The 69,593-nt window shown below is 33.5% G+C and overlaps 10 protein-coding genes and 1 non-coding gene across 15 annotated transcripts in view; 5 read left to right on the top strand and 6 right to left on the bottom strand.

Moving 5' to 3' along the window:
* The window catches only part of LOC117908920, a 6,805-nt gene extending 6,181 nt beyond the window's left edge, over positions 1 to 624 (bottom strand). The window contains exon 1 of the mRNA XM_034822772.1: positions 228 to 624. Within this exon, the coding sequence (XP_034678663.1) occupies positions 228 to 560 (333 nt within the window). The 5' untranslated portion in view covers positions 561 to 624. The remainder of the gene's footprint in view (positions 1 to 227) is intronic.
* A 3,981-nt stretch (positions 625 to 4,605) lies between these two features.
* LOC117909006 (fatty acid desaturase 4, chloroplastic) lies at positions 4,606 to 5,771 on the top strand. The gene has a single exon (XM_034822906.1). The coding sequence runs from the start codon at positions 4,652 to 4,654 to the stop codon at positions 5,573 to 5,575; it is 924 nt and encodes a 307-aa protein (XP_034678797.1). The 5' UTR covers positions 4,606 to 4,651; the 3' UTR covers positions 5,576 to 5,771.
* A 139-nt stretch (positions 5,772 to 5,910) lies between these two features.
* LOC117909007 (vacuolar protein sorting-associated protein 22 homolog 1) lies at positions 5,911 to 15,068 on the bottom strand. The gene is made up of 7 exons (XM_034822907.1): positions 14,892 to 15,068; positions 14,648 to 14,758; positions 10,660 to 10,795; positions 9,588 to 9,742; positions 7,327 to 7,434; positions 6,381 to 6,470; positions 5,911 to 6,302 (listed from the first exon to the last, which is right to left on the bottom strand). Exons 1-7 carry the CDS (start codon positions 14,940 to 14,942, stop codon positions 6,195 to 6,197), a joined length of 759 nt encoding a protein of 252 aa, XP_034678798.1. The 5' UTR covers positions 14,943 to 15,068; the 3' UTR covers positions 5,911 to 6,194.
* Positions 15,069 to 16,877: 1,809 nt separating this feature from the next.
* LOC117908416 (probable folate-biopterin transporter 4) lies at positions 16,878 to 23,105 on the bottom strand. 3 transcript variants are annotated; one of them, XR_004650190.1, is made up of 8 exons: positions 22,812 to 23,105; positions 20,363 to 20,490; positions 19,490 to 19,711; positions 18,691 to 19,152; positions 18,122 to 18,319; positions 17,892 to 18,029; positions 17,337 to 17,656; positions 16,878 to 17,020 (listed from the first exon to the last, which is right to left on the bottom strand). XR_004650190.1 is itself a non-coding variant. In XM_034821996.1 (7 exons), the coding sequence occupies exons 1-7, from the start codon at positions 22,890 to 22,892 to the stop codon at positions 17,395 to 17,397; spliced, it is 1,491 nt and encodes a 496-aa protein (XP_034677887.1). In that variant the 5' UTR covers positions 22,893 to 23,104; the 3' UTR covers positions 17,084 to 17,394. The 3 variants fall into 3 exon arrangements, 1 of the variants encoding a protein (XP_034677887.1); XR_004650189.1 differs by having other exon boundaries at positions 16,878 to 17,017; XM_034821996.1 differs by lacking the exon at positions 16,878 to 17,020 and having other exon boundaries at positions 17,084 to 17,656; positions 22,812 to 23,104.
* A 1,182-nt stretch (positions 23,106 to 24,287) lies between these two features.
* LOC117908412 lies at positions 24,288 to 27,757 on the bottom strand. The gene is made up of 2 exons (XM_034821993.1): positions 27,518 to 27,757; positions 24,288 to 24,717 (listed from the first exon to the last, which is right to left on the bottom strand). The coding sequence occupies exons 1-2, from the start codon at positions 27,681 to 27,683 to the stop codon at positions 24,434 to 24,436; spliced, it is 450 nt and encodes a 149-aa protein (XP_034677884.1). The 5' UTR covers positions 27,684 to 27,757; the 3' UTR covers positions 24,288 to 24,433.
* Positions 27,758 to 32,275: 4,518 nt separating this feature from the next.
* On the top strand, positions 32,276 to 32,347 carry LOC117909696. Its single transcript, XR_004650427.1, has one exon. It is a non-coding gene; the product is annotated as a small nucleolar RNA R21 (small nucleolar RNA).
* Positions 32,348 to 33,035: 688 nt separating this feature from the next.
* Positions 33,036 to 35,855, top strand: LOC117908971. The gene is made up of 2 exons (XM_034822838.1): positions 33,036 to 35,509; positions 35,771 to 35,855. Exon 1 carries the CDS (start codon positions 33,489 to 33,491, stop codon positions 35,469 to 35,471), a length of 1,983 nt encoding a protein of 660 aa, XP_034678729.1. The 5' UTR covers positions 33,036 to 33,488; the 3' UTR covers positions 35,472 to 35,509; positions 35,771 to 35,855.
* Positions 35,787 to 38,706, top strand: LOC117908972 (probable serine/threonine-protein kinase PBL23). Of its 2 annotated transcripts, XM_034822840.1 has the most exons (6): positions 35,787 to 35,906; positions 36,958 to 37,046; positions 37,120 to 37,289; positions 37,390 to 37,579; positions 37,669 to 38,060; positions 38,162 to 38,706. In XM_034822840.1, exons 1-6 carry the CDS (start codon positions 35,884 to 35,886, stop codon positions 38,453 to 38,455), a joined length of 1,158 nt encoding a protein of 385 aa, XP_034678731.1. In that variant the 5' UTR covers positions 35,787 to 35,883; the 3' UTR covers positions 38,456 to 38,706. The 2 variants fall into 2 exon arrangements, with proteins under 2 accessions (XP_034678731.1, XP_034678730.1); XM_034822839.1 differs by lacking the exon at positions 35,787 to 35,906 and having other exon boundaries at positions 36,165 to 37,046.
* Positions 38,707 to 38,783: 77 nt separating this feature from the next.
* LOC117908970 (microtubule-associated protein TORTIFOLIA1-like) lies at positions 38,784 to 45,397 on the bottom strand. The gene is made up of 6 exons (XM_034822837.1): positions 44,174 to 45,397; positions 42,590 to 42,781; positions 41,643 to 41,745; positions 40,849 to 41,561; positions 39,887 to 40,774; positions 38,784 to 39,203 (listed from the first exon to the last, which is right to left on the bottom strand). Exons 1-6 carry the CDS (start codon positions 44,894 to 44,896, stop codon positions 39,006 to 39,008), a joined length of 2,817 nt encoding a protein of 938 aa, XP_034678728.1. The 5' UTR covers positions 44,897 to 45,397; the 3' UTR covers positions 38,784 to 39,005.
* A 2,698-nt stretch (positions 45,398 to 48,095) lies between these two features.
* On the top strand, positions 48,096 to 56,824 carry LOC117909275 (trafficking protein particle complex subunit 3). Of its 2 annotated transcripts, none has more exons than XM_034823234.1 (5): positions 48,096 to 48,237; positions 48,408 to 48,505; positions 52,125 to 52,224; positions 55,189 to 55,371; positions 55,531 to 56,525. In XM_034823234.1, the coding sequence occupies exons 1-5, from the start codon at positions 48,181 to 48,183 to the stop codon at positions 55,552 to 55,554; spliced, it is 462 nt and encodes a 153-aa protein (XP_034679125.1). In that variant the 5' UTR covers positions 48,096 to 48,180; the 3' UTR covers positions 55,555 to 56,525. The 2 variants fall into 2 exon arrangements, with proteins under 2 accessions (XP_034679125.1, XP_034679124.1); XM_034823233.1 differs by lacking the exon at positions 55,531 to 56,525 and adding an exon at positions 56,550 to 56,824 and having other exon boundaries at positions 48,101 to 48,237.
* Positions 56,825 to 67,335: 10,511 nt separating this feature from the next.
* Positions 67,336 to 68,628, bottom strand: LOC117908499. Its single transcript, XM_034822122.1, has one exon. It carries the CDS (start codon positions 68,473 to 68,475, stop codon positions 68,143 to 68,145), a length of 333 nt encoding a protein of 110 aa, XP_034678013.1. The 5' UTR covers positions 68,476 to 68,628; the 3' UTR covers positions 67,336 to 68,142.
* Between the last annotated feature and the right edge of the window lie 965 nt (positions 68,629 to 69,593).

The raw sequence follows: 69,593 nt of genomic DNA, 5'->3' as shown, positions 1-69,593 counted from the left end.
AAAATCACACAAAATAATCACCAATACTTTAAATATCATAAAATTAAGTAAAATTTAAAAACAAAAAAAAAATCAGGTACGTTTGTGACTGCACACCCTCAAATGAAAATCCGGGAAACCTCATGGAGGTCCAATAACAACCAAAACCCACATGCCCAACAATCCCTATTCCCACAAAACCAATCAAAGTCAAACAAAGCAATCAAAACCCAAGCCCAAACCCAAACCTTAATATGAAGTGTGCCCCCACCAAATTCGCTCCCACTTTTGTTGTTGAACTCCATCCAAGCCCTGGTCTCGTAAAAGCACGTCCCTTTCCACTCGACAGTGTCGTTGGAGGAGGCAGAGCCCACAAAAGTGGGCAGAAGGTCCACTGCGCTGTGGAGGGAGTTGAGAATCGGCCATGAGAGCTGTCTGGGCAACAACGGCAGAATATCCCGCGGCCGAATTGGGGGTTTCAGCGCATGAATGGGGGGCACAAAGACCAGAAGAGAGATTATGAGGAAGGTTCTGAGATGGGTAGTTTGGAGGAGAGAGGCGGAGGGAGAAGATGGTGCCATGGGGGAGATGAGGGAAGATGGTGTAAGGAGACAAAGGGAGAGAGACTATTGTAGTGATGATGAGAGGTGGATCTAAGTTTGACTCTTATATATAATTTATTCACAATCCATACCCACATGCCTTCATATTTTTGGACTTTTTCATATAAATAAATTAATAAATATTTTTCCTATTTTTAGACACAAATTTTATTATTATTATTTATACAAACGTTTTTTATTTCAAAAATGAAAAAAAATGTGATTATTTTTTTTATTTTGAATATTTTTAATCATTCAAGTAATTGATTGTATTTTAGAAATAATGATATCAAAAATAAATTTTCCAAACATGATTTCATTATCATTTACAATTTTTATGTTTTCAAAACTAAAAATTATTATCTTTCTTTCATAATTATAATAGGACAAATATCCTAATGATATAGGTTTGAAAATATTTTAGTTTTTATGCTCAGTTACTAAATAATTTAATAGCTTGATGATTTAAAATAATTTTTTATTTTTAAAAACTAAAAATTATTTTTAAAATTTTTTAATATTTTATGACCCTTTTTCTCAATAAACAATTTTTAGAAAATGAATAAAAGTTATTTTCATTTATTTTTAAAAACAAAAGGAAAATATGTACCGTGCCCAACGGACTAAGTTTTTAAAACATAAAAATTTATATTAAATAATTTATAAATTTGAGTGTCAAAATAATATTTAAAATGTGATTAAGGAGATGGGTTTGAGAGGTTTGAATGAGTTGAGTCTTAGTCAAATTTGTACAAACCCTAATAGAGGATGATCATGGTCTGAAAATTTAGGTGGTATCTAACTTGTTAGGTATAGGTTACAATTCTTTTGTATAAACCAGATTTCCAACTTTTGTGGGTGTGAACACTTTTGTTTTCTTCTTCTACTAAAAGATAAAAGAAAGGATTTCCCAATACAAAAAAAATATTTTTGCTTGTTCCATTTGGGGACAAAATGGAAAGAAAAAAAAAATTGATTTTGAAAGAAAGAAGCTTTCCCACACTATGATTAACTAATTATAGGGTTGAATTATGTACTATTTTTTTGACCTAATTATACAAAATGGTTTTATCCTAACAACCTTCCAAATTGGATTTTGAAATATTAAGAAGATGACTGTTTTTTGTGACAATAACATATTTGATGTGGAGAAGGCAAAAAAAAAAAAAAAACAAATGAATGGTGTTATTATGATACTAAAAAGTACTTTTAAGTATTAAAAAATCATATTAATTAAATGGTCTTATGTTAATGTCATTAGATCTTATTCATTTATACATATTTTTATATATTAACCTCATTTATTTATAGAGTTAATTTCATTCATCTCCTTCCGAGATTTTGACTAAATACATCTGATCCCTATAAATTTAAAATTTTATCATGCATCTTCCTTATTTTGAATGAAATGGAAAATGAGTGAAAATAAAAAATGAAAATGATAAAAAAGAAAAAACGTTTTTGATAAAATTTCAAACTTACTGGAATTAAATATATTTAGTCGAAATTTCAGGAAAGGTGAATGAAATCAACAATCCACTAAATTTTATTACACAAATCCAATGACTTGAATACGAAGTTAGTTTACACCATTGTAAGAATCTTACCACATACATCCAAAGCCCTTGAATAAGTATAGGTATAATACGGGGGTATATTCCAAGAAAGAAAAACAAATTACAAGAAGAGTATAGATAGGAAAGTCCTTGCATTACTCAAGGAAAACAAATACATCAAATCAAGCTCATTTCCAAAAAGATATGGATGGCCCTGAGCCATTTTGTGTTTTGTCCATGCTTGATGACATAAACAAGTGGAAATTATGAGTGTTTTTTATGCCTAAAACCTTAGCATATTCCTCTTTGCTGCTCTTTTACTTCCTGGTGGGGAGAAGTCTTATCCATTTTGTCCATATTTGGGGTTGGAAACTTGAGGAGAACACCCACCACCAGTGTCTCAATCCCCATCTTTTGCTCATCAACCATCCATTAATTCAAGATCACTACCCACCCTTCTCTTGGACTCTTCCATCTAATTTCTAGAGACAATGATTTCATTTCTTTAATTTGATTCCATTTCTTTCCCCAAACAAAAAAATAAACTAAAATTGGTAACGATTTTCAAAAACAGTTTTTTCATAATAGTTTTTAAATTTGAATAAAATTTCAAATATTTTTAATATTTTTAAATATATTTTAAAAATAATTTTTATATTCAAATACATATTTATATAATTATTTTTTAAAACAGTTCTCAAAAATTAAATAATTTTTTTAAAAAAAAATCATATTTTTTATTTACAAGCAAAAAAACCGTTTTTTTTATTTATTAAGGAACATGTTTTTAGAGAAATAATTCAAATAATGATTCTTGTAGAATGTGTGCAATACCAATTGAATGCATGGTCTTGACGGTTCAATCACGATTTCTCATCATCGATATCTTGAAATATTTAAAATAATATAAAAGATAATAATAAAAAAAATTCTTGAAAAAATAAATGCAATAAAATGCATTCAACAAATTCATAATTAAATAATTACAACATTTGACCACACCAACCTAGGCATTCTTCTGCAGCCTCTTGAGGTTTGGGACTGATTTCATGTTATTATGTGCAACGCTACTTTCAAAAACAAAATTCATGATGCATTTGTTGAAGTTTTTATTTATATATATATTTCATAATCATTTCTCAAATCATTTATGATATTATGTAAAATGGGGAATTAGGTCATTTGTTAACTGTATTTTAAAATAATTTTGAAAAACAATTTTTGATAATGATATTTAAAAATTGTTTTATAATATTTTATAAATTAAAAGTTTGTTTGGAAATCCCAAATGATACTTTTAATATTTTTAAATATATTTTAAAAAATAATTTTTATATCTAGCACTTTATTTTTAATCATTCTAATACTTCAACAAATGAAAACGATATAAAATAATTAAAAAATATCTCTAAAAATACATTTTTTTTCTTCTAAAAACTAGAAAATAATAAACTGTTTCTGGTTATCAACTGATGTTTTTTTGTTCTAAAAACAAAAAACCATTTAAAAAAATAATTACTAAACAAGCCCTTAAAACCCCAATGAGAGTAGAATTTGGTTTCATATTAATAATAATTTTTTTTTTAAGATTATTGTATAAAAAAAAATTGATCTAAACACCCGGAATTTACGGCCCGCAATATATGGTTTGCATCACAATAGAATAGAATAGAACCAGTTGCTATTATCAACTTAGTGATTAATTACTTCCAACTGAATTTGAAACAATTCCATGTTCATGATTCACAGTCAGAAAAATGAGTAACAAATTCAGATGGGTCTCGAGATGGGTTGACAAGTTTTTCTTTATAAAACCTCTGGAAAATAAAAAGTAGAGGGCACTTGAACACCCTCCATGATGAGACACTTTGAGCTCCCTTAAGAGCTTCATCGTTTTACATTGGATGCTCGGATGTCATCTATGATTTCCCCTTTTGATGTTTAAAGTTTGTTTGTTTGGTCTGCTTTTTTTTCTTTCTTGACTCAAATACCACTAAAATTTGCTTCCAATTTCCCCATTCCTCATGGCCTAAATCCAAACCGAAGATGTATATATAGAGCAACTTCATCATAATTAAGGTGAATCATGATTCGATTTTCTTAGTCAAGTCAATGTTGTAATTCGAAATCATTGGATCCAGTCTCATGATATTACTACTTACTGCAATTAGTGGTAAAGTTGAACACGACTTGGCTGAGTCGTGTCCAACTCTACCATTGCTTTGAGCCTTGGTTGATTGATGATGACCAGTCGATGGTGTACATTGGCTTAGCTTGAACCTTGATGAATAATAGCCAATTGATGATGTATATTGGTAGAGTAGTTGGGGAATCATCCTGGATAGACTCTTAAGCAATGTGTGACACACATTCTCCACACACCACTTGCGACTTCCACAGCCCCACGCAGCATCTTCTCACACCACACTGCTTTCTTTATCTCCACAACCACTATTTCCACCTTTATTTACTCCCTCTTGCGGTGGGTTTTCTCTTAGCCTCCCACACCCTTCAATGTCCACCTCCTTCCCACATCACAAGTACTACTCTCTAAGGTCTCCCAACAATGTCGGAAGACGCCACCATAGACGCTTCCCCGCCCTTGTCCACTGCTCAGCCACCTCCACTGCCAAGGCCAAGCACAAAGCTGACCAACTAGTCATTGTACCAAGACCCTTAACCCCACCCCCCATTACCAAAACCCCTGACCGCCCCTCGATCAAGGACCCGGATTTATTATCTACATGGCCTCATCGAGCTTGGGTGGCAAGCGGGTGCACCACCGTGCTCATTTCTTTATTGAAGTGTGCCACAGGTTCAGCCCATTCACATATATGGCTAGAACCTGTTTTGGCTGGCCTAATTGGCTATGTGCTTGCAGACCTTGGCTCAGGGGTTTACCATTGGGGCATTGATAACTATGGTGATGCCTCAACTCCTGTGTTTGGTTCTCAGATTGAAGCATTCCAGGGCCATCACAAGTGGCCCTGGACGATCACCCGCCGCCAGTTTGCCAACAATCTACACGCCCTGGCTCGTGTTGTCACCTTTACCGTGCTTCCTCTAGATCTTGTCTTCAATGATCCAGTTGTACATGGCTTTGTTTGGGTGTGCTCAGGCTGCATTATGTTCAGCCAGCAGTTCCATGCCTGGGCTCATGGCACAAAAAGCCGCCTCCCTCCGCTAGTGGTGGCGCTGCAAGATGCTGGACTGCTAGTGTCGAGATCACAGCATGCTGCCCACCATCATGCACCTTATAACAATAACTACTGTATTGTGAGCGGAGTTTGGAACGAGTTCTTGGATGAGAATAAGGTTTTTGAGGCCTTGGAGATGATCTTGTTCTTCCAGCTTGGTGTGCGGCCGAGGTCTTGGAGCGAGCCTAACTTTGGCTGGATCGAAGAGATTGAAACACCTTCACAAACTACAGTCTACTGATCATTTTTTTTTCTCCCTCTCCTTGCTAGAATTGCAGGGTTTGGGGACTATAAAAAAATTGCATTATGTATTTAATTTGGAGATTCATTCCTAAAAAGTGAATATGTATATGGTCATTGGCTGCACAACCAGGAGGAACACATTCATGCTATAATCACTCGATCCAGTTTAATGTTATATCTCCCGATCGCTTCCATCCTTTTCTCCATTTTCTTAGCAACCAAACAATTAAAGCTTTTCTATAAAGTTCGTTTCAGGGTTACTATTCACTGTTTCATTGTTTTGCCAGTCATCAAATGGAAGGGAATAACCATAGTTGGAACAGATGATAGCCGTGGAGAGATGCTTCGTGTTCTGACAATCACATCTTTAAAAAGACGAAACATTAGTTACAAGGAAAAAAGAGTGGTGGGGCGGGGTTGTGGGGTGGAACAAACACCCTTTTTTTTCCTTTCAGGTCCCCACATCAAATGTCTATATCACAAATGGGGTTTTTATTTTTATTTTTTGCATTTTTTCCTGATAAATAAACAAAAATACTGGATTCCAATGCTAGACCTATCCCATACACACCCTTTTACCAGACAATGCCCAGGGCAGAAAACATGGTGCTGAAAAATCAAATCTTGAGAATATCAGCTCCTACAGCAGAGAGTGAAGATGCACAGGGAAACCAGTACCGGCGTTTGCCATCTCTGTGACCATTATCAATCATTGCAAGACCTTCCTGCATCACCCAACAGAGTTTCATGAGCATCAATTAAAATGAATATTAGGACTGATTGATAATCAACGAAAATCTTACGTCCAATAAAGTTTCAAGGGCATCAGTGGCGCGCCCAGAGGGCCAGGAGAGCCGTCTTTCCACCTCTTCAACAGTAACAAAGCCTTGAGCCTGGAAGGAAGAGTAATTGCAACACAATTGTGACAATCATTATAGTGGAAATAGGGAAAGAACTAATGGTTTTGTTCTGTGTTTAATAGACCAGAGCTGATTATTTGGTTAAGGTCCCCAAGTTTGCCATAAATGAAAGTGCTCCATTTACATGTAGTAAAGCAAACAAGCTACCTTTACCACAGGTGAACTTCCCTACGCTCAGAATGAAATCTTTGTACACCTTAGCAAACTAGGCTAGTTCAGCAATAAAGTCATCCCAACTCACCACATATATGTGTATGTGTGCACACGTGTGAGAAAGCGAAGAGATAGACAGATAGACGGATGCTGAGCAAGGATGAGGTTTCACTAACCCATATGGTCATACCTACAACGTGCTGATATAAATCGCTGTACAATATGGGTCTTCACTCTTTACTAGGTTTTTTTATTCATCATTACCAATAACTGGTTGGCTATTAAAACAAGCATATTTAGGTTGACAGCATGGAACAAGTGCTCAGTCCATGGATTCCATGAGAAGACCTTAGAATATGGCCTACTTGGCTAATAAAACAAAGGTCTTTGCGTGCTTTTTGCAATTTTTTGCCCCATATCTTAGTGGTTAAATATGATAAGAAAGATAGATCCACTTCTTTATAGCTGATCCTCTCCAAGTGATCTCTCCAATGACACACATAGAGCAAATCTGACTCAGGCCAGTCCTATAATCTGGAACTAACATATGCATGGATTTTAAAAGTTTTAACAATGTCAGGCAAGCAATGGAGGAGAAGAAAAAATAGCAATAAGTTTTATATAAGAGAATATTGCATCAAGAAGTCTTAAGCGAAAAATTGAAAACAATCATAACCTGAGCCAGTTCTAGAATCGCATTATGGTCTTTGTTCAACTCTGTAGGGACAGACCTAACAAGCTTTCGCTTTCCAACAGATATCACCTCAAAACCACTACCCAATACCTGGAAAGGTTCAAGCACCGAATGTTAATACAGTGTATCATAACCATCAAGAAGACTGCTTAGGAGATGCATCCTGACTTTTATATTAAAGAAGTTCACTACTGATCATACCATGCAAACATTCCGTTTACTTCTGGCAAGCAATAGTAATGGCACCAATATATATTCAAAAAAATAATAATACTGAAAATAAAAGAAATCGAGTATAGATGTCAGCATTAGATGAAAGTCTTAATCATTGATAGATGCTCCAAGAAAGTCCTAATATCCATCCATAGATGTTTAATGGGAGAAGTTATCTTTTAATCTAGAAGAATGTTATAGAGGTGAGATTGATTGAATTGGTTAACTATTGACCAAGGAAATCCCTTGGGATGCATATGGCTTCTAGTTACCATCATTAAAAACTTATGATAAACAATATGATACGAAAATATAATATATTCTTTATGAATTCAAATACGTATTGACAATCCATATCTTAAGTGTATCAGACAACACAAATAGGATACATGATATGACATGCAATACAACGATATAATAATACATGCACCTTAAGCTATTTTTCATAGTTTTCTTAGAATAATCAAATTCAACATTTTTTTTTCTTAAAAGCATTATTAATTAAGTGTTTAAAATGTACTTTCAGGTTAAAAATTGATCATAAAAAGGATAAAATAATCATACATGAAAAGTTATATTCTTGTTGTTAAAGGCACATGAAATATTGAAAGCTCAACTAAATTTATTCTTACAATGGATATTAGGGAATTGCCATTTTAATTATTTGAACATTGAAACTAATGGCGATTTGTAAATAAAAATCTTTTATTTAATAAATTAGTTTTTCTTCTTTTAGTTTCAAGATTTCTTTTCCAGTGAGAAAGGAATGATGACAAAACACAAAAAATTAAAATTTTGGTGATAACGCATAAAAACATACATATCACAAACATATGTAAGTACATATTCCTAATCTCAATTTGGAACTAAAAATCATATCTAAATTTTCAAAAAGTTTATTTTAGTGGATTTTGCAACAAACCTATGCATTAATCTCATATTTTGTAAAATTGAACTTTTCAAAACTCTAGCGTTCCTTTTTGACATAGTTTAACTCTTTAAATCCTACCGCCTTTCACAAAATTGATTATACATTAGTAGATACTTTTATGCTTCCAATAAATATGTATTCCATATGTGTATGTGTATTTTTTCTTCTTATTTTTCATTATGTAAGAAAACTTAGGATACATGATATGATAAGATACAAGATACAGAAAAATAGAAAAATGAAACAGGATACATTTTATGAGTGAACAACCATGTCAATTACCTTTAATAGGGGAATGGCATCCTATATCAAATTATGGGATTAGCATGTTCTAAAACGTGCATAATTATAAAAGTTTTGTTTACCATTTCTTTTTTTTTCTTTTTTTGACCAAAACATTCTTGTGCGACACTGGTATCACATGCATATAGTTGAGATGTGGAGCAAGATGGGAGGCAAGATGATACTAGTCATTGTATGAGAGTTTTGATTTCCTTGGATGTGAAATTCCTTCACCTATTTAAGATTGCATATTCTTTTATTCCTTTTCCTAAGGGATGAAGATAAAAGAAACGTAGACACCTTATACTTATTTCTTTTTATATTTCTAACTAAACCCATTTTTTTTAATACTATTTGTGGGATTATCATGTAGATTGACAATAATTTCAGAAATTTATAAGATCAAAAGCCTAGGATCGGAATAAAATGTAAGTGAAATTTCTAATTCAACTTTAACTAAATGTTAGGAAATAAAATCTCAGATTCAATGCATTTTGGGATTTTATTTTCAGAAATATGATTTCCAACTCTTAATTTGGATACTGGCACACCAAACACACTCTTAAACTATATTTGCATGAATATGGGAAAGGTGCAGGGTCATAGACTATGTCTCTCATCCTTTAATTGATTTCCTCAAGACTTCTTAGTTTTAAGAACTTTGAATTAAGCAACACATCCTCACATCAGATGCCAAAACCCTACCACTACCCATGCAGATCTTAAGCATATACCAAGAATGCAAGGCATTTCAGAGCACTTGCTCCATAAACATAGGATGCTGTGAAACATTAGGACAAAGAATCAACTACAATACCTTCAGCTTACTTATGGCACGCAAGCAGTCATCTTCAGATACAGCTCCATGAGCACTTTTACGTCTCTGGCAAAGCAAATTGCACAGTTCCTGCAAGTCGATCAAACCTCCATTGTGAACTCTTGTCGCTAAGCATATGTCAACAATTTGCACACCTGTCTAGCCAAGTATACTCACAAACAAAAGTAAGTTTCATCTCTGAAATTGGGTTGATAAATATTTACAAAAAATAGAATCAATATTCCCTAAGAATCTTTAATTCAATATTCTTTTTTTTATGTATATCTTCAATTCAATATAAATACGAAAGTTTTATCTAAAAAAAAAGGACATTATTATTTGAAACTGTAGGAAGCATGAATACTAAATCAGCAGTTCTTCAGAGGTTGCAGCACACACAGGTGATGGTGTTTCAGTAAGATAATTGAAGGAGCATAAAGTTCTGCCATTTTTTTTCTTTTTCCTTGGGGAAGGGGTTGAGGTGGTATGCAAAGTACAGTACTTATCCAAATTTTTTTTTTTATATAGGTACTTATCAAAAAGATAAGGTAAGTATCTATCCAAATATATGATGTGGAGTCTGTGAGTGTGTAGGTATGCATATTTGCATGTAAGTACCCACACATTTTATCCATTCATATCAGGGGCTACAAAAAGCTATCACCCAGTTTCAATATGCAATAAAGATTCATTAATAATAGAAAATAGAGAAGATAAATGCAAAGAGGAATCTTAACCTACGCAACAAATTGATTCATAATTTATGTTCCAAATTCTAATCTAAGATCAGAATTTGGGTCAATTGTGCCCTTGCAACATCTCCTGGAGAACACAATAGCAGAATATTCTGCACACTTCTCCCCAATACAAAATTTCATTTGAACCGCACTGTGCAAGAATCATACTGACAACATGCATTAATTATAGCATGAAAAAGTAACACATGCATTCAAACTAGTCTCAGAATAATCAACAAAATAACATATATATTAAAGAAATGGCAGATCAGAGATCAGAGACTTCTTTGTAAATAAATTTCAAGAGTTGCACCATCAAGTAGATTGAAACCAACCAAGTTCATAATAGAAGTCACCAATTCCTAATAGCTCTGCCCAAAATCCCTTATTCGATGCCAAGGGGTCTACTCCTACTTTAGCACACATCTCATGGAACTGTGATCTGAAAGCAGGGTTCTTGCGAATGTCATTCTGCACCAACCATATCAACTTCAGTACAATTTCATATTTTCAACATCAAACAATGAAATATCATGATTTTTTATTTTTTATTTTTTTATAAGTAAAAGCAATTGTATTAAGAAAGCCGATGTATACAAGGCAACAAGGCCAAAAAGAAAAGGAATAGCAAAAAACCACCCCCTACTTACATCCTAACCAATCAATGAAATCGAAAATGGACCATTTTTTTTTTTTTTTTTGATAGATAAAAAGAGATGTATTCAACGAAAAGAGGAAGCACCAAAAACAGTACCCTCAAAGCATACAAGGAGTATACAAAAGCAACCCAAAGGCTCGAAACCCCTACTTAGAGCCTAACCAATCCAAAAAACTAACAAAAAACTATAGACACCCTAACCCAAGACCAAAGATTACATACAAAAGAATATTTCAATCTATGAAGCGAAAGCTCCTCATTCCCAAAAGCTAACAAGTTCCTTTCCTTCCAAACTAACCAAAAAATACATAAGGGGGTCATTTGCCAAGCCTTTTTACGAGTTTTCCCCACAAAAGCTCCATGCCACCCAAGAAGCGTTTCCTTCATTGAACACGAAAGAACCCAAGCCACACCAAATAGGGAGAAAACGAGATTCCACAAAACCCGCGTCTTTACACAATAAAGTAAAAGGTGATCCACCGTCTCTACTTCAGAGAGACATAGAAAACACCTGTTTGCCATAGAGTACCCCCTCCTCTGAACTTGCTCCAAAGTTAAGATTTTACCCCAAGAAGCCTCCCAAGCAAAGAAGGCTACCTTAGGAGGTGCCTTTACTCTCCAAATACTATTACAAGGGAACAAATGAGAGTCTCCGAGCACCGATATAGAATACAACGACTTGACTGAGAAATCACCACTCTTTGAAGCCGTCCAAACCACTCTATCTTCATCCTCTCTCTGCACCCCAAAAGCATTGATCTTGAGCATAAAACGCTCCACCATCTCAATCTCCCAATCATTGAACACCCTTGAGAAAAGAGGGGTCAAACCCTCCCCATCACTGTCTGGGTTCCAAACATCCGACATCCAAGCATCTTTAGACAAGGATATGGAATATAAAGAGGGGAATGACTCACAAAGAGGCTTAACTCCACACCACTTGTCCTTCCAAAATTTCACTCTCCGCCCATTACCCACTTGGTAGGCTAGTCTACTCTTCAGAAACAACCACTCATTTTTTATTGCTTTCCAAAGCCCAACACCATACCTCTCACTTACGGCCCGAGTGCACCGATCCCCCTCCTCCACACCATATTTTTGACTAATAACTTGCTTCCAAAAAGCCTCTCTTTCATTGGCATAACGCCAATTCCACTTACTTAAGAGAGCTCTATTCATCAAAGCTAAATTTCTCACACCCAACCCACCTTTCCTTTTTTCCAAGCAAACTAGATTCCACCTAACAAGGTGTGACCTCTGCACAAGAGCTCCCCCTCCTCACAGAAAATCCCTCTGAATCTTCTCCAATCTCAACCTAACTTTTCTAGGCAAATAAAAGAGAGACATGAAATATATAGGCCTGCTAGAGAGTGCTCCGAATTAGAGTGAGTCTCCTTCCTTTAGAAATATACTGTCTCTTCCACATTGCCAATCTTTTTCGAAACCGCTCTTCAACAACATCCCAAACCGCCTCTGATTTGAAGAAGGCCCCCAAAGGTTGACCCAAATAACAAGAAGGGAGACCACCCACTCTATAGCCTAACTCCAAAGCCAAATCCTCTATATCATGCACCCTCCCCACCGGGATCAACTCGCTCTTCTCCAAATTGATTCTCAACCCTGTACAAGCCTCAAACCACATGAGAGTCAGCTTAAAAAAGTCATCTGGTCCTAGGACTCCTCACAAAACACCAAAGTATCATCCGCGAATAACAAGTGCGAGATCAGATTCCCCTCACCACTCCTACCTCTCACCCTCCACCTAGATAAAAAAAACCCCATTAATAGCCCTTCTCAACAAACAACTAAACACCTCCATGGCTATCACAAACAAATAAGGGGATAAGGAGTCTCCTTGTCTCAATCCCCTCGAACTTTGGAAAAAATCGGAAGAAGAGCCATTTATTAGAACAGAAAATTTCACAATAGAAATGCACCATTCTATCCACTTTAACCATCTCTCCCCAAAGCCCCTTTTTTTAAGCACTGCCAACAAGAACTTCTAGCTTACATGATCATAAGCCTTCTCTATATCCAACTTATATAGCACACCCACTTGATTACTTTTCAACCTTGAATCCACTGCCTCATTTGCAATCAAAACTGCATCAAAAATTTGCCTACCGTCCACAAAGGCATTTTGAGACTCCGAAATCACTTTCCCCATAACCTTTTTAATTCTATTTGTCAACACCTTGGCCAACAACTTGTAGAGGCTTCCCACAAGGCTAATTGGCTTGAAATCTTTCAAATCTTCTGCCCCTCCCTTCTTTGGGGCTAAAACCAGGAAAGTAGCATTCAGAGACTTTACAAATCTGCCCCTCTCATGGAAATCTCTAAAAAAACCAATTAGTTCAACCTTCACCACATCCCAACAAAATGACCAAAAAGCCATGGTAAATCCATCCGGACCAGAGGCTTTATCCTTGCCTAAATCTGATAGAGCTACAAAGACCTCTTCTTCCGAAAAAGGAATCTCCAGCCCCTCAGCCTCACTTTTGTTTAACCCCAACAAAGACAGCCTTTCAATACTGGGACGCCACCCCTCTTCTTCTGAATAGAGCTTTTGGAACGCCCCCAGCACACTATTTTTTAAATTAATCTCCTCCAAATGCCAACAGCCATCTACTTTTAGCTTGGACAGCCAGTTTCTTCTACTATGAGCATTCGCCATCCTATGAAAAAAATTGATATTATTGTCCCCCTCCTTCAACCATAATTCCCTAGACTTCTGCCTCCTGGAAATTTCTTCCCTCAACACCCAAGACTTATAAGACTCTCTCGCCTCTTTTCTTGCTTCACACTCTTCCAGATTTAAAGCTGAGCATTTCTCCTTTTCATCCTAAAACGCAACCTGTCTGAGAGCTTTTCCCTTTTTATTCTCAATGAGACCAAACACTTCTTTATTTCAATTCTTCAAAATATCTTTTAAGGCTCTCAATTTTGCGTCGAAAATGGACCATGATGTACAATATACATACACCCTAATCCAATCTGAAAACATGTACAAAAAAAACCGTAAATAGCTTAATCTGCTAATTCGGTATCTTCAACTTCTACATTCATAGCATTACTTTATACTTTTGAAAATAGGGATTAGCAAACGGGCCACATACTAGTGCTTAATGAGGTCATTTAAATTTTCCTCCAAATCCCAACCTTCTACCTCCATTAGAATTCTTTTGAGGCTATAACATATTCTGCCTGTTTCATTATTCAAATTATTTTTTAATCTGACTTTCCCCAAACTCCCAAAACCAAAATCATCTATCATTCACACCAAAACTCATCCAAATAAACAAAAGGATTATTGCGCCAAGATGTTGATCAAAATTTTCAGACTCTCACCATTCACCAAGTCTAAAATTTGGGGCTCAATGTCTTACGGATCTGACCAATTTTTTACCAAGCTCCAATCCAATTATAATTCGATCCGATGAATTTTCAGCCTAGCGAATTAAAGCATCAAAATACCAAATTTCCACACTTTTTATTAAAAAATTTCCAAGTTCCAAACTTCCCCACTTAATTTCTGGAAATGTTTTCTAAATCCCATGGGAGAACAAATTCAATATGCGATTAAAACAAGCTACCAAAATTTCTAATATAATTAAAAATCAAAGGAAAAAAAAAAAACAACATCAGACATTACGAGGAAAAAAGACCTTGTGTTTGCGAGCAAAATCTTCCAACTGAGATCGAAACGTGGTGAGTTGCTCCTTCATGAGATCTGTTCGTATCTTCGCTACATTTTCTCCGAGCAACCGATACTGATCCTGCAAAAAAAAGGTAAAAATAAAAATTAATCATTAATACAAACAAATTAACAGCAAAGTGCAAAATATATATATATATATATATATATATATATATATATATATATATATATAACAAGGGATTGAAGGGAACCCTAGTGGCAGCAGCGGTCTGTAAACCGCCAATTCCAGGTCGTCGTCTCATCCTCGATTGCGATCGATTCGATCACGGAAGCGTCGATGAAGAAGCCCAACTTGACCAATCACAGAGCACAGCTTCAGCTTGTCTGCAGTGCGTTTGGGAAAGGAAAAAGAGGTCATCCCAATACGTATGCGAAGTAGATTATTCATTTTCTTTAAAACTTTTTTTCGGTGATAAATTTTATTTTTCTTCTTACCCTTAAAATAAAGACATTATTCTTGAAAAAATTAAAAAAATATCACGTAAAAGCAACGATTTAAATATCCCGATATATAGGGCAGATATGTCGAGGTACTGACATAATTTATCAAAAAATTTTGATAATTTTTCAGTATTTATCGATGTTTTACTGATTTTTTTATGGATATTTCTCGATATCTCAAATAAGTCAATGCAGATCAAAATTAAATAAATACCTTACATAAGTACTAAAGTTTAAAGTTTAAGGCACGAGTAGACTCAAATCATTTAAGCATACAATAAGGAATATATAAACTTTTTAAATTATATTTAATAAATAAAAATAAGAAATAAAAATAAATATTTTGTTTTTATTTATATTTGTTCTTAAGTAAAAATCAATTTAATAATCTCAATTCTAGATGCGTATAGGATTATAAAGTTAAAATAATAATTTATTTTCATTTCAATGTTAAATAAAAATGAGAATTAAAATAGAAAATAAATAAATAAATTATCAGTACATATAATTATTTTTTTTTATTTTTTTTTTAAAAAAGACTCATAGTTTAAAATAATTTTTTATTTTCATTTTAAAAATTGATTGAGAGTTTTTTTTTTTCTAAATAATAAAACATATTTTGATGGTGTGATTTAAAAGTAAAATTATTTATTAAAAATAATTTTTAAAAAAGAAAGTAAAATAGAAGATTGTTTTTCTGATTTTTGTTATCAGCGAAAATAAATTTTAAATCAAGTCAAACTTTGTATTGAATATATTAATAAGTGTAATAATTTTAAAAAAATAATTTAAAACTCAATATATATAAAAATCATAGACATAATCGATGATTTAAATTTTTTTCATAAATCTTATAATTCTTAAGAGTAATTTGAAATTCAAAAAATTGATTTATTAAGTATAAATTAAATAAAATAATTTAGACGTAATTGAGTAATAAATGTATGCAAATAATATAAAATTTTGGCTCATTTATACCTTAAAAAAAATTCTGTTTGTTTTATATTCATTTCAAATAGAATAGCCTTAACAATTATTAATTTTGAATAATTATTATTTATTTTAATAAAATAAATTAATTATGCTTTTATGATATGTTAATATCCTTATTTTATAATATTCATAAAATCAAATAAATAATATTAGAAGTTATTAATTTTGAATTATTATTATTTATTTTTAACAAAATAAATCAATCAATGTTAATAAATATACTTTTATAACATTTATAAAAAAATATATAATTTATGATTTTATTATATTATTAATATTCATATTTTTTTTATTAAAAACTATTTATTTTTAATTTATTTGTAATTAAAAATTTATTTTTATTTTTAATAAGCCATGAATTAAATTAAATTTACATTATATAAATTAAATCTATAATTTGTGTTTTTACAAAATCAAAATAAAAAATTATTTTTGAAAACAACTTATCTAAAAATGTATTTAGCTTTTTAATTTTTGAAAAGTATTTTTAAAATGACTTGCATTAAAAAAATCAAAATATCTCGGATAAATTGAAATCCCAAGTTTTCATTTCCATTGAAATAACTTGAAAAAACATTCCCACTCCCAATTCCCAAGTCTTTCAGAAAAAGCCACCCAGGCTCATCCCCCTCAAGAGGGTTGTGTAATCATCCTACACAAGTGATGGGCAAAGAACTAGTGATTGGGTGAAGATCATTGCTGTAATCATAAGCATCTTCATCGTTCACTGAAATGAGAGTAAGCCATTTTTAGAATTGAAGAGACCTTTATGGGATGCTTGGTGCCACATAAATTCTCCTGTAAATGCACTCAATATATCCCTATGACCCAAAGCCTGGGATGAAAGCCATAACAGGGGCTTTGTCATGCCAGAACTGCATTCCTGCTATATGAGCAAAGGCCCAGATAAGTATGCACACACTGGAGTTGATACTTGTACACCAAAGGATGAACACAATCTAACTATGGTGAAGTGATCCTTGCTTTTAATCAATATCAGTATCACACCATTAAGCAATACCCTATGTATTTTGAATTCATCTACTTAAAAAAAATGATGTAATATGTTACAAAGACAACCACAAAATGGAGAAGTATTAAAGCTCAGGAATTCTAGCTTGGATGTTTTTGTTTGATATATTATTTTCAACTGCTATCTGAGTCGAAAAGAGCTTGTGAGTCAAAAAAAGAGAAAAGTGTACCTGTTTCATCTTCAGTTTCTTGGTGATTCCTGTTTCACTTTATCATTTGCTAACTAAATTATGTCGATATCCCTGTAGCCTCCTTTGGTATCAAAAATAGGAAAGCAATTGGGATGAAAGTGCAGAGGACTTGAATCACCATGCCCAGAAGAAGGTTGTCAAAAGAACCCGAAGAGATGTTTAGAACTGAAGCCAACCCAGCACCCATAAATGATCCGATGGTGGCCCCAAGATTGTTTATTGACATGAACAGGGCAAATAAAGTCCCTTCAATACCGGGCGGGCATAGCCGTCCAGATAATATGAGGAATGGCATAAACCTGCAGTTGCATGAAGAACAATCCAGATTCATAAGAAAAAAATAAAGGAGGATTCACCATCTATTTTCTGAAACATGCTTGTTTGTCAAAGCATGCATGCCCAGATGAAGGATTGCTGGATCTACACGTATTTTAAGCTCGAGTATGTATGCATGAACTCAAACATAGAATGCTTATGTTTCGACCAAAATAAATTAGCTGAAGAAAATAGGAGACTGAGAAAAAACCCGCATACTTGAATTGATGGATGGCATCATGAAAAGCAGAACCACATAGCACCATGATCTTATCCGATATGCCAAATACAACATTTGTTCGAGCCACTAAAGCAATATTTAGAAGACTCATGAAAGAATAACCAACATGAGCCAACCTGCATCATGTTTTGTAAATCCGGATTGTACCGCCATTAGAGAATTACCAACAAAACAAATTTATCAGAGAAATATAAACTAAACTACTTACATCAGAATTCTTCTTAGTCTCATCTTCTTCAAGTAATGATTATAAGTGAATGTTCCAAGCATGAGGCCTAACCACCCAACAACACGTACAGTCCCCAGAAATGATGCTTCCAAGTTCAAGAACTCTGTCTGGTAATAGAACATGACAGTTGAAAGGTTTGGAACAGAAACATGTGCTAGGAAAAACCACGCCATTGGTCTGGCATTCCCAGAATGAAGGAGAACAAAAGGTAACCATATGATTAGAAAGAAAACAAATCAATAGGAAAGAAAAAAGACAAATATATATATATAGGGTATCAGCCAGAAGAGATCCATGGACAACTACCATTGGTGGACAGGCACGTTTAGGATGCATCTCCACCAGGTAGATCTTTGCCAAAGCTTGATCCTCTAAGATGATTTGACTACTCATTCTACAGACTGACACTGTATCTGCTTGAGTGATCATCATCATAGCAATGGGCCACCTTAACTATCATAGAGCTCCTAGAGAGGGACCCCATGACTAGTGACTTTAGAATACCATAGGATCAACTAGCTGGTACCATAAAGTTTCTCAGTAGTTACCTCAAAATGATTGGCTGTCTAAAAGCAGAGTACAAACTACAAGCGGCCATTTTCAGAGTGTGGAACCACTGTAACGCCAATGATCCATCTTTTTCTGAGATCTGGGATTTACTTTTAATGACCGCTCTCTTCTTTTTGTTTGTTCGTCTCTTCTTTCTCCTCGAAGTACTAATTCTGGACCTTTCAGAATTGGAAGAATCTTCATCAAGAACATTATTGTCTCCATTCACTATCTGGGAGCTTCCTGAATTAGAAAGCTCGGGCAAAAATTTACTGCCTAAAGGATTCTCCTTGACCAAACCACATGATAATAGCTGTATGGATGGAAGTAAAGAGAATAAAAGAAATATTTGACCTATTTCTATGTTAGTTAATGCATATCCTCCCAACAAACTCCCACATATTCCTCCAATAGCCATTGCCAACCAAGATAGTGACTGGAGGTCTCCAGTAAATGCAGCCCTGATCAAAGGAGAGTTGTAAAATCTCATGTTATATTCTTCAGATGACAATACAAAAATAAACCAATAATAGAAAATAAGCACATTGTATTACAAACTTGGATCAAACACACATGTAATCCATGATGCAGATCCATTCAACAAGGATAGACTCAAATCCAAAATATAGTCATCTCTTCTAGGATGGGAGATGTCAATATTCTACCATTCTGAATTTGATGGAGTAAATTATTTTGAAGATTCCCAAGGTAGGCAAATAAAAATCACAGTGCCATTAGATTTTATACCATTACATGTGAACTTTCATGCACAGAATCAATTCAAATTTATAAACCTACCTTTCAAATCTTACTGCCTCTGCAATCATTGCATCAACCACAACATCTGCCATGGCTGAGCCAAGGTTCTGCACTGTTAAGGAGATCATGAGGTGCACTTTGGAATCCATTAGGGGTGCATTTAGGCCTAAAACGAGCCATGGAAAAAGAGAGAATATGGATGCAACCACCAAGTATGGAATCCTTTTTCTTCCTCCAATTGGAATACAGTCGGACAAAATTCTGCATGTAAGATATGCATTCAAATTTAACAAAATAATAATAATAATAATAATAATAATAATAATAAAAGAAAGAATAAAATACACTTTAAAAAGAAAGCGTAGCTTTGACATTTTGGGCCCCGGCAGCTTATCAGTTAGGTAGAATAAAAGTTTCAGTTATTTAGCTATGTTTCGTCACTGCTAAACATAGGTTTTCATGTACCAGCATCAATGCCTTCTGTTGTGTTTCATGCAGAGTTTGACACAGGTCAATGTTCTTACCCATCACATCCAAAGGAGAGTTAGTTAAGTCTTTTTCTTTTCCCTCTCAAGACATAACATCATGCACTTGTTATCAGTTTCTTTTCTTTGTGCAGAATGATTTCATTTTAAATTATAATCATGTCCTGAAATACTATGGACACCAAGATGAATGGTAACACGTGGAGCAATGAAACAAACCTTTGTTTATTTTTCATTGTAATTACCAATACCATTATAAAATATTAAGACTTCAACTTACTTGAATATATTTGCATTAGTTCATGCACAGTCATTATACAACAGCCCTTGGAGTTGCTAAACAGAAGACTCGTTTTTGTTTATGACACCAATGCACACATATAAAAAAAAATAGACAAAAAAGAGCACAAGATAAATAAATGCATACCCATATAATGGTTTTATGCTCCATGGGAAGATTGCTATTGAATACACAAATTGAGAGGCTGAGGGTGACAACTTAAGCCTGTCTTTTAGCTGGTAGGAAACTGCTGTCCATACAAAAGTTCTGAAACCCTACATTCACATATTCATGATAAAAGATAAGTAAATAGAATGAAAATTAAAAAAGAAAAAAATACTGTTGCATTGGGGCCCAAATGCCACCAACACACATAAAAAAATGTTCAGCATAACATAACCAGCCATTTAAGTTTCAATACTTACATTCAGTATTATAGCTCATCTTAAACTTTAAAATATGAATTCCAATTTCTCCCAATCATTTGGTGTGCTAGTCATAATTTAGCAATCGCAAAACTCCATTTGGGAGAACAAGGCTGCAGGCATTTCCAGGTGGCTAAAAATAATCAACACTAGCTCTGTAATTTTAACAACTTACATTATCCTATTGAGATTAAAGAATTTTCTCCATGAATTAACTCTAAATAATTTGATTTTGCAAGGCCCCACTATATATTTTTCAAGTAACGCATCTTTAAATATTATGCCTTTAGAACAAATGATACCAATGAATGTTCCTGTTGGCATAGGTTCAAAACAGACTAGTAATTAATGATTATAAGGTGGAACAAAATCATGAAAAAGTATCTATTTTCTCTTGAATAGTCAAAAACTACTAGTGACAAAATTAAGGAACAATTAATTAGATATACCCTTTGGGAATTTCCAACTGAAGAAGGTTCTATCTTCTTGTTTAATGCCAAAGGTGTGCCCTCTAAAAGAGATTGGATACAAGAGGAGAAGCCAATCAAAAGATATGGGTGCAGATGAGCTTGCTTCACACCAAAACTGTTCTTCTATATCATGTTTCCAGGGAAACAAAATTATACCTTGGTTTCCATAATTGCACCCATTGAGGGGAGTATCATCATATCCCTCCATCTTGTAATTACCTCATAGAACTTAAGGGTTTGCTTGGCAACATTTACTAAAATCAACTCCTTGTTTTTAGGAATAAAATTCTGTTAGGGAAACCAATTATGAAAAACTGCCATATTCTACGTGTTACAGAGCAAGATGGTGTGAAAAACAAGTGAAATTTGTTCTTAGAATGACTTTATTCTCTGTGTTTCCTTGATTCTTAGAATAATCTACAAAAAACAAGTGAATACATCTAAAATTTGTTCTAAAAAATCACCATGTTTTGAGAACAAATTCTAAAAAAACCATCTTCAGTAAAAAAATTTCCAAACATGTTTTTTAAGTTGATAAAACTATTTTATGTTTTAAAGAACAAAAAACTGTTTTTTAAAATCAGTTCCCAAACAAACTCCAAGGCATTCTTCTTTTTCTTTGATGTAGTGATCATGGATGGTTACCTTGGGAAATAAAAACAATGGAGCATAGAACCCAGCTAAAGACATTTTTCCTTTCTAATAGATATCACAAGATTGCAAATCAACCTAAAATCATAACACAAGCAAAGCATAGTTATTGGATATCTCTTTCCTAGAGTGAATCCTTCTTCCCATCCCTAAACGTCCCAACTTAAAATAAGAATGCATGCAAAGCATAGTTACTGTATATTATTTTCCTAGCTGCAACTTATGGGATACCTCTAAGAAAATTCTCTGAAAACCCATCTAAAATAATGGTTTCACAGCAATGAAATGACATGAAATCTTAAGGATTAGTACATGGGTGCCAACAAGGCAAACAGGACTGTTATTCAGATCTTTAAGGATTCAGTCTGTCTCAAATACCATTACACCTATAATATGTCCATGATTAAGATTAAACAGTTCCATCTAAGTGAACTGTGTTTTATACAGTCATTTGGTTGTGGCAGCAATAATCATAACCATTTCACTACTAACCAAATTCATCACAGACAGGAACAATCCAGCAAGTCATGAAACTCATCAAAGAGCATAATTCAGCAACTTCCACCTTTAAGTTCATTCCCTCTATACAAATTGAGCTCAATGCACAAAGCTAGAGACATAAGACCTCCCATTTTATAACATTTTCAATACAAATTCTCACAAAACCCAAACCAAACATGAAGTCTTCCCCACATAATCACCCTCAAAACCCTCTAAAACCATAAATCCCAAACCTAGAAATCCAAACTACTAAATCCCCATACGGTCACCCTCAAATGTCTCTGCTACTTTTCAAACCCGTAAAGCCGAAAGAACTAATACCCAGATAATCACTCCCAAAAGTCTCCAAAACTACAAACCTTCCCAAAACCAGAGACCCAAATTAACAAATCCTCAAATGTAGGATCCAAAAACCAAAAACCCTCAACACCCAGCAACCAACAAGCTTCAATTCCCAGGAACATGAGACCCATCAACAAAACCATATTCATACATACACGCAAATAAAAAAGAAGCAAAACTAGATAAAGGGAGGATTGAAAAACCTACCTGGGTGAAGTAAATCAAGCAGATAAGCCAGAGGAATGAAAACCCAAATGATTTTCGTAGTTGTTTTAGCCATTCTATCATTGTTGAAATTCACCAACCTCCAACTCCTCTCCCTCCTCTCTCTCTCTCTCTCTCTCTCTCTCTCTCGCTACACGCCCGCATATATAGTTCCGACTTAGAAGCAAATTCAATATTTTCTCCCGTTTTTAACGGTTTTCCCTCTTCAGTCTTCACGTCTCCATTTTGACTTTCCTCTACAATCCTTTCCCCTAGAGTCCATAATCCTGTTGAGTCCCCTGCGACCACTTGGCATGCTCTAGGGCCTTTCAGTCACTTCACCCAGGATTTGGTGGGAGCCGTTTGGTTTGGGCAGCATTTAACCCTTACGATCGGGCCACGTCAACACTTCGTCCAAAAAAGATACCAGGTGGTTGTGGTTGCTGCCGTACGTGATCATTTTAGTACCTTGTGAGTTTAATACGGGAGTGCTTGACGTGTGGCGAGCAATAAAATTGTTACACGTAATCAGCACATTACAATCGTACCGCGGCTTCTTATTTTTTATTCTGTTATCTAAATACACGTGTGATGTGATGAAATTTCAAACTCCGGGATATACTTAGCCCAGATCGTGAGAGATGAATGAAATTAATTATAATTTTGTTATCTTTAATTCTCATCATCTTTTGGTTTTTTTGATTTACGAAGATATCTTTTAATAATTTGGATTGATATAAACAACGTTTAAAACGTTCAAATATATCTTCGATATATTCTCTATATACCTAATATTTATAAATCTTTTCACAAAATTCGAAATGATATATCTATCGATCTGTATTTTATTCTAATTATTATTTTTATTTTATTTTATTTTATTTATTATCAAAATATAAAAACATAATTTTGTTAACATGTATTTTTTTATATAATTTATATATATATTTTTAAATTATATATATATTATTTATTTGATATTATTAAATACATTTAAATTAAAATATATCATAATTTTAATATTAAATATATTTTAAAATTACACATATTATTATAAATATATATATATATATATATATATATATATAATACAGTTTAATAATAAATATACACTTATAAAATTTATAATTTTAATGGAAGTAACGGATATTATTATAAACAAATTATATATATATATATATAAATGTGTACTTTTACTTCTTATATAATTTTTAAAAAAAAAATCTTAATATTTCATGATTTTTACATCATCGATGTTTTGACATCGGTAAAATTGAAACACCAATATATCATTGGCTATCAATATTTTCATCCTTAGTTAAAGACCAATTACAACAACTATGATTTAGATTTCACATTTTTTCTAATTTCAAAAACAAAAAACTGTTTTAAAGAAATCTATTTTAAAGAACAATTACTTTTGCTGGAAGCCAATTTAATTGAAAGCATCACCTCCCTGTTGAAATGTTGAAACCTGAGTTGAAGTCCAAATGAAGATTCATATTTGAATGGTAAACAAGTTCAGTATGGCATCCATAATCTGAATAAGGTCGGCCTCCTTGTTCTATTTCTCCTTCCAATTAAACCAAGTACATAGTCTGAAATGTACATCAAGTTTACATCATTCAAACACAGAACAGTGGAGCATTTGCTGGCCGATAAACAAAGGGCCTGATGGTGTGAGAATAGCCTGATGGTCGACTGTAAGTGAACTTGATGCCTGAGGTACCATCTCCCAGATGGGTGCAGTGCTCATGGAAGCTGCTGATGGGCCTGGCCAGGCATGCATCCCACCTGTCACTCTCTGGCATCGTCTCTGCCACTCTGTATATTCCCTTTGTGTCAGTGAAGGCCTGATAATTTAGAACTTCCCCGGACTTCGTTATGCACAGAACAGCTACCTCAGCACCTGCACCAGCACAACTAGATATTCAGTAAGCTCTCCAAACTATTTGTAATGGTCTACTCCTCCCTATATAGATATTATCTGCTTGGAGCCTACTGACCCCTCACAGTTTTGAACCCGTCTACATGGTTAAGAGAACTTATCCTTAACTGATTCAAAGCATTACAAAATGAAACAGGACTAAGCCCCAAATCACGAAGAGGAAACCTCTAGTGAGCTCCTCTAATACTCTCAACCATTGTCATAGGAAGTGTAAGAAATTCAGTTGTGTGGCAGCCTGACGCTTCAGAGAGTTGTAAACCGATTTTAAACAGTTTGACAGTGTTTTACTTGGCATCAAACAGGCAGTAGTATAATGAGATGCATAAAGTCATTACTGCACAGGGTGGCATGTATATAATCAGCACCATGTGTGTGTTTATGCAAGGTGGTAAACAGTCTTATCAAGCACAACAGCCTGTGCTAATGGAGATTCTATACATCGAATAGGGTGGATAATCTTGAAGCTGAAATATGGATAACACGGGCATATTTCCCTCTTAACCAGAAGGTGCAAACCCCAAAGAAAGGGAGATTCATTTCCTTGCATAAATTGCTCATATCTGTGACAATGCACAAAGGCTCTCTTCCCTAGTCTAATGAAAGACAATAATAATTTTCATATAGCAAGGCTATTGTTTAGGTGTGAATAACCTTCTAAAATTTGGTTTATGTAAAAAACAAAACCAATAAGTGAAGGTAGATCTGAGTAAAAACTGTGATGCTTTAACCCGTAATCATGGGCTGCAAACATAAAATACTGCAACCAAGCCAATTCTAAGGATTCTAACCCTATGTTTGGTTATTGGAAAAATTGAGGGAAAAAGTGAAAATAAAGAAAATAAAGAAGAAAAATACAAGAAAATAAAAAGACGAGTAAAAAATAAATTTCAAATCAACAAATTATTTTCACATGCTTCCACAAACTTATTCCACTTTTTTTTCCTCTTTTATATAAAAATTAAATAATTTGAAAATGTATAAATTTGTAACTAATTTTCATCATGTTTGGTTTTCTTTTGCATTTTCCATGATAAACCAAACAAGAGAAAATCATTTCCCTCATTCCTTCGTATTTTCCAGGAACCAACCATAGCCTAAAGCTACCAACAGCATGAGATGGAGCTTGAGGATTGAACTTTGCTTCGTGTTAAAAGTCAATCACTCAAGAAGGTAAATTTATTGTCTTAAATGGTAAGTGGAACACCTGCAACTTTGCCAATCGGTTCAGGCTAATTTGTGTTTTCAAATGCATTTGCAGGTTCTAGCGGTATTAAGCCATTAAAGAGGCAGGGACTACCAAAACCGTGATCATGAAAGTAAACAAAATAAGGACATTTTGGCAAGAGGAGGCAAATACAGATAGTTAAAAGAATAAATCTGATCCTAGAAATCATTCAATCCCATAAATGATCGAAATGTGATAGAAGGAATAAAAACCTTGAGCAGAACCCAACCTCAGAATAACAGCAGGCCCAATGAAAGCAAGATTTTAGCACGTCACCGGTCACTTTCACAACTATCATAAAGATAGACAAAGTTTAAGAACACCACTATTTGTCATCAGACAAATCATGCAAAATTGGCCTACACATGTGCTCTTTCCCAAATCAAAACAAAAGATACTATACAATAGATGATTGGAAGGAAAGTCCCTTCTAATCATGGAAGAACCACAACCAACAAGACCCTGGACCAAGAAACCCCAATGCTATCAAACTACAGCCAACAGAACCATTTTTAGCCTATAAATTGGAAGCTCCTCTCTTCCAAACACCCCCTTATTCTTCTCCATTCAGAAAGACAAAGAGGTGTAATCATTATAAACATGGAGTCATCACACCAATCAACAGCAGTATGCAATTTCACAATCACTTCACATAATCCAAATCAATCTAATCTGATCTAAGAAACCCCATAAACAAAGCCCATAAAACCATTTCCATACGAAACCTCCAACAGATTGGAAATAACAACAACAACAACAACAACAAGACTCCAAGAGAAACCCTAGATTTTTTTTTTTTCTTTTGCAAGACAAAATCAAAGGGCCAAACCAGAAATTTCAATGAACAAACATTCATAAGCAGAGAGGAGAAGAAATCAATCTTCCAAAAATGCACGCTATGCATAATCATAATAAACAACAAAAACATAGATAAAGCAACCTAATCATCCCCATGAAGAGCTATGAACTTTCTCCAGTCTTTTTCCACAATCTGCATCAACTAATCAAATTACAAACACTATTAAGCCCATAAACACCCTTCTATCTACCACCATCGACATAAGAGAAAACAAAAAAACAATAATAAGAAAGGGGGAAAACCCAAAAAGAAGTGAAGAATTTTGCTGATTTTAACAGCAAACTATGAAGTATTACAAATCAAAAACAAAAACCCAACTTCGAAATTTGGCTGAACAAAAAGCTAATCATAAGAGAAAAGAGGACTTGATAGAAACAAACCCCATTTAAAAATAAAAAATAAAAATAAAAACGATTTTAATGATTTCAACAGTGGCCCATGAAGATTTAAAACAAAAAGATCACCAAAGACCCAACTCACAAATTTGAGTGAAGGAAAAGCTAATCATGAGAAAAAGAAAATAAAAAGAGTACTGAGAGAAAATTGATACCAAGACCGACCCATGAAGAATTACAGTCAAAATAAAAAGCACCCACAGAATTTGAGAAAACAAGAAGCTAATCACAAAGAAGAGCGAAAATAAGTAAAACAAAAAAAAAGGGGGGTGACCTCAGCACCTTCCAAGATATGGTCTTCAGGGCCAATAGAAGAGTCCCCACAAACATCACAGACAACTCTGCCATGGATTTCACCGGTCCAAGCTCTCACACAGGAAAAGAACATCGTCATCATGACAAACAGGGTCAGCACCATCACCACTTTCCTCTTCCTCTGTGCCTCCATTTGCTGAATGTTCACTGACTCCACAGTGCTTTTCTCGACACATTTATATGGAGGTGTTGCTGGATCTGCGTTCTGGGTCCGTTTGTGATGGGTGGGTCATCCATTTTCTTTTTTCTAACCAATTAGGAAAAAAAAATAAAAAATTGCATGGTATTGACATGGCCGATTCAAACCGTATAATGAAATGTCGGCTGCCAAACAAGACTTCAAAATGATAAAATATATACATAAAATAATGAGATTAGAAACCAAGCAAACATGATTATTTGATTGATCATACATTTTGGATATCAAAAATATATATTTTTTTATCATCATAGTCCAAGAAAACAATTTTTTTACAGAAAATAAAATAAAATATAATTTGATGGAAAACAATTATTTAAAAAAAAACATAAAATTTATTTTATTAAAAAAGTATTTATATTTTAAATTAATACTTTTTATTATTTATTTTAGCATTATTACCATATTGATATTAAGGTTAGCTTATAACTAAAGATGTCGGAGTTAATAAAGAGAGATCATTATAGGTATGCAATCTTACTTTCAACGAACGCTCAAATTCCAAAAGATGCGTGAAAAATGATAGTCCATTGTATTATGTTTTTATTATTCCAATTTTTATTTTCTTTGTCTTTTTATAAGAAAATTCCTATTGATGATTACATCACGATCAAAAGTTATATACATGATCTCTAATTCTCTTATATAATTAAAAATCATATAAAAAAATATTTGTCAATTAATAATTTTGTTGTCAGAAATTACAAATATAATTTCTAATCTGTTATGGAACTAAGAGTTATGTGACAATATATTTTTTGCTTTTCAAATTTTTATAACAACACTCCATGAAATTTTGATTAATTTATATACTGAAGTTATGTCCCAAAGGTTAGTAAATTAATAAATGTTAAAATTCATACAGTTAGAAACTATATAAAAAATATTGTATTATAAATTTAAATTATACATAGCGTGAAGTTATGTAATTATTATTATCCATAGCTAAGGTTATGAAAAGAAAAAAATAATATTTTTTGTATTAGTCAACGGATATATTAAAGTTATTAATATGTATTTTCTTATGATCAAAATTAAAAACAAAATTATTAATTTAACAATTTTATACAACTCTATGAAATTGATATAATAAAAAATTATAAGAAAAACATTTTATAGCAGGAAACTATACAATCATTATTTTTAAACTTTGTTGTAATAAAATTATATAATTTGAAAATTTTGAATAAAATATTTTCATTTCTTATTATACAATTTTGATTTTTAAATATTCTAAAAAGCACATATAAGAATTCTTCTTATACCAAAAAAGTTTAAGGTTATGTGTTAAGCATTTAATACTAAAATTTTATGTTGAAAATATTAAAAACTACAAATGAAAATTAGTTTTTCATTTTTATTTCCATGAGATTTCTTATAAATGATTTATTCAAATTATTTTTAGAATGAGATTATTTATGGATTAAATTAATCCAAAACTATACAAGGATGATTCTAGAATTAATATGGAATTAAATTATATTTTAATTTTCCTTTTGACGTTTTTTTTTTATTATCACAAGTATGAAAATAGATATTATATTTTGATTTTTTTTAAATCAAAGTATTTATATTTGTTTAAATAGAATCATGGCATTTCATTTCAAAGTTTTGAAGTATGGACAATTTACAAGATGTTTTAGATAATATGATAAGTTTCCTTGAAATTTGAATTCATGAATCAATTTTATATTTGACTAAAATAATTAGTCCAATTAAAAGTAGTTTGATCATAAAATGATTTTTAATTATTTCATGTATAAATCACCTCATACTTGCGAAATCAAATATATGAGAGGTTTAAGAGATATATAAATATATATATTTTTATTATGTCATTTATTTTCGTTGCTCCTACACAATTTATTAAATTGGGTCTTCAATGTATAGGTGTTTTTCTATTGTACAACATTGATAACAAACGATGTTAATATTATATCAAGTAATAAAAATTTGATTAAAAACTTTAAAAAAACTCACACTATGTCATAAGTAGCATTTGATTTCATGTAAATGACATTTTGTACTATACTAGATTAAGAAAATTCTTACAAAACCAACTTAGTTCTTCGTGTTAAATAATGATGTATCAACTCATTGGGAAAGTCATATGGACTTACGTTATAAAACCAGAAGTTTTTACCTAGTGACTAGTCGACGTATAAACTTGAAAGGTAACGTGACATGTGGTGCAACTTATCATTTTGATAAGACAATTTTCTTACTGCTAAAGAGAGAAAAGTAAATTCCAAAAGAATGATGTAAAATTTCTTCAAATTTTTTTATTATGATACAAGCGAATATGATTTGATATCTTGAAAGGATAATTAACCGATTGTCAATTAACTAGTACTCCATCAAATAAATTTAAAACACACTTGAACTGTGATAGATTTATATCCTTATAGGACAATTAAACAATACAACAATAGATACTCTCCTTAAGCTTGATAAAATAATTAAAACAAAAGATGATGTCTTGAAAAAACAAACATTATTATAAAGATAAATAAATTTAAGATACGCTTGAAGTGTGACAAACTTGTTAGTTTGAAGGATGTAATTCCTTAGAAGAGGAAAACACATGAAAATTTTGTGCTCTTCAATTGTCCATAAAAAATGATTGATTAATCTTAAGTAGCCCTTGAGGAGGTACAAATAAAACAAATAGCCCTTAAAGAGATATACATAGGATAAGTAACCCCTAAGAACGTACAAATTGAACAAAAAGGTATAAATGCCTAAAAGGATCTCTATTAATATGTACATGACATAAGAAAAACAACATAAGAATAATTTTATCATTAAAAATGCATCCATTTTATTTTTAAATGACCATTGACATCATGAGAAATTATAAAGATTCCAAATCATGGATTGTGTAAGAATATCGACATAGAAATAAATGGTTAAAATGGAAGATGCAATACAAACAAGTTAGATTCGTTGACGAAATGAAATTATTTGGATTTGTATAAACGCCAAAAGACATTGAGTCTGTTGAATATAAATGAACCTAAAATATAATATCTAAAGACATAAAAATATTTGGATGTCAATGAGTTATTATACAATAGCGTAATTGAGACAATACAAAATTATAGCTTTAGGTTTCCTAGAGAAACCTTATAGTGACTCTTGTAATAGTCTAATCATATTCCTAACTATTAAGATTAATCGTCTCTAAAGGATGTAATATGTATCATACATGAATCCATAAATATGTCAAATACATGAAGCAATCAAGTCCTTGAAGGATTTAAAATGTTGAAGCAAATAAATCCTTGAACGGTGTAAGATGCCTGAAATACATAATTTGAAATTTCATAACATGAATTCAAAAAGTTACAAATATTCGTGTATGGATTAAACAATCTAAATGCATATGGGATAATCATCTTGTTAAATATATATATATATATATATATATATATATATATATATATATATATATATATAATCCATATTAATTAAGAACTCAACAATCAAATTCATAATTATTGTAGCATATGTCGGTGATTTGATTCCCATTAAAACTTTTGAAGAGCTTATAAGAATAACTGACTATTTAAAAGCGGAATTTGAAATAAAAAATCTTGAAAAAACAAAATTTTTTCTTAACATATAAAACGACTACTTTCCAAATGAAATGTTAGTTTATCTAACAACATATATAGAGAAAGTCTTAAAGCACTTTCATAAAGACAAATTATATCAATTAAATTTCCCAATAATTGTTTGTTCACTTGAAATGAACAAAAAACTTGTTTCAAATTTGTTATTAAATATGAAAATTAATTTAATTATTTTTATTACTACTCATCCATCCAATTATTAATATATATTTCATTATCCTTTAAAATACATAGGACCATATTTAGGTGTTTGATTAACTTTTAGTTCGACTAGCCGAATTGAAATTAGATTAAAATTAATCAAAATTTGGATTGTTAGGTTATGTTGATTTTTTTGAATAGTCAATTATTTTCACTTTGATCACTAGATGAACACAAATTCATCGTAGAATTTTGATTTAAACAATATTATTTTTTTAAACCAACAATCTATAAAATATTTATAAAAAATATTTTTTTCAAATAAAATTATTTTTTAAAAATAAAATTTTAATATAAGTATAATTTATATTAAAATTTTAAAAATTATTATTCTTTTTAAAAAATCATAACATAGTCTATATTCATATAAATTTTTTTTAAAAAAATAAAACAAATTGGTGTGAAAATAACCAACTCATCAATGGAGAGCAAGTTGAAATATTGAAACAACTATGGGTCAATCTGTACTTATCAAAATATTCAAGGGTCAATATGCAAATACCCCTTCTTCTCTTCCCTAACATCAGCCTCAATAACCCTCCAAATACCCTTTCCCCTCCTTCCCCTTCCTTATCACAGTGGCTCTTTCTTCATACCCAACTGATTTGGGTCTCATTTTCATCTATCATCTCATTTTGACCTTGCTGTTGATATTGTGGATGTGGGTTTCGATTTATTTCCCTTCTTTTGCATCCCTATGAAGAATGACTGAAAGTAGTGGCCTGACTTCTGTTGATGAATGACACTCAATTCTGAGGGATGCGATATGCTTTGACTGTGTGATTTGGTTAGGATATGATGTGTTTTTTGTTCCCAACTATTTGTTGTCCTTTGTTTTCAACTGGGTTCAAGAGTAGAATTCCTGAAAAGCAATTTTTTTCTTTTGGGCTGCCCTGTGATGAATTCTATTCAAAGTAAAAGTGGTAGCCTGAAACAACATTGTGGATGATAGAGTCTGAGGGAAACCTTTTTGTTTCTTTTTTTAAAGATTTGACTGGTTTTTTTCAAGGGAATTTGGGGGATTTTGTTTTGCCATGCCTAGGAAGATTTTTATGTAAAATAAGAGTAGTGGGCTGGTGCTTGGTCTATGCAAAAATGAAGTGTAATAGCTTTTATCTGTCAGGGTGCCCTGCAACTACTTCCCAATGGGCTGAGAGACACTATGAAAAAAAGAGAAATCGAAATCCTGACCTTATAAGTAATTTAATCATGGTAATGAACAAGAAGTAAAAGGGATGATTTGAAGCTCCAAACTTCACTTGAATTTCCTTACAAGACCAAGGAACAGATACTTCAAATTTAAAGCTAAGAAGATGATGAGCCAATTATGGAATTTTTCTTCATCCACTTGTGGGATTATCAATGAATTTACAGAAAATGGGTCTGGTTTACCTGTGACCTACCTCTTTACCAATCTAGTTAATTAAATCAACTCAGTAGAGTTTGAAATTCAAATGGAATGTTCATGGAAATAACATAGGTGAAAGAAAGAAATACCCTCCTAAAGTTGGTGCTTAGGCACAGAAGACAATACTATTTATGTTCCCCCAACTAACCCCTCCTAATTCTTAGTGTCTCAGGGCCTAAAAGGCCTAAAAATTGAAGCAACTTTATGTTTCATGGAATCCCAGGCGGCAGTGACAGGAAGATAGAAATGGTATTGCTATGGGCTTTGGTGCTGTGTACCTGTGCTGAGACATAAAGGCTTGCCAGGCCTTTACAGGTGGAGACACCACAGTTTATGCAGAAAACACCCCAAACTGGTATATTTCTCCTTTTTGATGATTTGGATGGGACAGAGACACAATACTGGCGTTTCGTCCTCTTATGCTTTGCAGATATGAGAGAGAAACCCAGTACAGATAGAGCCTTTATGATTCTTTGGACATGATATAAAATGTGAATGGGTTTTGACCCCTTCCCCAAGTTAAGTCTATCTCTGTTTATGTGTAAGAGGTTGATGAGCCCTTGTACCAGAGAGACCTGTGAGAAAATGGCAGGAGAACAACCAGAGACCATTGTGGAGGAAAGAGAAGAGCTCATGGTCCCACTCACTACTGATCCAAACCCAACTCTCAGAACTGCCCATTTCCTCAAACCTTCTCTGGCTTCCATCAACCAACAGCCTCTCTTCAAACCTCCTTCTCTTTCCTCTCCACTGACTGATTTTGAACCTGGTGAATGGCCGTTGAAGCTGGTTTTCACTGGGTGGATAGACCCACAAAAGAATTGGAAAACTTGGGTTGATCAAATGCATCCTCAACACCAATCTACATGGAGGAAAGCTGGAATTAATGAAGCAATCATGTGTTCTACTTACAAAACCCGACGAAACCATGATCTGTTTTGGGGCCTTGCAGAGAGGTGGTGTCCTTCCACCAACTCATTCATCTTTCCTTGGGGTGAAACTACAATCACACTGGAGGATATCATAGTTTTGGGGGGTTTCTCTGTTATAGGTGAGCCTGTTTCCAAGCCTCTCGAAACAACTGAGTTGATGAAACTTGAAGAAAACCTATTGAAATTGCTAACACAGTTAAAGAAAACCTTGAAGTCCTGCCACCAGGAATGGATGAAGCGATTCATGGGTAAGGGCAGTGAATTGGAGCACATAGCCTTTCTTTCCCTGTGGTTATCAAGGTATGTCTTCGGCCAAAAGTTTCCAAATGCTATTGGTAGGAATCTACTTTCTGTGGCAATCCATCTAGCTCGTGGCACCCGGCTTGCGCTTGGGCCTGCAGTTCTTGCTAGCATTTACAGAGACTTGAGTTTGTTGAAGGAAACAATTATAGCTTCAACAGAATTACGGATGGATGGAAGTGATGGTGATGTTTTATCACTCGCTCTCCAGGCTCCTCTTCGCCTGGTTCAGATTTGGGCTTGGGAGAGGTTTCCCGGGCTGCGGCCAGAGCCTAATGCCATGAATCATGGTGAGCCAAGAATAGCCCGGTGGCATGGATTGAAAAGGTTGAAAATTGAGAATGTGAGGATGGTTTTAGACTCTGCTCAAGACTGTTTTCAATGGCGGCCTTATGCCACCACAATGAGCAATTGGTCTTTCCCCAAGTTTTACATTGAAAAAGAAGAGTGGATGGTGGTTGATCCGTATTTGGATCAAGAATTGCAATCATTTGCTCAATGCCTAAGGGTCTGTGAGCTGGTTGGAATAGACTGTATAGAACTGTATCTCCCTCATCGTGTAGCAATGCAATTTGGAATTGATCAAGATCTTCCATGTACTGTCACTAAATCCCATGAGAGTCCTGAAACTGCCTGGAGTAATTACGGTAAGCCGATTTGGAATGCGAAGTTGTATGTTCCATCTCGACTGTTTGAGGGCGATGTTACCACCCAATACTTGTCATGGTGGAAGCAGTCCACTTGGCCTTCACAAGCTGCCTTTACGGGTGTCATAAGGCAGCCAAGAAGTTTGCGGAGAAGTAGAAGATCTCTATGGGGTTCAACAGTTAAGAAAGAGGTTGATGATAATGCTGAGGTTCCTCCTGGTTTTCTTCATAAATACAATATGGTGTACCCCAGGACTTCTGAAAGCTATCTCAGGAGTTCAAAAGGAAAGAAAGGAGATAATGATGGCGATGTTCCTCGTGGTTTTGGCCACAGAAGCAACCTGATACATCAGATAGAAAAAACTATGCAGAATGAAGCTGTGCCCAGATGTTCAGAGGGAGCTGCTGAAGCTGCTAATGAGAGTGATGTTTATAATACTCCAAAAATGAATGATAATGAAGGACAGAACAGGAGCTACAAAGCAGTTGAGATTCCTGGACTGGAACTTGAAGCTCGTATTAGCAGGCTTGAAAGAGTGATTGCTGAGCTGAAAGCAGAAAGATTGGCTGCACGTTTGACTAGCATCACAAAGCAATAGTTAACATGGTTACAGATGATAATCATGTACAGATCTTGGTAGGTTTCCTGTATTCAACAGAAAATATTAGTGTTCAACATGATAGTTGGGGGAAAATATTCAATAGCAACAAAACCATCCCGATTTCTGCTTTTACAACTGTGGCTAGATTTTACCAGAAGAAGCTTTGAATTGTATTGTGAGATTGACTGTCATTCAGCCTCTTCTTTAATCATTTCTTATGATCTTAAGTTACATCCAGCACAGAACATCCACTACATATTTCATTTCCTTTTTTGTTTTGGTTTCTGGTTTTCAAGGCTGGTGAGGAGCAGTGGGAGAGACTGTGAATATATCCAACTGAGTGAGAAGACTAAGCAGAGAAAAGAAGCTGATTAAGGTGTTGTGCCATTGCTAGACAAGGGAAAAAAGGATGGGCATGAAGATTAGAGCCAGGTAATAAACTATGCTAGTGTTTATATGATTTTCTGTTTTCCTTTTTTGCTTATTTTCCCAGTAAAACATGCAGATTTGGTCTAAGCCATTCAACTTGTGTTGGGATTCTTGTTTTGTGAATCACGGTAATGTTGTAGGGATCCATGGAATGGAATTACTCACAAATCCATTATCCATATATGCAGAAGCCAAGGCTGTGGTGAATGAGCCATGGCTGCATAAGGCAGAAGGTGAAGTCCTAGCCATCAATGTTGAGTAATGACCCATTGAATGTTTTGGAACTGGAACACTATGTCTTGATGTCTATGGGACTCCTTAAATGATTTGATGATCATACTCTTTTTTTCAGAATAATTACAAAGCATTTTGTATCAAATCTTTTTACTAAAATTGAATGCTGTGAGTTAAATTTTGCAGTCATGGGGCTGGAGGATTTTTCATATTGATCGATTAATAGGGATCCTTTTTGGCACAAATCTAAAAAAATCATAGCAACATGGGGAGAGAAACAGAGAATACATGCCCATTTGTCCTAAATATCTTCTGAAACTAGTTGTTAAGAGAGAAATAAACCCATTTGCCTTTGACTAATTATTGAAAATTCAGTTAGAGAGGATTTGAACCTCTTTGGCTTTAACTAATTTTTGAAAAATCCGGTACAGAGAAAGAGAGGTAGTTATGGAATGTTGGTTTCTGAATATAGCAAAGTTGACTACTTCAATTGCCTCTCCGGATTGAATGGGTTTGGAGGGAAATAATGAAGCAAAACAAGTATGGTGGGAAATCTTTTGTTTCCTGCGGGGCCAAAAAAGATCTGGTTCTTTCCATAGCCAAGATTTTTGGTTTCTCAGCCAACCTAGTCTCTGAATTGGACCCCTCTTCTTGGTCTTTGAATTGAATTCTACAAAATAGGAATTATTGTGAATGTTAACAGACCCTTGAAGATTCAGGTGGAGGCTGTGATGGTTGTTTTGAGTCTGCATTTCATTGGACTGAAGGAAGCAGAGGGAAGAAAAATGAACTGCTTTTCATGTTGTATGTCGGATAACAGGATCGCGAGGAGGTCATTCAAGAAGAGCATTAGGGATTACAAGTTGGTGAAGAGCATAGGTTCATTTGCTAACATCTCCTTCAAATCTGGTAAACTTCTATCTTTCAAAGTACAGATTGCCCAATTTGAATCTCTTCCCATATCTCATCATGATTCATGCAGCGAGCAGCAAGAGGAGGTACATAACAAAAATTGGACAGGGAAATCTTTCTACCCGGATTTTCACTTTTCGCGAGCTATGTTCTGCAACTAAGAACTTCAAACGTGAATGTTTGCTGGGAGAAGGCGGTTTTGGGAGGGTGTACAAAGGCTACATTGACAACCCAAGCCAAGTACTACTGCTATCCTTTTAAATACTTTTTCTCAGAAGAAGATGAGAGATGTTTCTAAAAGCTGACCTTATGGTTTTAATTTTTTGTTCATCTCACTCAGGCTGTTGCTGTTAAGCAACTGGACAGGAATGGATTCCAAGGAAACCGAGAATTCCTCGTGGAGGTTCTGATGTTGAGTCTCCTCCACCATCCCAATCTTGTCAATTTGGTTGGATATTGCGCGGATGGTGATCAAAGGATTTTAGTGTATGAGTACATGGCCAATGGTTCCTTGGAGGATCACCTTCTTGGTATGCCCCAAACTGCTTCTGCTTTTCTCTGCTATATCTTGGTAATGGTTTCTCATGCGTAGAGTGACAGTAGAAACTCGGGTTTCCAGGTTTATCGCAAAATAGGAAACCTCTGGATTGGATCACCAGGATGAGAATTGCTGAAGGAGCAGCAAGAGGACTTGAACACTTGCATGAAACAGCCAACCCTCCAGTAATTTACAGAGACTTCAAAGCATCAAACATACTGTTGGATGAGGACTTCAATCCAAAGCTCTCAGATTTTGGACTTGCCAAGGTAGGTCCAACCGGGGATAACACCCATGTCTCCACCAGGGTGATGGGGACATACGGCTATTGTGCACCAGAGTATGCCCTCACAGGCCGGTTAACTACAATGTCTGATGTATACAGCTTTGGAGTTGTGTTCTTAGAGATCATCACAGGACGGAGGGTCATCGACTATTCAAGACCAAGAAATGAGCAGAATCTAGTTACTTGGGTATGTTTCAATCTTCCCAACCAAGCATGCATTCTCTTCTATAAACGCAACATTGTCCATTAACTTCAAGTACTGAAATTGATCATGTTCCTGATCTGCAGGCACAGCCACTGCTTAAAGACAGAAGAAATTTTAAGTTAATGGCAGACCCTTCGCTTGAAGGAAACTACCCAACAAAGGGTCTCTACCAAGCTATTGCAGTTGCAGCCATGTGTCTCCAAGAGGAGGCCAGTACTCGGCCTTTGATCACTGACGTTGTCATAGCTCTAGCACACTTAGCCGGAAACGACATTGAAGATGAGGGTGCAGAAGAAGACGATGTGGCATCAGATACCGTTGATGGAAACAGTGATGATAGAGGTATTGAGACCGAGGATACACCAGAGGCTCGGTAGGTCAGAGAAGCTAGGGTTAGTGAATGAGAAAGATCTTAAGAACTGAAAGCATATTGCAGCTTTGGCCTGCTCTATGAAACCAACCACATCACCATTAGCTCAGTACTTGTTTTTTCTTGATGGATGGTTGGGTGAAAATTTTGCACTCTTTCGTCGTTATAGAGCTTGTATTGTAACAGGTATTTTTAAATGGACGAAGACTGGGAGAGGGTGTTACTTTCTGTTTATGATATCAACTGCCCATTCCTCAATCAACCCAACTGAAACTAAAATCTCATCTGAAACAAAGCCATATATCTACTGCTAAATGACAGAGGCTGGTGACAGATTAAATCTTAAAGATGGAACACATATTCATTGCCAGCTTCAATCAAATCAAATAATGTTGCAATGCTCAATTTGCATATTTGCTCAAAACCATTTCTGTTCATTTTCGAGTTTCTCAACTTACATATGTGACATATAAGATGTATAAACCCAACCAACCAATAAAAAAAGTCTTAATATGAAATACAATCACACTACCTGATAGGCTATAGTAAGCTAGGGCTTACTTCTCAAGCTGTTGCAGATCAATTCCCCAGGCAGATGCCAACTGCAACAAGAGTTGATCGGGTGTTGCACCTTCCCAGTCCTCAGGTGGGTCTGTTGTTGCAGAAGCTTCATTTAAGTTCAATAAAAGCTCCCTCTTTACTTCTATTGGAATTCCCATGATATCTGGTCCATTTTCCATTACTACATCTACCAACTGGAGAGAAGACAATTAAAATAAAACCAAATGCTAAGGCTCAGACTAATCATCTTTATTTAGAAGTTCCAACATATGTTTCATTTGTATAGAGAAAACTGAGAAAGGAACAGAGTACATGGGAAAGCATTTCAATGCAATGAAAGTAACAACTAATTATGAGGAAAGAGGGTATATGGAGCACTAGACCTCCAATCTCTTAAGGTAGAAAACATAAGTCATGTTTGATATGTTGGAATAGAGAAGGAGAATGGGAAATCAATTTCATTCCCATTCATTAATGTGTTTGGATCATTTTTCAGAATGGGTATGTGTACTTTTTTCGCCGCTTCTAGGCTTTTCTAATACAATCTCTTATTTACCTATCAAAAAAAAAAAAGAAAAAAAAAGAATGGGTATGAAAATAAAAATTTCATTAGTAAGGAAACCAAATTTCACTCTCTCTAGGATTTTGATTTTGATTCTCATCCTATTTCCATTCCAATTCCCAAATACCAAATGCATTGTCTTCCTATTATTTTTCCAGCAGAATCAAGAGTAAAGATCATATGCTAAACAAGAAAATCCATAATTTTAGAGCACTTATGATATTACTTTTATGGTCTGAATCATTTAGAAGGATTAAATTTCACAGAATGCAAATAAAGCAGTTGAAAAAGAACTAAAAATTGAGAAAAACATACCTGTTGAATCCAAGACAAACAGATATCAAATAAATTCTGCTCCAACAAAAACTGCCCAACGGCATGCAAAATCTCACTTGCTACATCATTTGAGAGTTGATCAATTACAGGGCCTGATCTGTCCATTAGCTTCACAAGCAAGAGGTCATCCCCTGTAGACAAAACTTCGGCATAAGCTGAATCCATATCGCCCACATGAAGTGCATCCATTGCATTGCTCCAAGAAGTCCAGACTGGATCCCGCTCTGGCACAACATTGTCATCTCCCATAGCTTCTGCAGTCAATTCAGGCATAGCTACTCTTGCAGTTCGAGTTGCTCCACTATCTTCCCCAGCCACCCGAATTGCTTCTAGAGTAGCTTCATCTTTTGAAGCTTGCCAGACACTTCTTGCAGAAGGGCCCTCACCAAACCTAACAGGTGCAGCACCTTTATCCCAAGCTCTCCTGTTACCAACCTGATCACTCTCATGTTCAGCTTTTGGTGATCTACCATCTACAGGACCACTCACCAGAGCTCTCCTAGAGCCCATTTGCCCATTTTTGGGAGCACCATATGTTGGAAAATCCCAGGCCTCAGCCATGTCTGATCTCCATGGAGGGCCCCTGCCCCTCATACCTGAAGCAATTCCATCTGAAGGGCCAAATCTTTCCCCAAATGGAATTCGTCCATCACTGCCCCTTCCTAACTTGGCACTTGAGTAATCAGGGAAGCCATTATACTTGCCTAAAGACCTATTGGAGGATCCCTCAAATCCCACCATAAAATTACCACCTCTCCTACCTGATGATATTGACAAATCCCGTGCCATGTCTTCAACAACTCTCTCAAGGCCCCGTACTCTGTTCTCTAAAGTCACCATGCTATCATGAGACCCACCCATGAAATCCTGCCATATAAATATATCGTGAACTAAAATCAGATTTGGAAACCATTTCTTTAATCCAAATTAATTGAACATACCTGCAACATATTCATCAGATGAGCTTGTTGCCTCTCCAGTTGCAATAGTTGTCTCTGTATAGCTAACCAATTTCCTTTGTTATTCATGAAAGATCCCTCAGATTGGACATCAGTTTTGGAAAAACCCACACGACTACCAGATGACTCCCTTTGGTTTATATCAATCCTGTCATCAATATCAAATGCTCTTGTTCTAGAGTCTTTTCCATTTACTCTCTCATCAGCCCATTTATCCCGTGCAACTTCATCAAAATCTCGTTGTTTAGAAAACAAGCCAGCATTTCCTCTCTCTGCATTACGATATTTAATGTTGACAGATCCATGAACATCATCAGGCTCCATGAGATTTGACCTTCCCCTTAAATCTGCATCATTTGGTTCTGATTCTTCTTCATTGTGTGAGTTTGCAGAATTAAGACATCTACGAGGGACAACAACTTCTACAGGCAAATCATCAGAACCCCTTGTTTCAAGTTTATGGAAAAATTCTGGGTTCAACTCTTTGTCAGTTAAGGCAGCAGGTACTTTCTTCTTTAATATCCCTACTGCTTTGTCTGGAATGCTACCACCCTTAGTTTTGGAAACAGAATCATTAGCAGGGGAAGAACCATTGGATGAATCCTTCCCTGATGCTTCTGCTTTTCTCTCTCCAGGATTCGAAACTTTTGGGCCATTCTTGTCAGAAAACTCAGCTGGCTCTGAATTTTCACCATCTGAAGCATTAAGAAAGTAACAGAACAGGATTAGATAATTGAAAAAAGAAAAAAGAAAAGAAATATTACTTCTGCTTTTACCATGAGATGTAGCTTTGTGATCATCTGAAACCCCATCTCCTTTTCCTGCAACTTTCTTCCATAGCTGCAGTGCTTCAGTCATGCTATCTCTCACAGGCTTTATCTGAAAAAGCAGTTAAAAAATTCATACAGGAGCATCCAAACATGAGTAAGATATCAAAGCAAAAAAATTATGATCAGTGTTTAATGGAACCTAATACATAAAAATATCATGAATACATAACCGCTAAAGAGGACTAGCACAAGTGAAAGCAATGAATATTAGGAGATGGACTTCAAACAAGTTAAATATGCTTCCTGAGAAGCTTTCTATGTTGCATCAAGGACAATGGTATGTCCCACTGTAACTCTATTCATGTGTAAGTCACAACCCAATATTTGTTTTTAATGTTTCTAAATCCTTACCTTGTCTTTAGTAAACTTCCTTTAGAAAAATCTCCCATCCCGTCAAAATTTGAAATGCTTTATATGTTTGGTGGTCTTGAATAATATACTTTAGACTTTAGAGTACATGATCTCAGAAAATCTAATAATTCCAAAGAGGTTTGCATTTAGCAAGTGTAAACTGAATTCAGAATTGATGAATCATATGTTTCTTCATTGTGCATTTCGATATTTTTATTCGCAAGAGATTCTCATTCAATTTTCTGTAGCTTGGGTGATGACTAGCTAGCTATGAGATTAGTCAGCATTTAGGTGTTTAGAACCTGTATTAGAATCATTCTTTTGGGAAATCTCTCTATCTATGATTTTTTGATGCAGCTCCACAACAACAGAATGGAAGAACTTTAAGAGGTAGTGCCAAATCTAGACAGGGACAGATAGTTATGCACATAACCAACTTTATGGTATTCCAGTGTTTGATAAGTGTTTGATAAGTGGTAATATGGCAAAAAGGGTAAAAACTGGGATTCTTGTGCAGAAGAAAAATAAGTTCAAAATGATACCTTGTCAAAGCGGCAAGCCTCAAGTGCTGCCAGTGTAGAAGCAGCTCCATCCATGATCAAGTTGTTTGAATGCATTGCTAAAGTACTTAATGTATCAGCTGCAGCCTTGCGTGTTGCCCAATCAGGACTCCCAAGGCAGTCATGAATGCTTTGCAACACTGCTTCCAAGCTTTGTGGTGCAATTGCTCCTACCTGAAAAAGTTTATAATCCTTTAGAAGTTCTAAATTTGCTTCTTCATTTTTTTGGTGCAAGTAAAATTTATGACCTTTTGCTTGGTATCTCAATTCTCATTCACCACATAATGAACCAACATCAGAGTTATCAAGCATGACAAGGAATGAAAATTAGGAGCGGTTATGAAGTATCAAATAAAGAAATATAAGTTCATATATCTTATGCACAATGGGCAGATATAAAAGAAACAAATAAAAAGTAAACCAAAAACATAAGGATCTACTTTAAGCATAAGAACTTGCTTATGGTTTCAATACAAACATCATATATAAAGCCAGATGAAACCATCCTTTCATCTCACTCAAATAAAGCTAAACATGTGTCACTAATATCTGATCAAGTTGTTCATACTCATTCGATTAAATTTCACACCACCTCAAAAACTGGAATTCTGTTGAGACCCATACTGAATCATATTATATCAATATATGCACACACTAAGGAGAAGGAATAAAAGGCCAATAATCTTCTGTCAGACTAATGAGTTAAACAGGAAAGAGGAACAAAAATTTGGACCTTGGGCATTTTCAGATTGGATTCACAGTCCAATCCTTTTGTCACCTGAATTTCTTAGCAATCAAATGGGGAGAAAATTTCAACCAGATCATCAGTTTCAATGAAGTGTCCAAGTTCTCTTGTCTTGCCTGCCTTTGCTAATTAAAACAGTGTCTCACTCTCATTACATCTTCAAATTTGACAATTTATTTTTTGTCAAGCACTTTGATTGATCGTCAGGCGGACTACCTATTCTTGGTCAGAACAGTTAGCAGACTCCACCCACCCAGGCTAAAGATAGGGCCCCTCTTAGACAGCTCCCCATCGCAATAGACAGTACTCAATAAGCAAAGCTTCCCACTGGTGAGATGATCTGAATGGCCTCTACTCCACCCAACAAGAAGAATCTACCCTTCTCACAGCTCAACTAAACCATGTGCACATGTCCCTTTCCCTTGGGGGACAGAGCACAAAGGCGAAAGCAAATTCCGTGAAGCCACATCTAAGAGAGGGGTCAATGTGGAATGGATCACTGAGAGAACCAGATTATCCGGGCTAAGAAGCAGAGCAAAGCTCAAAAAGAACGAGGCACACGTAGGCAGCTAACCAGGTTTGTCCCCCCGCTTATTGTCATTTTCTCGTCCTAAGACTTCTTAATAATCAAAGGGAGCAAAAATTTGAACAGTATCATCAAATTTTTCATAATAAATATTATTAGTCTAAGTTCTAGTTCCTTTTCCTGTGATTCCTCAGCAACCAAATTGACCATTTATTTCAACCTCACTATCAAAAGTACATTGCAATAACAAGTCAAAAAACAAAAACTCAAGAATAAATCAACCACATGATCGTACCTGAGACAAGCTCCCCACAACAGGCAAAAGTGCAGCCTTTGCTAAGAAATTCGGATTGTTGAGCAATTTGCAGACCCTCGAGCAGAGCTTCTGAAAGGCGCCTACAGGCGGGTCTGATGCGCATTCCACCATCTTAGCCAAGCACATTGCAGCCCCTGATTGAACCCCCTTGTTCTGCTCAATCATTGCCTCAAACAGAGGCTTCACAAAGAGCGAAACCACAGACCCAAATCCCCCATTGTCACCGCCACCACCATCACCCTTCAAGTACAGGGAAGACAGAGTACCAATGGCGTCGCGGCACGCATCCCGGACACCGGTATCAGAGTCCTTGAGGCGGCGGACAATGTGAGAGATGATTTTGGTAAGGTGGGTGGAGGTGGAATCGGGGTGGGAGGTGCAGAGGAGAGAGAGAAGCCGGAGAGACTCCTTCTTGACTAAGGGTTTGGGATCGGAGGAGGCCTCATAGAGGCAATTGAGGAGGATGGAGACGCCGGAGTCGGTAGAGAGATTCTGGATGAGATTGTGGAGGTCGTCAACGGCGATTTGGTGGGTGTCGCGGTCGGAGAGCTTGGAGAGGGAGGTCAGAATGCGCTGCTTGAGCTCCACCATCGCGAGGTGAGTGGAGACAGAAGAGGATGTTGATCTGACCGAAGACTGAGAAGTTGAAGATGGGTTTGGGGGTTTTGCAGGTTTTGACGATTTGGTTCCTCCTGAAGCCATTGTTGGGGCGATATATACTAAGAGTGGGAGAGAATGTGCGAGTAACACAAATGCTTAGGGGGAGAGATGCAGATTAACCCAAATGTAGACAGAGAGATTGCAAATTACAGAAGGAGACGCAAACCCAAATGCGGAGAGAGTGAGAGAGAAACTGGGGTTGCAGAGTAGAGAGAAAGTAAGAACGCTTGCAGATTAAAGAGAGAGATTGATGAGATTAACCCAAATGTTTAAGACAGAGAAAGAGTACGAAGCAAGGCTTCTAAGAAGAAGATAAAGTGTGATTGCAGAGGAAGGAGAGAAATAGAGAGGTAGTGTGAGAGCAAAGGCAAGAGAGAACGAGGCGTCACCCACCATCCGAAAGGAAAATCAAGGCTGCCATTTCGCAGTCACACCCACATTCAGATCTCCAAGACCCATAACAGAACAGTAGTAATTCAAAAAAAAAGTCTTGTTTAATTTTTGAAAATTGAGATCTGGGTCTCAAACATCGAATTAGATAGATCCAGATTCATACTTGGACGGGTCATAGTAGGCTATTGGACACTTCAATTTTGTCCACTCTGTGGGTTGTGGCCCCTGTGGGTGACTGGTCATTTCCTCTTCATTCTTCATTTCATATATCCAAAAAAAACCCAAATGTTTTTCATATCCAAACTAAACTATAAAACGTCAACCCTTCTCTGTTCTTCACTGCAAATAATAATAATAAACAAATTTTTTAACCCATAAAAATCAGTTTTGAGAATTTATTATGAAAATAAATTATTTTTTATGACAAATTTTAAATATTTTTAGTCATTTTTTTATATATATTTTGAGTAAAAAAATAAAAATATAAAAAATTAAATCAAATTAATCTAAATATGGAGTCAAATTAAATCACACTTTTGAATATCACATGGAAAGGGTTATCTTTGTTGAACTTTTTTTTTTTTAATTTTTTTATTCATTTAAAAATACTTTGAAACCAATTGGAATTTACTTCGGAAGGAAGGAGACTCATTGCTCAACTTTCCACGTCTATGGGACTTGGGCCTCTTTGGATATAAAGGAGCAAATGGGACCTCTAATAATGATGTATATTCTCTTTGATAAGTTAGATTGAAGCTTTAACCTAAATCAATCCCATTTTACAACTATTTTAGAAATTTGGATCTTATTATCATTGATTCGTAGTTAAATCTTAAATCTTAAATCCTAAATCAAAAATTTTCTCGGTTCCGATAATTACAAGATGTTTATTATAACATGACCAATGTAAAATAAGTAAGTATATCAAGCAATTATTCTCTTTAGAAATCCTAACAAATATGCAATTATGAAGTTAGTTTCCTTTTAATGAGGGTTGGAGGTTTTTTTATTTCATGCCAATGAGATGAGTGATACAATATTTTCCATGCCTCTTGAGAATTGCATATAGCATTTGGGAGCATGTTTGATTTCACATTTAGAGTGTGAAAAAGGCATGCCAAGACTAACCCTATTTATCTTTAAAAATAGGATTTGATTTTCATTATTTCGGTATCATATTGAAAATAATCTTCAATCATAAAGTCTTATATGTTCAGAAGGTTGCATTCTCGATCTATATTTCATCATTTATTTGAATGATTTAGATCATAAATTTAAATGAAAAAAATAATAATATTGATATGTTGGAGGAAGCTGAATTTAGATAAGATTTTTCTTAATCTTCAGTGGATAATGGTCGGATTTTGTGAGTAAGAGATTTTGTTTTTCTACCGATTTTTCTTAATCTTCGATGGATAATGGTAGGATTTGGTGAGCTATGAAAAAACAAGAGATTTTGTGTTTCTACCACAAACATTCCAATCTTTTTTGTGATTCATGTATTGGATATTTGTAAACTGTTTTTTTTTTTTTGTTTCTTTCTTTCTTTATCAGCAGTAACAAAAATCAAATTAACCATTTATAAGATTTAATATTACTCTATTTTGTAAATTATAAATAACAGTTTGGATTTTAAAATAATATTATTTAAAAATGTTATTAAAATATGATAAAAGTTATTTTTTGAAAAGATGAATTTAAAAAGAAAAATTCAAATAAGAGCAAAATGAATTAAATATTTTAAAATGAGTTTATATATATATATATATATATATATATATATATATATATATATATATATATATATATATATATATATATTGTTAAAAAGTTTCATTTTTATATAATGTGAAATATCATAATCACCTCTACAAAAACACTACATTTTATCGTATCTCAAGGAGTTGTAAGACCAAATAGACAATCACCCTCATAGAGTAAACAAACTTCTACATTAAGGTTGATGGTTGATTTTGATACCATTTATAACTACTTATACTTAATTGGTATACATATTGTTTACTTTGAGTTCAAAAGAGTTTTTACAACTTTAAAATATGTTTATAAAATTAAAAATAACCTATACATATATAGCGTTAGAAAATTTATTCTTAATTTGATGTGAAACATCACAATTAGGCTCACAACGAAATAAGGAATAAAGTTCTTTACGCTATATATATATATATATCTTCTTAATTTTGTAAATGAGTTTTAAAGTCATGAGGACCGAACAAATGGTGTAAGAGTCAATCCTGACCCCAACTCGTGTATGAGGATTTATTTAACATCATAACGAGTATCTGTCTGTTTAGTCTCACAATCTTGTGAATTTGTTATTTGATATTTTATAAAACAAAAAATTGCTTAAAAACCTAAAATGTTTTTAACATGTTTTATATATTATGAAATATATTTTAAAAATAATTTTTATATGCAATATTTTATTTTTAATTATTCTTTATATTTATATACTTATTTTTTTCGAAAAAGATCTTAAAAAAATAAATAAAAGTAATAAAAATAACTAAAAAATTGCTCCTTTTTTTTACAACCATCTTATTTTTATTTTTAAGAACAAAAACCTATTTTATGATTTTTTATTTATTACACATGTTTTTCTATTTTTTTATTTTAAAGAATAAAAAATTGTTTTAGAAAAACAATTTAAAAAACAGTTACTAGATAATAACCTATTCATTTGTTGAGATGGACGAATGTTAATGATTGCCATAGTTTTAGAAATATTTTCGTTAGAGAAGTGTTTTTAATTTTTATTTATTTATATTTTAAAACTAGTGTATTTGCCAATAAGCCCACTTCTTTTCTTCATTTGTAGAAGCTACTCTCTTTAAACGAATCAAACCATTGAATCAACATCGGCTCAGTTCTCCATCCCCATATTCGTCCTTTCACTTCTAACTCCAGCTTCCATGGCTCCCGCTGCTCCAAGATCTGGAGATGCTATATTCGCTAACGTTGAGCGCGTGGTAAGAAATCCACACATCTCCATTCCAATTTTCATTTCACTTCCTTTGGTTGACGAGGAACACAATAAAATTATATAAAAAAACCCTAAATCTAACAAAAGGTTTCTAATTCATTTGGCCTGTGAGTGTTCTCGGATTTTTGTTAATTTCTGATATTGACGTGTGGGTAGAATGCGGAACTGTTCACACTAACCTATGGTGCGATCGTGCGTCAACTGCTTACGGATCTGGAGGAGGTTGAAGAAGTCAACAAACAGCTCGATCAAATGTAATCTCTTTGTTTCGATTCCGTGTACTTAGTAATGGTGTTTTTTCTTAAACTTCTGTGTTTCTCAACGCTTTTAATTTTTGTTTTGATTTCATGCTTCGTTACTGTAGTCTGATTTGCTTTCCTGTTGTCCGGTTGTTTTTGTTTTATAATAATGGATTTAATTTGGGAAATTTACAGTTTCTTTGTTTATGAAAATTTTGTGTGTGTGCGTGTGTTATGTGCGATTTGAATGTGTGGTTAGTTGAGTTGGTGCTTGATGGTCTATTGCGTGCAGAATCTATGGCTTGATTTTCTCTGAATTTTGAACTGTACACTAGTTTACTTTCCTTCTTGCCAATTTCAGAATCTTTGGGAGAAAATTGGTTAGTTCCATCTTATCTACTGAAACTGAGGTGATGGTAATGAAGAATATTATGTAGGATATTAGTTTTGGGGCTTCTTCAAAGTTTCCAATCAAACCTTGCAGTTTATGAAGAGAATGGCATAATTCTATGCATTGTTTTTTAAGACTGAAAAGTTATTAGCAAAATTAATGCCATTACTTAAAAGCGTTCAATTCTGAATATATAACATGGTATCATGGCCATTTAAGATAACAAAAATTAAGCCTGTGATGTAACTTTCTTAAAACTAATAAGTCTTTGAGGCAAGAAAGCATGTGGACACAAGCATGATTAGGTTTCTTCAAGATCATATTAAGTTTGGTACTCATCTTGAACTATTTGGCATGAGAGCCTTGTTGAAATGCTTTCGCAATTAACATGTTATAGGGATTAAGGTTATTTGTAAAGATAAGAGGCATGGAGGGTTGGGGTTAAGGTACTTGAAGGATTTCAATCATGCTTTGCTCGGAAAATGGCTATGGAGATTTCCTATAGAAAGGGAGAGTTTTTGGAGAAGAGTCATTGTTGGTAAATTTGGGGAGGTACAAGGTGGGTGGACCACTAGAGAGGTGAGAGAGTCTTATGGGACGGGCCTTTAGAAAGACATTAGGAAGGGTTGGGAGGAATTCTTTCTCAGAACTAGGATTCATATTGGAAATGGGAGACGAACCAGATTTTGGTGGGACGTGTGGGTAGGAGATTCTAAGCTAAAGGATCTCTTCCCTTTGTTGTTTAGAATTGCAGCTAATAATTCTGCAATAGTGGCTGATCTGTGGGGAAGACAAGAAGGTGGGGGTGGGGGTTGGGAGGTGCACTTTAGAAGACCCTTTCAAGATTGGGAGTTAGAGGAGGTGAACCGTTTTTTGGGTTACATTTCTGCAGTAAGGGTGCAAGAAGGGGAGGATTTTCTGGTTTGGAAAATTGAGAGAAAAGGAACGTTTAAGGTAAATTCTTATTATAGGTCTTTGAAGGAAGACAATAGCCCTTTATTTCCAGAAAAGGAGGTTTGGGGTTCGTATGCCCCTTTAAGAACTCGTTTTTTTGCTTGGGAAGCAGTTTGGGGTAAAATTTCCACTATAGATATGCTAATGAGGAGGGGTTGGTCTATGGCTAATAGATGCAACCTGTGCAAAGAAAATGAGGAAACGACGAACCACATCCTAATTCATTGTGGTAAGACAAGGGATCTTTGGAACTTATTGTTTTCTTCGTTTGGGGTGGTGTGGGTGCTCCCGGATTCGGTGAGAAATTTGCTTCTTGAGTGGAAAATGAAAGGCATGGGGAAGAAAAGGAGTGTAGTTTGGAAAATGGCGCCTATTTGTCTGTTTTGGTGTATTTGGGGAGAGCGAAATCGAAGAACCTTCCTAGAGGAAGAGTTGACAAATACGAGCTTGAGGAAACTTTTTCTTTGGTCCCTGCTTGAATGGTCTCAACAATTTGTGGACTTGGACTTGGACTATCTCTCTTTTCGGATTTTGTTGGGTGATAGGGTTGTTGTTTAGCTAATCCTTATTAGACTTTATTTTTCTCTTGTTGCCTTGTTTTGGGCCTTCTTTGTATACAGCCTGTGTACTTAGGGAGCGCCCCCTGTTTTCTGGCGTTTTTTTAATCTAATGGTTCTTTTTGTTTATCAAAAAAAAAAATGTTATAGGGGTAATAAATTTTAAAAAATTGACACATCCTACCCCATGCTGTCCCATCAAGAATCTCATCCATTGTTTTTTTCTTCAAGACTTGGACTTGGATCATAACAGATTTTTATTTAGTGGAACATAGTATAGCATGTGGCTTCCATAGAACATAAATGAAAGAACTCTTACATAAGCAGAAACATGATATATAGGTAAATGAATTATAGTTATTTTCAAATATATCAGGATCATTTGATGTCTGATATAGATATCTATATATATATAGATATCTATAAGGGATCCTATGAGGGGATATTATTAGTCTAAATGTAACCATTTAGATGAATTACTCCTAAAGATTCACATCAGGTGGTACGAGTTGATAATAGTTACTTTAGAAACAAAGGAAGTAAAGTAAAATTCATTTGGGTTAATTCTCCCAATTACAATAAAATGCAACTGGATTTTGCATGGGTTGGGGATTAGAACACATTTGGATAGAACTTAAAACAGGGTTTTGAAAAATAAGTAATTTCTGGTAGGCCTTTATCCCTTTTTTCGGTTCATCAGGATTCTTATTGTCAGGAAATCCAGTTGACCTGATAGGAATTTGATATTTTTATTTCCACATCAGAAAATGTTTTTTTTTTCCACAAGTATTGTGATGTCTTTCCATGGAATAGCCAGTCTCTTTATTAGCTCTCATTTGTGGTGCACAATTTCATAGAATGTAGCTAGTGGTTATGTTCCAGTTTTGGTATGCATGATCAACATTATGCTTTGCAAATTGATAATAAAGAGGACATGTGAGTGTGACATTTTCATCCATGACTACCATGAATCCTTTTGTGTTTGAAGGGTTCATTGGACATTTGTCAGAGATTTCCTTTCTAGTAAAGTACTGAGAAAGGGAAGGAAAAAAGCACTGGGGTAATCTTATAAGAATACCTTTTGGACATGGATCCCTTCCTTATAACAGATGTTGACTTTTTGTGACTGTTAGATCCAGTATGGAAATGCCACCTGATGAAGAAAGGAGATTAAACATTCTAGTTTATGTCCACATGATTTTGTCTCCTCCAGATTATACGTGAGAGATGGAAGGATTTAGTGGATTGAACCCTAAAAATATTGAGAATTGGCATTGTTTCAAAACTATGCAGCTTAAAGAAGAGATCTCAGAAGGAGCATTGGAGCATCATGTTTTAAAGAGAAGATGCTTTGAAGATTGCCCTTTTTCTTTTTTGGATATTCAGTTCTGTCCATCATTCCACCCAATGCGAAGAAAAAGATTCAGTCCTATCGCATTCTTTCAAGCCAACCTCAAGACTTAGTGTTTGTCACTATGATCATATTTTTGTTGGTAATTTATTTTTCCTTTTCATGTAAATATGATCTTATTGTTCTGTTTGATAATTCTAGGTATAGTGTTAGCTCGATTTGATACAGAATTGCAATTCTTTGTGACACTTAGTGTTCTTCATGTGTGTACAATATTAGCAGGATAACAAATATTCTTATCAGAACTTAATGAAATTTAGTTGACCACATAATTGCACACCATAGATCTGATGCCCATTTAACCAGTTAGTTATTTTTCAGGGGTTATAATATTGGAATTCGATTGATTGATGAGTTTCTAGCAAAATCTAACGTCTCCAGATGCGTCGACTTCAAGGAGACAGCTGAAGCAATTGCAAAGGTCTATTATTCTTTCACAGTTTAATATAATATTCAAATATTGATGACTGAAATTCTCCACCCTGGTAAACCCTGGATTAATAGTTTCCTTTTGTTAACTATGACCCATTTTTCATTTTAATATAATATTCAAATAGTGTATGACCGAAAGTCTTCCCAACAGGTAAACGCTGGATTAATTGTTTCTTCTTGTTTTAACTAAATGCTTATTCCTTGTATTTACATTTGTATGTGTGTCAGCATGCATGTACTATTTCTTTATTTATTTTTTGTGTTAGCAAATTTATTTATTTATCCAGAATCAGAAGACCATTTTTGGCATTATCTATTTGGAGTAATATTTGAACTAATACTGATCAGAGTGGGGATCTTTGACTAGAAAAATTAGATCTAAGTGCTCAGATTTTACAGCCTATAATTTTGCTACATGGTGAATTATCTACAAACGTTTCTTCTTTTTTTAACTTTGTGCTTGTTCCTTGTATTTGCATCTGTATGTGTGTCAGCATATATGTACTATTTCTTTATTTATTAGTTTTTTGTGTTAGCAAATTTATTTATTTATCCAGAATCAGTAGACCATTTTGGGCATTATTTATTTGTAGTAATATTTGAACTAATACTGATCAGAGTGGGATCTTTGATTAGAGAAATTAGATCTAAGGTTTACAGCCTATAATTTTGCTAAATGGTGAATTATCTACAATTGTTGTGTGTGAGAATGAATATATGCTTATTGGAAAAATGCTATAGAATTGAAAGTACTTCAATAAATAATTAATACATGAAAATGAAACTAATTATAAAGCAGATAGAAAATTTTGAAGTAAAATAAGAAAGTGGATTGAACAGGGAAGGGATGCTTAGCTTGATATATAAAAATTCTTTGCATTTTTCTGCACTTCACAGGAAGGCTTCAATTGGTAGGAATGAACATGATTGCCTTGCTCCAAAATTCCCTAGGTCTAGGTGCATCAACTCCTAGGTTTTAGACTTGAAGACAAGATGTGTGCATGAATTTATGGAACCTTTTTTTTCCCTAGGTGTTTGAGTTGGTTCATGTGTGTGTATATGCCTGGACCATAGTCCTAAATCCATAACCATGGTACCCAGACCCTCCAACTTCACTTAACTTATTTGTGTCGACCCAACATGAGTTTGTTTATGAGATCCTTATCAGATACTCCTATTTTGCTTTGGATTTGGCTATTTGACTGTGATTGATATGTTTTTTATTTCTAACTTCCTTAGAAAAAAATTATATTGAAAAGAGAGTTTGCTGGAAGTAAACTTTTATAAAAGTATTCAGGGATAAGAAAAAGATGATAGGGATAAAAATAGGAAAGGAGAGCTTTTATCCAAGATATCTATTTTTTCTTTATTGATATTTAATTGATTTTTTTTTTCCCCTTTTATTATGCCCTATCCAAGTGTTCATATTGAGATTCTTTTAGCCAAAACCTATATCCTAATATTTGGAAGTGTAAAGGATTAGATACCTAAACACATTCCCATTCCCAATACCTGGACCCAAGTCCATGCAACGTAGATCCATGGTGAATATGATAGTCAACTCAACAATATCATGTGTCATTGATCAACCATCATAAGTTTTAATGTAATAAAGGAAGTATTGACTATAAGTTCATCATCTCATTCTTGTGGGAATGTATTATGGTTTAATTTTAAGTATCTAGATTTGTGTTGGACACATGTAGTCATGAATCTTTTGTCAGCATATATTCTGCACTTTTCAAAGCAAAGTAAGGTGAGCTTGTTTGGATGATCTTAACCCGTGTAGAAAATGGGTGGACAAGTATTTTGGTTGACAAGTGGAGATGCTAATCTGCAAGTTAGCTGTGTTGAACCTGGCTAAACCAGGGATTGGCCTGAACCATTTTTTTTGATAGGTAAAAGCAATTGTACTAAAAGCATCTAAAGAAGGGCGCATAAAAGTATACATGATGTACACAAGACACCTAAGACCAAAAAAGAAGAGGGATACACAAAAGACACCACCCTCACCTCACTTACAACCCAGTCACACAATAAAAACAAATAAAGACAACGAGCTAAAACCTAAATGCACCTTGACCCTATCCAAGAACATATACATAAAGGACTGTTAAATAGCTTGGACCATAAATGCACCCTGGCCTGAATCATGCCAAGTTGTTATGTAGTTTTAAGGAAGAAGGTAAGGGTTGAATTGAGGTGCCTGAGATCCAACTTGTGCCTGAGCTAGCGCAGACTATGTTAATCTATGTCGAGCAAATACGGTATTAGAAGTTAAAGCCCTAATTTGCTTCCTCTGTTTCATACCATGTAATTTGTTTTTGTCCTCTTTATTGCTTTGTATGATGTTTTCCCCTTCTTTCTTGGGTCCAGAAATAGTACCTTTATCCAAAAACTCCTTTAAAGCATGTTTGATCCCTGTCCATTGCGGAGAAAGGAAATCATTCCACCCCAAACTGTGCAACCTCACCTTATGCAGTCTATGGTCCATCTAGGGTTTCAAAACTATTTTAGCCAATGTCATCCCCACAATAGTTTTACTGGTGTAGTACAAAGGCAAGCAACTATCATGCTCCTCACCACCTAACCTGATGTAATCCCGATTGGGTTGAGCATTCTAATATATGATAGGGAGACCAGTTCAACCCCTAGGTTGATCTATGGTTTGCTTTCAGCCTGATCCAGCCTTTGGTTTATATCCTTGAAGTTTGTCTGACAAGCAACAATGTATTCAGTCTAAGGTCTGTAGGTAAGTTGTGATGGATGCATTTGTACCCTGTATTTGAATCTGAGATTTTTAAGTGGTGTTGCTTCCTACAATTTTGTAGATCTGCAATATTGGTTGCATTATATTTGCATTATTGTTACCTATAGGACTGTTCCGACTTCTTTTTTGAAGTATGACGAGCATTTAATGTTAACATTGTTTTTTTATAAAACTTTTACACAGGTTGGTTTCAAAATGTTCTTGGGGGTCACTGCATCAGTGACCAATTGGGATGCTGATGGTACAAGTTGCAGTCTTGTTTTGGAGGATAATCCCCTGGTAGATTTTGTCGAGCTTCCTGATACTTGTCAAGGTCTGTACTACTGCAACATCTTGAGTGGAATTGTTAGAGGAGCTCTAGAAATGGTGAGTGCCTTTCCTTCTGCTACACAAGTTTGACGCTATCATTCTACCTTGTGAGACTTCATTTTTACATTTTTCCACAAGGCTTCTTATAAGATTGTTTAACAATAAGGACATAACCCTAGTCATGTGCTTTACTTCTGGCTTTGTATGGTGGATCAGGCCTGTGAATTTGTGAGATTGTAGGAAGTGTCATTTCTATATAACTTAGATTACATCACATGGTGGAATTTGTTTTGGTCAAAAGAGGCATGGGATAAAAGATCCTATGAAGGGAGGTGACACCAGTGGGTGAATCCAACAAGCTTAGCAATCATTTTCACACCTAAGGTGATGAACAAGAATGAAAGCATGTCCTCCATTCTAAGAAGTTTCCATTCTAGGCCTTGTTGTTGATATGGTGTACTATTTAGTTGTTTTGCCAAGAGAACCATTAAATTTAACAATGTCATTCTCTGAATATGTTTTTTAATTATCTCTACTTTGCCAAAGATTTGTTAATGGGTTGTGAGAACAAATACGTTAATGCATAGTAACTGCTTAATTTTCCTCAAGTCTCTGCGCCTATGGTCTTGGCACAATCCTGGCGAATGAACCCTTTACTTTGGGCTTATGCTTTTCCCATTTTTCTCTGTTTTTTTACCCTAGTTAAGGGAGGTCCATTTTAATGACCTTTGTATTGGGATTTGCCCCCCATTTCTGGTCTATGTGCAAACAAGCACACTTTTTGCCTATGAAAAATGGTATTCATCCTGAGGGTGAGGGGTGGATAGTGCCTTTGGTTTTTCCGCCATTTCTGGTCTATATGCATATATGCACACTTTTTGCCTGTGAAATACGGTATTAATCCTGAGGTACATTAGAACAAGTATAGGGTTTATGTCGTTTGCTGTTAATGGAATGGATTTGTTACCAAAATAATCATTTATTTCTTTGTTAGTCCACATGTTTCCTTTCCATTACTCTTTCCTAGGAGTGGGGTTGGGTTGAGGTGGAAGAAGTCATATGCATTGTAAAGGGAAAATTGACTGTTCATTGTTTGAGATGTCCCAAGTTAAGAACATGCTCCAATTAATTTAACTCCTTCAATGCTTTACAATTTCTGTGGTACCTAAGAACTTAATTCCTGTCCTTGTTTATAATGATAGTGGTTTTCGTGTTTTTCGTAATTTTATGTTCAGGTGTCAATGAAGACTGAAGTCACATGGATCCGTGATATGCTTCGAGGGGATGATGCTTATGAGTTGCAGGTAAAACTTCTGAAGCAAGTTCCAGAAGAATACCCTTACAAAGATGACGAGTAAGAAGCTAGCTAGCTTTCCTTGATGTTGATGAGTACATGCAGTGAGATGTTTTATTATTGTCTTCTAACACAAATGATTCCTCTTTACAGTTTGAAAGATTTTTGTTTCATATGATATGATCCAATTTTAGAAGGGTTAGTGATTGATCGAAACAGGCCATACCTATCACAATGAAATGCAAAAGAGAAGTAAATACTAGTCGCAAAATCATCCTAATAAATGATGTCTTTGGTTAGGTTGAGTATTAATTTAGGATGATTTTGTTATGGCCTGAATTCTAAATTGAATTGATCGTCCACGTCTAACCTACTAGTTAATTGCTCTACCACGTCCACCCGATAATGGGTCAAACTTGAGAACCCTAGCCCTTTTCATTTGCGATCTATTTCGGTAACTTGAAGGGGGTTTTTTAACTTGCTTTATTTAATTTTTAGAATGGTTTGTTTTTTTAACTTAATGGTGTAAAAGGATTTTTGGTAAATCAATTCAATAATTTAATATAAACGCATAAAATATATTTGATAAAATAATTTAATATTATAATAATTGAAAATAGATTTAAATTAAATTAAGTTAAGAGTAATTAACATTCAATTAAGTTAAAATTATGATTTAAACCATTTAAAAATTAAATTATTTAAAATATTACTCATGCCTTACTATGCTTTAAGGCTCGCCACCTGACTTACGCTCACTTTGTAAAGTTTGGTTTTGGTAGTCTGACATGCCAAATTAAAATGAGATTCATAAACCCTATTCCTAAGTTCTAAACTTTAACTTGATATAACTAATTCATCCTTTTTAAAGTTAAAAAAAATGCTTTGTTGTGGCACAAAACACTAAGACATGTAATTTTTATTTTAAAATTTCAAATATTTTAGGAGAGATTTTGAATTTCATCTAATTTATATGAAGCAAGCTTTTGCATGATCATTGTGTTGTGAGAGAGGTATTCTAAGAAGCCTTTTCCATGTCTTTGATATATATATATATGTATCGTTAAAATTCCTATCTTTATTTGAAAAGGGATATTGAAGAATCATGAAAAAACAAGGGGAATTTTTAATATGCATAGAAGAGAAGACTTCATGGAAATGGAAATGGAAATGTTGGAGGAAACTAAAGTTATGAATATACTTTAGTAGGTGATAGTAAAGAATTTATGTATATAAATTAAGTGGTAATAAGTGAAATCATATGAATATGTAACTCATTAGGTCGAAGTTCAATGTTGAAGTGAAAGAATGATAGAAAAAGAAATAGGAAAAGATCAAGGAATGTTAATGGAAAACGAAATTCTGGTACTATCATCTCTGCAAGAATTAGAAAGGTTTTTTAGATTCTCATAACAAAAGCAAAGAATACTTTGTTTTTTTAAATTCTCAAAATGAAAGCAAAAAATACTTAATAGTTTTTTAAGATTCTCAAACAAGTGAAGGTTAATATTACATTGTTAAATATAGTAAATATTTTTTTTTGAAAGATTAATGCATAGGGAAAAGGAGGATATCAATTGATAAAAAATTTTAATTGAGCAATTGAGCATGATAATTGAATGTGAAACACGAGTTAAATATACGGATTTAAGCTTTAATACCATCATTATATCCATTGGTGATTCGTTCATGCAAAAAGTTATTAAAAGTAATATGGAAGAACATAAAATAAAACGATCGGAACACAAAGATATATAAAGTTTTTATGTTCAACCATACTCACTTCCACATATGAGAGTTAATGTTCCAATATACGATAGAAATATCATAGTAAACATAGTAGATACAATTATTGGATTCTAAAATCTTGTTTATGGACTCTTTGTCCATCCTGAACCACTGAACTAAATAGGTCCACCCTGAACCACTCAACTAAAGAGATATCCATCACATATAGTCTTCTCAAAGTCATATCTCTCTCAACTTTTTTACCTCATAACCTAAGATATTTATACAAATATTGCTTTTAACTTTCCTTATTCTGTAAATAATTTAATTTCAATCACGAATGAACTTAGTAAATATTTTATATAATATTCATTCTACAAAAAGAAGTACATTTTAATTAGGAATTTGAGATATATCTTGATAATGTTCACTTTGAATTAAATTTTATTAAGTCAATTTTGTATCTTTCTATGATGTGTCATTTGTTGTTGTTCTTCTCGTGTGTTATAGTTCCCTTTGCAAATCATGATCTGATTGTGTTGTGTGTTTCTTGTATGACATTTCAATGAGGGAATACTTGACTTCACTTTAACAAAAATGTCTTTTTGCAATCATCTTTTGTGCTCTATTCTTTGCTCGTCTTGAAATATTCAAACAAGGCTCCTCGAGACATCTTCAACCAAGGCTTTTCCAAACTCTTTTAGATATCTTAAACTAAGACTTTTTCAAACATCTTCAACTAAGGCTCTTATGGCACCTTCAACTAAGACTTTTCTAAACATCTTCAACAAAAGCTTTGATAATACTTACTATGTCACTTGAACATTTAATGCAAATATGTATAAATAGAAGAACATAATAGAGTCATTAACACAAAGATACCTGAGATTTTTATATGGTTCAACCAATCATGTATATTACCACGGATGAAAGATAACATTCTACTATGTGATTAAGAATATTACAGAGTACAAAAACAAATACAACTATTAAGTTTAACATGGTTTAACCAACCATGCTTATTTCCATAAAATCACAGACGAGATATAACACTCTAACATATAATAAAAAATATTATAGATGACAAAAATAGATATAACTATGAGATTTTGAAACATCTCATGTTTCCTCACTCTTTGTATTTCCACCTTAAACCACAAGTCATTTTACTCCACTAGATGTCTCGTTTTATCAGGTGTCTTTCACTCTTTCTCGTATAGTCTTCGCAAAGTCATATCTTTGTTATAACTTTTTCTTCTTATTATCTAAAATATTTATATAAATATTCTTACTTACTTTCCTTATATTCTAAGAAATCTAACTCCAATTAATTGAACTTATGAAATATTTTATATAATATTCCTTTTACGAAAAAGAAATATTTCTAATTAAGAATTTGAGATATTTTCAACAAAAGCTTATTTGATGAAAAAATTAATTAAAATATTATATACTCAAAAATTAAATTAATTAAAATATTATACATGCCTAACTATGCCTCGACAACTCCTATTTTATTATGCTTGTCATATAATCATACAAAAAAAAGGTACGAAATTTAATATGTAAACTAAAATTGACAGATTATAAACACCGTTGATGAAAAATAAAGCCATAAAATTCAGATTGATGGGTGTGATTTATTAAAATTTGGATTGTGTTATTGGAAATCAAAATACCACATGAATATTTTGTACATTTTGAACTACATCCACTATATGTTAGATTGAAATTGCAATGTGTATTATTTTTATTAAATTATTATTCAAATTTATTTTTAACTTCATCCATTATTAAATTATGTTTTCCGTTTGGATGTATTATTTATTAATTATACTCTCCTAGGGGTTTTATTAGTCTATATTTATGCTTGTGTGCATGTGTATGCACGTGCCATATTTGGTATGTAGGTCTATGCGCATGTATATGAGCATATACCCATCCAAAATACAATCAAATTGATCTTATCAAATTGGTTTGGTTATATTTTTCTACCAATAGAAGTTAGATTTGATTTAATCAAAGCATAAATGATGTTGATTTAAGTGTTTATGTCATAATTGACCAAATCAAACATTTTTATACCCTTAGTTGCAATTTGCAAGACTCATTTCAGGGTGGGTAGAGTCTACCAAGCTCTTCAAGTCACCTAAGTTCACTTTGTAAAGTTTGGGTTTTGGTGATCAGACTTATCAAATTAAAATTACATTCATAAACCCTAATACTAAATTCTAAATCTCAACTTGATATAATTAAGTAATCTTTTTTAAAGTAAGTAATACTTTGTTATTGTACAATACTAAGGCATGCAATTTAACTTTCCTCTTAAGAAAACATAGTGTTTTTTTTTTTTTAGGAGAGATTTTGGATTTCATTTACTTTATATGAAGAAAACTTTTGCATAACCATCAATTATAGGCCTTCTTACTTTGACAAATTATGATCGGGTGAAGGTTTTTTAATTTTCAAATATTTTAGGAGAGATTTTGATATGTAGCAAACTTTTGCATGATCATGGACGGAAAGAGGAGGACTCAATGATTATTCGTTCGCCGGAACCAGAAGTTAAAATTTTGGTAGATAGGGATCCCATAAAAACTTCTTTCGAGGAATGGGCCAGACCCGGTCATTTCTCAAGAACAATAGCTAAGGGCCCTGATACTACCACTTGGATCTGGAACCTACATGCTGATGCTCACGATTTCGATAGCCATACCAGTGATTTGGAGGAGATCTCTCGAAAAGTATTTAGTGCCCATTTCGGGCAACTCTCCATCATCTTTCTTTGGCTGAGTGGCATGTATTTCCACGGTGCTCGTTTTTCCAATTATGAAGCATGGCTAAGCGATCCTACTCACATTGGACCTAGTGCCCAGGTGGTTTGGCCAATAGTGGGCCAAGAAATATTGAATGGTGATGTGGGCGGGGGTTTCCGAGGAATACAAATAACCTCTGGTTTTTTTCAGATGTGGCGAGCATCTGGAATAACTAATGAATTACAACTTTATTGTACCGCAATTGGTGCATTTGTCTTTGTAACCAATTATGAGTGTGTGAAGGTATTCTAAGAGGCCTTTTTCATGTCATTGCTATATATATTGTCCAAATTCTCATCCCTTCTTAATGTTAAAGCAAACACAACATTCATGAAAAAGCTAGGAGAGTGTTTAATATGCAATGGAGGAAGAACTTCCTGATATGTTGGAGGAAACTGAATTTATGAATATAATTTTATAAGTAATAATAAGGAATTTATGAGCATGATTTGATTGGTGATAGTAAAAAATTTATATATATTAAGGAGGTGGTTACACATATGAATTAATTTATCCGAAGGGTGAAGAAGTTGAAGTGAGAGAACTAACAAAGAAAGGGAAAACAAATACGAGGAGGACTAAAAGAGAAAGGACAAGAAAAATATGAGGTGGGTTACTTGAAAAAAAAAAGTTAGTATATAGTAGGAAAATTATAGGGAAAATTGTGTTTTGGCTTGGGGCCAAAAATTAATGTATGGTCCATATAAGTTCTATATTTAAACCCAACACCAAATGAAAGAGTGGAAATTGAGAGTAATGATACTGTCTTTAAAAAATCTCTAAAATACCCTTCACTATTAAATGAAAAAACTAACCAATTATCTCATCTTTCTCATTTTCTCTTTGACTCTTTTACCATTCTCTCACCTATTTAATAGTGGAATTAACTTGAATCATTTTTCTTCATCAAATTGAATGTGACAAATGATTAAAAATTATTATTGCCAAATGTATTTTTGAAGTGAATAACTTTTAAATACCTCATCAAATATTTTTTTTTTCAAACTTACATAAAGTATAATAAATATTATTCTTTATTTCAAACTTATATTATTTCTCATATATATTAAATAATTTTTAAACACCTCATAAAATATTAGTATTATTTGTTTGTTCTAACTTGTGAATTAGGTATCATCAAATATTATATTTTTTCAAATTTATAAAACATATAATAAATACTTTTGAAATACCTCATAAAATATTATTATTATTTTTTTCTAACTTGCAAATTAGACACATGGTGTTTATTAATTCGAAAATAATGTAAACACTCACATGTATATATATATATAATATAATATTAATCAAGAAGACAATATTTTTAAGACTAATTTACCAACCTTAGGGTCAATTTTCAATGATTTGGTTAAGAAAATGGTGGATGACTTAGGGTCAATTTTTTTCCTCAAATATCATTATTGAAGAAAATATTAGAATTTCTAGGTGAAATTTAAATAAAATGCATGACATAGGCGTACAATCCTTGGGTGACAAGGAAAATAAAAAAAATGGTTTAGAATTTATTAAAATACCCTTGTATAATGACACAAATTTCATATCTCTCCTAAGTTATGAGTCAACGTAGAAGTGTTTAACCATATTTCCAATGGTTTAGTTGAGAAAATGGTGGATGACTTAAGGTCAAAATTTTTTTCACCATATTTAATCATATTTCCAATGGTTTAATTGAGAAAATGGTGGATGACTTAAGGTCAAATTTTTTTTCCCCAAATATCATTATTGGAGAAAATATTGAAATTTTCATGCGGGAATTAAATAAAGTGTATGACATATATGCACAATTCGTGAGTGATAAGAAAAATAAAGGAATGACTCATAATCTATTATAATCTTTCACAAATGGGAGCCTTGTATACCTTTATACACTTAGTACAGTTAGTGTAATACAATTGTATAGTGACGTAATAAATGAATAAATAATTTTTTTTCATAAAAAAAATAGTACTAAACAAGGTTTTCAATTTTTCATTTTTAAAAATAGTTTTCATTTTTTAATTAAACGTATTTTCAAAAAGAGACAATATAGAAAATATTTTTTTTTAAATAAAAAAATAAAAAATAAAAACTAGAAAAATATTTTAAAACCAAACTCAAATATAATATTTATAATTTTTAGTTACTTATTTTCATCTAAAATAAGTAAATATACCTTTCAACCCTTTTATATAAGAAAAATTCAATCTTTACTATGTATTGATATAATCCACTTCTAAAATTAAGTCATATGAAAATATTTTAATTGAGTACTTAAAATAAAAACTCTCTATCTATCCTCTTTCTTTCTTTTTCTTTTTCTTTTTCTTATTTTAATAAATTTTCAATTAATTAAAATCATTAAAAAAAATCATTAATAAACAAATTTGTAACATTTCATATAACTTATTACTAAAAGTTCTATTCAAAAAGTTATTAAAATAAGGAAGGAAGAAGATTAAAAAAATTAAACTTTTTATTTTATAATAGTAAAAAAAATTTTAAAATACTTTTTAGAAAAAAAAAATTAAAATAGTGAATATATTTATTTTAAATGGTATTTTAATCATTAAATTATTTACTTCTAAAATGTAAAAGATAAAAATAAATGTAAAAGATTATTTTTATTTATTTAAATTAATATTTTTTAGAAAGTATTTTCCAAAATAGTCTTTGAATCATTAATATAATTTTTGTTTATTTATAATTTAAAAATAAAAAATAATGTTAATTTTTGAATTATTTATAAAAGAGTTTAAAAAAATAATGAAAAATCCAAAAATGGTTAAATAAAAAAGAATAGTGGCAAGTAGTAGAATAAAAACAAAAATAAGTCAAGTAAGTATTTTTGTCAATTATTATTTCATATCCTTATCATCAATTATGGATGGTTGGAGGACCTTATCTTAATTATCAACCCAGGTTGAAAAGCCCCAAAATTCTATGGTACTAAAGGTGATATAGCTCCAAAAATTTTGACACTTGGATGAACAACTTTCAATCCAAACCGTCTAAATGGCAATGAATTAAAAAAAAAAGAAAAAAAGAGTTATAGAGGTTTCCGTTCCCCTTTTTCTTGTTGCAAATTATATTGGATATTTTCCAATTTATATGGATATATTACCTAACATGATTAATTAAGCAATATGATAATTTAAAAAAATGATATTAAAATAAACGTGATTTTAGTTTTATAAATGATTTTTCTCCAAATATTTTTAAAATAACCTGATTTAATATTATTTTTACAAATATTTCTTACACAAATTTTAGTTTCATTTACAATAAATAAACTTCCTTACATTCACAAACCTTTCTCATTCAACTTTGCAATGTTTTAAATTTCTCATATAATTTATAATCTTATTTTGGTTCTAGGTGAGTTAAATTTAATTTTAAATTTTTTACCACACCTAGAAAATATATTCTTAAATGCTTGAATGGATTATGGCAAATATTTTTTGTGGTATAGTTAGGTAGGTAATATTAAATGTCAAAATATATATATATATATATATATATATATATTTTAAATTGACACATGAAGGATGCGATGATGTCATCCTCACATTTTTTGTACCATTTAAATTAAAAAAAAAAATTAATTTGAAGATTTAATTTTTCAACCATAAATTTAGTGATACTATTTTCACCTAGACTGAATAGATTTTATGGAAAAAAAGAACAAAAAAATTTAAAATAAAAGAGAATACAAAAAATGTGAGGAGCCTTCTCATATTTTTTTACCGTACAAAGTTTATTTTATTATTATTATTATTTTTAATTTAAAGATTTAGATTTTAACTTGAAATGTCAATAAAATAGTTTAATAATGCTATTTTCACTTGGAATGAATATAATTTATGAAAAAAATAATTAAAAAAAAAATTGGAAGAGGGTACCAAGAATGTAAGGATGATTAGAAAAATGTAGGGATTCATCACATTTCTTGTAATTATTCACATTTTTTTTTCGTATTTTTAATTTTTTTTAATTAAAAGATTTAATTTTTCACTTGCAATGACAATAAAATGTTTAGTAATATTATTTTCACTTAGAATGGATAGAATTTATGGATTTTTTTTTTTTAAATCTTATATTCTTCGCATCTTCCTCATATTTTTAGTAGCATTCAAATTTTAAATTTTTTTAATTTCAAGATTTAATTTTTCACCTAAAATGAAAATAAAATAGTTTAGTAATACTATTTTCCCTTACCATGGATAGAATTTATGAAAAAAAAATCTAAAATTTGGAAGAGGGTACACATTCTTAAAATTTTAAGAATTTTTTCATATCTAAGTACACATAGGATTGATGGAAATTATGAAAAAAAAATTTAGAAAATAAAAAACTTCAAAATTAGGAAGGGTATGAAAAATGTGAAATGGTTTCATATCCTTCCCATTTTTTATTTTTTGTTTGTATCCTTCCAATTTCGGAAGCAAAAAGTGGCAATAACTTTAATATAAATTATAAGAACTCTTCACTAACTTATTTTAAAAGGATGGTGAATTTTTTAACTAATTAAAAAAAAAGATATTAAATTTTTTTTATTCCCTCAAGTTTTGAAATAAAATTTTAAAATATAAAGTAAATCCATAATTTTACATAGTGAGGAAGTAATCATATTTTTTATTTTTAAAATAAAAAATATGTATTAAACCAACTTTTCAAAAAGTTTAGGTGGTGTTTGTTTTTGGTTGAATAAAAAATCTTATTTTTTTCTATTCAGTTAAAAGTAATCTATTGACATCATCTAACATAATTAAAGTGAACTTGTTATCAATAAATTTAGTTTAATCATATCAGATAATGTCAACAAATTATATTTAATTAAATAAAAAAAATCAAATATTTTATTTTTTTTAATTAAGAAAAATAAAATAAACACCACTTCTTAACTTTCTCTTAACGAATTAAACATTTTCTTAGTGCATGGAAAAAATCATACCCAGACAAAAACATTTAAATAATAATAGTAGTAGTAATAAACTAATAATGACTCCGTGGTCAGTTGACACATTTTCAAAATTGAAGGTGAGAGGTAGGAAAATAATGGTTGGGGCCAAAACCCCTACTCCTATCGGGTTGACTGGTCAGAGTCTGACAGACTGCAAGTAAGACACAGAGAGAGAGAGAGTGGAAGCTGCAGATATCTTTGAAGGTGACACATTATAGCATACATGTGAAACATTTAAATATTACAGTTGCTCACATTCATTATCATTTTTCTGGTTGTGGGTTTGCATCATTTCACTCTGCGTCTCCCATCTGCAAGAGATTTTAATTTCTCATCTGCAAAAAAGCACCTTCCATACTTGTGGGTATGCTTTTCATCTCTAATCTTTATGGTTTCATCTTCATACTTGTCTTTGATCTTTACTTTCCGTGCAGTGTAATTTGTTTTGGATCCTGCTCTTTGGTTATCTGTGTAATGATTTGTTCAGTCACTGATGAATAGGGTTCTCTACAGTAATTTGGGGCAAGTTATGAGGTTGTGATTCTGAGACCTGAGAAAATGGAAATTTCATACCCTTGGTTTTTTGGGTTTTTTTTTTGGAATAAAAAAATTTGGGGGTTGATTCTTATCCATGGATTCTGGCTTGGGACCTTGTGTTCTTGTTGCCAAATTATTCAATTCTGTTTTCTACTCTGCTTGAATGTGGCATTTTGTTTATTGAAATTTGAGGGTTTTTTCATGGGTTTTGGTCAAATTATTTGGTTGGTTCCTTGATAAAGGAGTTTCAATTTCATTTTGAAGTTTGCATTTTGCAATTCGTTTCATTCAGCGCCGCTATTGTTGATTCTTGTTGGTTTGGAATCATCATCAACTTCAGCTAGCTCACTACCATTAATTTCTTCTCATTCAGGTTGGTGGTGTTTCTCCTACTTTTCACCAACCACCACCTAATGGGGATAGCTTGAATTGTATCTTCCTATTCTTTAGATCTTAAAATGTTAAATCCTTTCCCCCCAATATGTCTATATTCATTTTTGTCAAAAGCTTGTGATTATGGAGTTGCTGTTACACATTACTGATCCATGCCCCTCCTCATTTTTAAATCCAGAAAAAAACCTTTAGTCCTTTATGGGTTGGCTTCCTGTTCCTTGTACCGAGATTTATCCGAGGGAAGAATCATTTGTTGTTGATCTCATCCTACAAGTTTAATGAAATTCTGGTAGTTGAAAAGGTGTAATTTGAATCTTCTTCTTCATCTTCAAATTTTTCTTTTTTCTGCTAAACAGATCCCCTGTTTCAATTGGGTATCTGGAGATTATAGATCTCTTTCAACCTTTGAAAGGTCACCAAGATGAGGGTTTGATTTAGCGCAGAACCCTTTGCCTATTCTTGGTTAATATAAGTATACAATGATTATATTTCAACTCAAAATCATAATTACCATCCATATGATGTTTCGGGTGTTGCTGCTAAATGACAGGCTCTTGAGCTGCTTTGATTTTTCTCCCTGCTAGAAGATAACTTCTGGGAAGACTGGAGAGCAACATGGCTCAGACACTTGAAATTATCAAGGAGGATGGAAAATCCATCAGGATAGGTACCACTGGGACTATTGGTTCCCTGATGACAAGGGAATTGGAATCTGTTAAGTCTGTGTCTCAAGTTCCAACGATATCGCCCAGAAACAAAGCTCCAATGGTTGCTGTTTCAGTTCCTTGTAGTACTTCTGCTCCCAAAAAACTACAACCAAGACCATCATCTGATGAAGCCAGCAGCAGCAAAAGCGTCAATCATAGAAGTCCTGAAACTGCTCGGAAAACAAAAAACTACACTAGAAAAAGCCATAAAATACCAATGCTTGGTGCTGATAATATTGCTTTGGATAGAACTCCTTGTAGACAGAAGACGGAGAAGAAAGGATCTGTGGAGATTGTTGACATCAAATGTGGTAACACAGATAGAGCATGGTCTAGTCCTATAACTAATCGACTCAAGAAGCTTGGCTTCTCTAAGCTCTCTGAGAGCATGATCTAAAGCTGCAGCTTCTTTACATCAGCCTTCAGATTCCTGTAAGTGAACCCAGAAATCCCATTTGGCTGATTGCTGTCTGCAACTTCCACTATAGAACACATGCTTGGTAGGAGCCTGCTGCCTCTCTTCTTCTTTTTCTGGGCCTTGATCATAATGCCAAACTTTGGTATGGAATGACTACCAGAGGAAATGGCATCTGCAATCTTACACTGAGGCTTCTGAGAGCAATCTTTGTGGCCTATCTCAAGCCGACTGAAGTATTCGATTTCTTGCATTATGAGGGATCCAACAGTGCCTCTGGTGCCAATCTCCACCGGGTTTTGGGCTGCCATATCTTCAGGATTTTCTTTGGCAATGCTGCTGAATTTATACAAAATGGTTTTGGTTGGAGTTGAGAGAGGCAGCTTGGTAATGAAGAGAGGTGGTTTGGAGCCTTATCTTGGTGGGGAAATCGCTTTAATTTGGGGGCATTTGCGGAATGACCTATTGCTTTGAATTTTCTTCACATGAATTCTTTAGCTTATGTCCTTTATCTACAGAAAGCAGCAATGTATTTTGCCTAGTAGGATTGATTGCATTGTAATCTGGTCACTTTAGTCATGTGTTTGTAGTTAAAACATTTAGCTACCCAACTCCTTTTCCTTCAACTACTCAAAGGAATCTCATCTCTCTGTGACTCATGATCAGTCTCACAAATGGGATCTGATGATGATTTATGATCATTGTCCGGGCTGCTGATCAAACTGACCAAACAGCATGAAAGGTTGATGTGAGAGTCAAAAGAAGGGGGAGTGTCTTTTCACTTCCATATCTTCAATGCCAAGGGAAGATAGGATAGGATAGGGGTTGGTGTTGGCTTTGGTTTGGTTTGGTGTAGCAACTTGACTGCCTTTCAAGTATGGGAGGAGTTTGCTGATGATTCCACCCTTCTTTTTGGTTTTCATTTATGAAGATGGCTGCAAAAATGTGGATGAATTAAGGCAGAGTAACCTAACAATTGGTGAAGCCATACAACAAACTGAACAGCTAGGTGGGTTGTTGGAGTTATGAAACCATCAGCACCAAGTAAACGTATCCCCCATTTGATCAGAAATGTTTTTTGAAAATAATTATAATAAAGAGCTCTTAATTATTTGCATGAACAAAATTTTGTCCTAAAATTCACATATGAAAAACAATTTTCTTGACTTATTCTCTACCAAGGTATTGCATATTTATGCATGATACTAAAGTTTTTAAATTTTTATCCATATTTTCAAGATACCAGAACATTTTCTTTAAGTAGTTTCATTGAAAGCATTGTCTAGCTAAAAACTACACTTTTTAATTGTGTATTATTCTAATTTGCACTAAATTTTATGTTATGTTTGGTTTTTGAAAAATGATAAAGAAAAAAAAAATGTTAAAGAAAATGATTTTTTTTTATGTTTGATTGCTCTAAAGAATAATA

This window comes from Vitis riparia, chromosome 19 (genome assembly GCF_004353265.1).
Source record: "Vitis riparia cultivar Riparia Gloire de Montpellier isolate 1030 chromosome 19, EGFV_Vit.rip_1.0, whole genome shotgun sequence".
NCBI classification, from domain to species: Eukaryota; Viridiplantae; Streptophyta; class Magnoliopsida; order Vitales; family Vitaceae; genus Vitis; species Vitis riparia.
Note: the sequence above shows the minus strand (reverse complement) of the source record. Positions and strands in the feature narration are given on the sequence as shown.

What these genes read in the sequence shown, in the direction of transcription:
- LOC117909006 (XM_034822906.1), top strand. Translation starts at nt 4,652, where the DNA reads ATGTCCACCTCCTTCCCACATCACAAGTACTACTCTCTAAGGTCTCCC.
- LOC117909007 (XM_034822907.1), bottom strand. Translation starts at nt 14,942, where the DNA reads ATGAGACGACGACCTGGAATTGGCGGTTTACAGACCGCTGCTGCCACT. An exon ending in GTGCCATAAGTAAGCTGAAG is followed by an intron (nt 7,435 to 9,587) that starts GTATTGTAGTTG and finishes GAACCTTTCCAG; the next exon opens with GTATTGGGTAGTGGTTTTGA. An exon ending in CGATTCTAGAACTGGCTCAG is followed by an intron (nt 6,471 to 7,326) that starts GTTATGATTGTT and finishes TCTTCCTTCCAG; the next exon opens with GCTCAAGGCTTTGTTACTGT.
- LOC117908416 (XM_034821996.1), bottom strand. Translation starts at nt 22,892, where the DNA reads ATGATAGAATGGCTAAAACAACTACGAAAATCATTTGGGTTTTCATTC. An exon ending in GCTTGATTTACTTCACCCAG is followed by an intron (nt 20,491 to 22,811) that starts GTAGGTTTTTCA and finishes ATGTGAATGTAG; the next exon opens with GGTTTCAGAACTTTTGTATG. An exon ending in AGCATAAAACCATTATATGG is followed by an intron (nt 19,712 to 20,362) that starts GTATGCATTTAT and finishes TCTTACATGCAG; the next exon opens with AATTTTGTCCGACTGTATTC.
- LOC117908412 (XM_034821993.1), bottom strand. Translation starts at nt 27,683, where the DNA reads ATGGAGGCACAGAGGAAGAGGAAAGTGGTGATGGTGCTGACCCTGTTT. An exon ending in TGAAGACCATATCTTGGAAG is followed by an intron (nt 24,718 to 27,517) that starts GTGCTGAGGTCA and finishes GTGCTGGTGCAG; the next exon opens with GTGCTGAGGTAGCTGTTCTG.
- LOC117908971 (XM_034822838.1), top strand. Translation starts at nt 33,489, where the DNA reads ATGGGTTTTGACCCCTTCCCCAAGTTAAGTCTATCTCTGTTTATGTGT.
- LOC117908972 (XM_034822839.1), top strand. Translation starts at nt 36,869, where the DNA reads ATGGTTGTTTTGAGTCTGCATTTCATTGGACTGAAGGAAGCAGAGGGA. An exon ending in TAACATCTCCTTCAAATCTG is followed by an intron (nt 37,047 to 37,119) that starts GTAAACTTCTAT and finishes TGATTCATGCAG; the next exon opens with CGAGCAGCAAGAGGAGGTAC. An exon ending in AGCAGAATCTAGTTACTTGG is followed by an intron (nt 38,061 to 38,161) that starts GTATGTTTCAAT and finishes CCTGATCTGCAG; the next exon opens with GCACAGCCACTGCTTAAAGA.
- LOC117908970 (XM_034822837.1), bottom strand. Translation starts at nt 44,896, where the DNA reads ATGGCTTCAGGAGGAACCAAATCGTCAAAACCTGCAAAACCCCCAAAC. An exon ending in TCACAAAGCTACATCTCATG is followed by an intron (nt 41,562 to 41,642) that starts GTAAAAGCAGAA and finishes TTAATGCTTCAG; the next exon opens with ATGGTGAAAATTCAGAGCCA. An exon ending in ATCTGATGAATATGTTGCAG is followed by an intron (nt 40,775 to 40,848) that starts GTATGTTCAATT and finishes TTTATATGGCAG; the next exon opens with GATTTCATGGGTGGGTCTCA.
- LOC117909275 (XM_034823233.1), top strand. Translation starts at nt 48,181, where the DNA reads ATGGCTCCCGCTGCTCCAAGATCTGGAGATGCTATATTCGCTAACGTT. An exon ending in AACAAACAGCTCGATCAAAT is followed by an intron (nt 48,506 to 52,124) that starts GTAATCTCTTTG and finishes GTTATTTTTCAG; the next exon opens with GGGTTATAATATTGGAATTC. An exon ending in CAGCTGAAGCAATTGCAAAG is followed by an intron (nt 52,225 to 55,188) that starts GTCTATTATTCT and finishes ACTTTTACACAG; the next exon opens with GTTGGTTTCAAAATGTTCTT.
- LOC117908499 (XM_034822122.1), bottom strand. Translation starts at nt 68,475, where the DNA reads ATGGCAGCCCAAAACCCGGTGGAGATTGGCACCAGAGGCACTGTTGGA.